The 61,186-nt window shown below is 38.0% G+C and overlaps 1 protein-coding gene across 2 annotated transcripts; it reads left to right on the forward strand.

Moving 5' to 3' along the window:
- Positions 1-25,316: 25,316 nt before the first annotated feature.
- On the forward strand, positions 25,317-60,574 carry GUCY1A1 (guanylate cyclase 1 soluble subunit alpha 1). 2 transcript variants are annotated; one of them, XM_065693308.1, is made up of 10 exons: positions 25,317-25,444; positions 37,116-37,235; positions 46,097-46,505; positions 49,293-49,354; positions 50,945-51,003; positions 52,078-52,787; positions 54,266-54,751; positions 55,224-55,367; positions 57,529-57,683; positions 59,505-60,574. In XM_065693308.1, the coding sequence occupies exons 3-10, from the start codon at positions 46,257-46,259 to the stop codon at positions 59,704-59,706; spliced, it is 2,067 nt and encodes a 688-aa protein (XP_065549380.1). In that variant the 5' UTR covers positions 25,317-25,444; positions 37,116-37,235; positions 46,097-46,256; the 3' UTR covers positions 59,707-60,574. The 2 variants fall into 2 exon arrangements, with proteins under 2 accessions (XP_065549380.1, XP_065549391.1); XM_065693319.1 differs by lacking the exon at positions 37,116-37,235.
- Positions 60,575-61,186: the final 612 nt, after the last annotated feature.

The raw sequence follows: 61,186 nt of genomic DNA on the forward strand, positions 1-61,186 counted from the left end.
GGTCACTCACATCTCTTTCTGAGTTGTCTCTACTTAAAACACTCAAGAGAAGGGGGAGGGAAGTGCTGCAAGTGAAGAAGAGTGAACTTTTATATTAATGCTTAATAACTTTCTTCACTAAAGTAAATTCTTACACACAAATTCCAATAACTTGGCAAAAAGGAACATTGTTTACCTGATACCAGAAAAGAAACGGGTTTTCCAGGGGCACTGGGGTGGAGACAACACAATCCTAATGATCATTGAGTATGAATTTGAGGAAGATCTGAAGGTCAGGCATAGCTGTTATTTATTTACATAGCTATGCAAATAAAGATCAGCAAATTACAAGGCCAGGGGCCTTTCTGACAATCATATCATAGAGTCATCGAATGCCAGGTTGGAAGGGACCTCAAGGATCATTTGGTCCAACCGCTCTTGGCAAATTAAGAATAAGCCCTAAGTACTGCCCTTCCCTTGCACTCCTAAATGGATACTAGCAGATTCTGAATTCCTTGCCCAGCCATATTTTCTAGTTTACATTTAGTATATAAGGAAGTCACATTAATCGTAGAAGTCCTGTTTCCTAATGTTTATGCATGTTGTTTGTCAGCAATATTACCAGAGAATCTACCAATATTTTTTTTAACTTTCCCTATTCCTCAAGCCAGCTATGCAACTAGTCAATGTAATTAAAGGCTGTAAATCACAGGAGAAATGTCCTGAATGTCCATCACCCTATGTCACATTACCACTAACGTGCTATAGCATTTCTCATGCAGTTTTTTAGTAGTCTGCATCAAATCTTCTACAGCTCTATTAAGTATAGTAGCTCGTCTCAGACCCCTTAGTGTGTGCATTCCAGCTAAACTGGGCTATACACTATAATTGTTCTCAAGCACTGTCATCAGCATCCAGTAATAGTAGCTGTGGGCACAGCGATGCACTTGTTCAAAAAAGAACATAAAATTATGTTTACTCACTGAGTTGAGTAAATACACCTATATCTTAACTAAGTTATTTAAGGTGCTTTGGTGGTTTTTTTCTCTAAAAACCATATTATGGACAAGTTCTTTATCTGAATCAGTAGCAAATACCCCAAACTGTAGCATATAAAAATAAAATAAAATAAAATAAATGGAAACCTTAAGTTCACTGGTATTTTTAGCTATTTGTCAAACAGTACAAAGGATTCCAAAAGCGTGACCCTTTGGAGCTCCTTCCATCTACGCAAGCTTGTAACCCAGTTTTCAGTTCACAGAAAACAACATTTTTCTTCTCTGTTTTACTTGGCTTGAATTTCAATTGGAACGTCTCTTTCCCACAGAATACTCTGAAATGACAGAGAGAAAGAGGGAGAGAGAGGGAGATCAAACATTTTCTTAATGGATGACGGCGTTAGCAGTAAAGGTCTGTGACTTGCTAATTTTCAGTCAGCAACCTCTTTGGTAGTGTATGTGCTAATTCATCATTATGCTCCTGAAATTCCAAAATGCATTTATAATATACCCTCAGGAAGTGTCCCTTGACCAATTTGCCAGCCATGCATTAGCAGAGGAGTAAGTACAATAACCTAACCTTTACTGTAGGACATCCCTCCAGCCCCTGCAGAAGATGCAGAGAGGAACCCTGCACTGCAGCTACTCCCAAATCTATTTATCATCAGCTACATGGATTTCAAAGCAAATCAGTAAGATGACCTAAATCTTCTCACTGCCTGTTGAAAGGGCCTAATAAAAAAGCAGGTTTTGCCTGGCTACTTGAATTTCATTGTACATGAAGCTGTGGCTGGTTTATCAAATAAACTACTCTGATGAGAAGTACTGATGTGGTTCATGTTTAGAGTTTGCAATAAGGTCAGTAAATAATAAGACAGAGTGAATGGTCTTATGTTACTTTAGTTGCTAAGTAGTCTGGGTCTGATGCAAAATAAAATAAAAAAGAAAAAATAAAATGAAAACCAGGGGAAAGACAACTTGCAGCATTGGAAAATCTCCAAAAAACATGGCTTTTATATATATGCCTGGAAAAAGGATCTGACTGCATCTTCACTGAACAGCAACCAGTCTTCCCTCTTCAACTATGAGAAAGAATTCAACCAGTTTCTATTTTCTAGCATTGCTCTGGATATCCCGTACTTCTAGCACTGTAGCTGCAGCACTATTAAAATCAAACTTTATCTTTCTCATTATAACTGTAAATGTGCTTGGACTACCAGCTAGCTATTAACCTACAGGAAGTGCCCTCATTGCTGTAGGAATTTACAATGTAGACAATTGATTCTGCCTGTACATCAGTATCCATTGTGGTTATGACCTTTTTCATTTACTTAACAAACAGTAATATAAATTCTTGATGAGTATTGTAATCCTCATTTCCCAAGCACTCTCAGCCATTCTGATAAGAGTAACGCTATAATTTACTAGGGTAGCAGCCAAGTTGATGTTTATGCATAAGCACATGTGATAGAAAGCCAGACCTGTACTGTACCCAGAGAAGCATTTTAGTGTGTGTTTATCTCTGAATACAAGAGCAACCTTATTATTCTTGTGAGCTGACTCAGACATTTAATATCAAGTATATGCTGACCAAGTTGGTGGAGCTGAAACCGTAACTCATTACTGTTACGTGCTCAGTCAGCTGCACAAAATTTATCAAAAAGCATTTCGAATAAAGCTTTGCATTGGTATTATTTAATATTTTTCCAAAAAAGATAAAGCATAAATATTAAAAAGTTTGAGCCAAACTGTACTATTATAAGTTTACACACAGCTTCCAGTGACTTGGTATCTGCTGACTGCAGGTTAGCCACATGCTTCTGTCTGAAAGCAGAATTTGGCTCTATGACAACTTAAAAATAGAAAGAAGCCTTTCAAACCAATTTGCAGATAAATGCTTTGTACCAAAGGGCTTTGTATTTCAATGGAAATGAATCACCACACTTACTTTCTGTTTAGACAATACTTTTTCAAATCAAGTCAGCCTTAGGAAAACCACAAAAGCACATATTTGTATTAAAATACTTTTTTCTTTTCTTTTTTTTTTTTTTTCAAATGAGAAGAATTCTAAACATCCATGACCTACATAGATATTTTCAGCAAGATAGAAATTAATCATATTTACAGGGCACTTTACTAATTCATCTTCACATTTCGATAGCAGAAAGCCTTTTAATGGTGTTCGGACACTGTAGCAACTATTTAAATATTTTATATATGAAACATGAACTTACTTAGATGATCACACCTGATTATAAACTACATTATTTATCTTCCTTAATACAATTATACACAAGCTAATAACCAAAGAGGACAATCAGACCACAAGGTTGATCAATGGGCGATCACTTTCATTATTTCAGATGTTACCAAACTGCCTGGTGTGACTTTGACCTGCTAAAGCTAACATTTCCCAAAGAGTTCAACTGACAGCGTGGGCCAGGGACTGCTCCCAGTAGCCAGTCTCCATGTGATCACTTTCTGAGGGTAAGAGTTTAGAGGCATAGACATGAGTATGTATGTCTCATGACCAGAGAAGACTCCATAGTCCATTAATAATCACAGAAACATAGAAAAAAAAACCAGTTTGAAGGGGTCCCTGGTCATTATCTGGTCCAATCCCCTGATCGCTGTAAGGCTAACTTCAGTTAGATCATTACTGAAGCCACTGTTCACTTGGGTTTTCCATATCTCCAAGGATGGAGACTCTGCAACATCTCTGGACCACCTGCTGCAGTGGTTGACTACCCTCACTCTGAGATTTTTTTCCTTTCATTAGTCAGAATTTCCTCAGATGCAGTTTGTGTCTGCTATATCACCTCCTTCTGCTGTGCACACTGTGAAGATTCTGGGTCCCTCTTCTCTGTAGCCTTCCATAAAATAATAAAGACACCTCCTGAGCTTCCTCTTCTTCAAACTGAACAAATCTAGGTCTTTCAGCTTCTCGTGCATTATGTGCTTCAGCCTGCCAAACATTCTGGTGGTTTTCCACTAGGCTCGCTCCACTTTGTCAATGTCTTTGGAAGCACAAAATTGGACAGGTACACTACAGCATAAAAATTGCTCCCCCAGCTTAGTGCCATTTGTTATCATCTTCCTGAGAACGCTTTCCACATTTTTTTCGTGAGCAGCAAAGGTTAGTGGTTCCCATGAGATACTGCCTCGGCAATTCTTCTCCAATATCCTTGTCTGGGCTTGTGGCAAGCAACAGACTTCTTGAGATTACTCGTGTAGGGGTAAATTAGCTCTTATATAAGTGGAGAAGCACACATACTCAAGATAGTGTTCTATATTAACTGTGCCTACAAAATTTGTTTCAGGATATCCCAGCTGTTTTACATAAAGTTATGCTGGAACTAGACTGGATACTAGAAGCAATATTGCAACATTTCCATTGAAGCTAATTCAACTGGAATTTTAATGCACCAGTCCTATGATGACAAGAAATATATATTAATCCAAGCAGAAATATTCACTAATTTGGTTTTGTTACTCCCAGTATTCAAGCCTCTCCATTTATACATAACTTTGAGAATTCTATGTTGTACTGCAATGTGCAGTATAGACATAACCTTCAGCTGAACCAACTGCATTCACTGTGACTAGAACCCAAAGAGCTTCCTTCTCCTGCCAGATGGGATAGTTTTGGCTCATGATACAGAAATTAACTCATAACTAGTCTTTAATGCGTAAAAGGGGGAGGGGGAAAAGCAGCATTTTACTTCCATTTTGAAATCTGTTTGGTATCTGTTTTTTCAGTGCAGATAGTACTTCTGACAGCTCACTTTATAATTAATCCTGACATCTCTGATGGTCTGTTTCTACATGGAGAAATGGTGTTTTCTTGCTATACTGGCATTTCACATCCCACTGAGTTCAGAACAAAGGTGGTTTTGCTGCATTGCTTGAATGCTAAGTTTGGAGTAAGAGATGACAAGGTAAATGTAAGCCTTTGATTAGGTGGATCCATTTTTAAGCCATGATTGATATATAAAATCTGCATCAGATTGTTACAAAAGAAGTCCTGTCCTGTTAAAATCTGCAGTACTTCCTAGAGCCATGTATTGAAAGCATAAGTACATACTGCTATTGATAAGTTATCATTATGTGCTAGACAACAGTAGTGTTAGCTCTCTTATAACCATTACTAGACTGGTGATTAGAGTTTTTCTACATTACCCTTATCTGGAGAATGTAATTTTCTTTTAAAGTGTCAAAAATCAATCTCAGAATCGTTACCACAGATAAGTGGTAAATACCTAAAACTCAGAGGCTTTATTTGTGCCCTCTTCTAACTCTGAATGTCCTCCAGATGATGTTATCAGAAGAGTGTAGCATATGCCTACCTGTACATGTTTGGGATAGAGAGCCAAGTAAGATGCAGAACCTGTTCACTTGGCTTTACTCCAGACAAGAGCAATTCCACATTAGCTGAACTGTCAGTTATGAGCTTTAAAGCTTCTATGTAATACAAAAGGAATATTATATCACCTGTTTCACAACAGTTACTTGAAAACTCTTTCCCTGAGCTTTGCTGGAATAGTCATAGGGATTTGGTAGGTGATAGTTTAGTTTTATTCCTTTGAAGCCATGCTTATTTCTTGATTTTGCGTTGTAATCAACAAAGGTAGGTGTTGGGATTCAGCTTTAAATACAGGCATGGTTCATTTAAATAAATGGAGTAAGGCTTATCATCATGTAGCTAGTCAGATGTATCACAGAAATATAGTGCTTTTATTAAAATTAGCAAATCTAATGGTGTATGTGAAATGCATAATGTTCCTTAATTGTATTAAAGATCATCCTTCATCTGTTTGTGCACATGCACAAAATCTGCATCTCAAAACTAACACACACTCGTGCATCTGCCTTGGAGCCGTAACTAAGCTTTTTGAGCTATTTGCTTAACATTTTTTTTTACAGCATAAACACGAATTTCATCTCTAAGTTGTAAGTAGAAATAGCAAAATGCTAAGTTCAAGCCTCTGATAATCATAAAAAATCCCGCATATGCTGATTATTACTGTCCTGCCTCTTATCTGTAAGATGTATCAGCCTACAGCACTTTTAAGCAGATCTGCTGAAAGCAACGATAAGCAAACCATCTTGGGCATGTCCACTTGCACTGTTTTATAAGTTTCATTTTGTATATAGTTTTTTTTAGATTTTTCAAGGTATTTTCTCATACTGCAGTTTTACAGCAACTAGCAGACTGAAAGAGCTGTGTAAAGATAGGGACTCCAGAAAAAGACCTTGCTGCAATTATTTTTGTAGCCTTCTGAGATACGTCTCATACTGGTGGCCCAAAAATACATGGCAAGAGTACACCACCCACATTGCAGCACTTTTGATGTGTGTGGAACAGAGAAGGATTATCCTTTCTTCACTCTGTCCATTTTGAGCAACTCTTTTGTGCAGCTGTAAAAAGTGGGAGCCTTCTTCCACTATGTGATTTTGCGTTCTTTAATTTGGTGAAACAGGGTTCATTTACAACTGGAATAAGCGGATTAGATGATTTTCTATACAAAACCACATATACACACATTTATAAATTTACTTGTAGCCATACACAAGAAAACTGTTTAAACTCCCGAGTGTCTTCTCTGGTTGGCAAGACCAAAGAATTCATGAAGCAACTGATTTTGACTATATTTATCCCGTAGTACTGTACCAAGCAAGGAAAACAGTTCATAAACTTGAATGCTTATTCTGATTTACTCACAAGAAGATGAGAAAATTTTGCTTGGCTCCTGTTCTGTCATAAATTACTAAGTTAGTCACCACACAAAGGTAAGGTCTGATTCTGAGAGTAAGTATATCTGCAAAACACTTACCAAATGGATCTGTGTATGTAGACTGAGTCACATTATGGATGATCAACAATGAAACTGTATGTTGTCATTGCAACAGATCCTTGCAGTGTATTTAGTAAATAATGATTTGAAGGAACTGCAGCATAAAAAGGAATATTATATGTGTCCTCCTGCTGCATCCAAGAATACAAAAGCTCAGTTTTAATATGGTGAAAACAGGTATCCATGATGGAGCTGGTTTACGTTCTCATTTCAATAACTGTCATTCATAAATTTCATTTTCCAATCCTGTCAGAAACTTTGTAGGAAAAAACAGATTTTCTGCTTAAAATCAAGATGCCCCAAACTCTCCGCTGTCTCATATTTGTGTGAGAGGTACTCCGCATTTCAGAGAGCCTAGTCCAATGCTTCCCATATTCTTTAAAAGACTGCAGAAGGGTGAAGCAATATGTTCTTTCTGTTCTCCAATTTTTCTCAGTTGGCTTATCCTGCTTTCTATTATTGGCTGAAAAAAACTGTCTGAGAGACACATAACAATCTAGCCACTCAAAGTTTGGTGCTTGAAAAAAATGCTCATATAAAGCCCATATGTAGAATATAAACCTATTATAAGGGTATATTGTTTCTGAATACTTGAGAAAAAACAAACAAAACCAAAACAATGAACCAAACAGTTGGAAACAGACATATATGTATTTCTGAAGCATGAAAGGCTAGAAACCTTAGTTATATTTACCATAAACCATGAAAAAAGAAAATTCCAAACATTGTATTCACAAAGCTTTTGGTTATCTTATGCATTGATAGTTACCCAGCCTCACCTTATCTTCCAGATGGTTTCCAAAACTTAGTACATTAAAAGATTTTTAAGCGGTCAGAAACTGCAGAGCATTAGAGAGAGAAGGAAAATAAAACTCAAAAAGCTACCAAGAGAAACAAAAGAGAAAGCCAGAACAGGCTCAGATCCAGCTAGCAACACATTAATTCCATCTCTCAGTGGAAATAATCAGAAATAAGAGTTTAAGGTGGTCAGTAGAGGAAAACAGTAGTGAAAAGGCTTATTCCAATGTAATACAACCCAGAAATTTACCCTAATTCTCTTACACTGGAAGGTATTTCCATTAAATAAATTGCTCAGTGTATTTTTCACAATAACTCTGTGGGCTCAATTTTGAATGGCATGGATTCTTTTTCATTTTTTTTTTTTCTAAAGCAAATTAGCTCTTGAGTGAAGATTTCATAGGCATTTGCTGGTACTTTATGGACTGTTTTCCATAGCTCCGTCAATCCCGATGAAAGGCAGCAGGCAAAAAATAGGACTTTTTCATAAATTCTTCTATTTCAGTTTTTATCGTAGCATTACTGTTTCACAATTTCTAGCCTTCCTTCCCCTCTATTATGTAGTTTTATTCAGCAAGGCACTACGTGTACATATATTACACTTTATTACAACAACTGCTTCCCATAATTATGGTAAATGTCTTTTGCAACATTTTCTGAATCCGTATTAAGCTGCTGAACTTTTGTGTGCTAATCCATAGCAAGAAATCATGAACATTTTTGACAGGTTTTCAGACTGAAACAAACATTACCAGAATAAACACAATGCAATGTGTTTGCAATTAATTAGTTTAATCAGGGCACTTCTGTTTCTCATGAACAGAAATCTGAATGAATACAAAGAAAAATAATTTAATTATAAATATACTTGCAGTTGAACATAATGGTGCCATCAATTTTTTAGCAGATTCCACATTACAGTCCATAGGGGATCTGTTAAAATATTGATAGCAGGATAAGGCCCATTATGAAGACACACAATGTGCGCTATTTTAAATGGAGAATTAATAAAGATTTGTTTGAAAAGGATGTATGAGGAATAAACTGTAAGGTTTATTTCAGTGCGTCACTGGAGCATATAAGGAAATCTAAACTATTGAGCTATTGCCTTTCTTTTTTTATGCCTTGCAACATGCATGTTATTCATAGAAAAGGAAAAAAAATAAGGAACCATGCGAACTAAAATATTTCTATTATGTAATCTATATCATTTTTGTATAGTAAAAGCTAAACTAAAGGGCTAAAGATGTTTCCATTGTTCTGAAGGAAGGAAATAAATCCCTCCATTTTTAACTCAACCTCCTTGAAGAATAGAATGCGTAACAGACACAGACGCTAGTATAATATTTCATCACTTTTATCCTTTTTCTGCTTTCTTACAAATAACTGAGATACATTTTATAAATGTTTTCTAGCTAATAGCTTCAAATACTTAAAAAAAGGAGGAGAATATAGTACTGGTGGCAACTTAGCCTTTAGAATTTTTATGTGAGAGCTTTTTCTCATTTTACATCTTTTTTCCCACACAAAGCATTCATTCCTCTCCCTAATCTATTTCCTCTCCTAGAGAAAGGGAGAGAAGCACAAGCGTAATGAGGAAGCACAGGGTAATACAGCCTGTCAAGCCAGCATAGTCCTTAGGATCCAGCAGTCCAGACTGACAGTCTCTTTGGGCTTGGTGTGTACTGGGTTCATCTGCCACTCGTAGGCAGCCTTAAAAGCCTATTTTGGAAACAAGGTGAACTTATCACCTTCTACACAGGGAACTTGAAAACTGATGATCAAACCCTTTATCTTCAGGTTTCACAGTTCAAGTAAACTGGAAGTTTATCTAACATTGTCACTTATTTTAGCTAGCACAATATATGAAGATAAGCTATGTGAAGACAGTTAGCTGTCAATGACAAGATTTTGGATGAAGCAAGCTTTTGGCTTTCCCTGTTGGCAGGGCTGGGATATTTCTGAGAGCAGCAATTAGGGGTTCATAACTCCTCTTGCCTCCTAGAAGGGATAAAAATCATAGTAATGTGTGTGTCACAGCTGCCAAATCTAATTTGAAGCTGGAAAATGTTTATGTTGGGTCCTCTATGCAAGGGCAATTAGAATCAATGGGACTCAGAAATGTGGTACCTGTACAAATGCCAAATCATCTCATTAGAATTGGTGAGATTGCACCAAATAATCATTAAACTATTCAGATTTGACTGAGCTATCAAATAAAAGGAAAATGCATATTCCTGAATTTCCAGTATCTAAAGTTATTTCAGATTCTTGAGTTTTCTCTTTCCTTTTTTCTCCATCTTTTACAGGTGTTGTCTAAGTGTAGATAGTATACATTGGTTTGATCCCAGTCTCACTAAAAGCAGTTTCAGCACGGCTTGGATTACAACCTTGAAGCCATTCAAACATGGCAAATGAATAAGCTCCAGGTGACTGCAAATTTGTACAGAACTGAAACCAACAACCTCAAACAGTGTCATCAAGTGGGGCCAACAATCATTCATACTGATGGAGCCGTATTAGCATCTGGTGCTGGCAGGATGTCCCCTTCCTCTTACAACACAGGTCAAGAAGTCAAACATGAGATCCTGAGCTTTTTCTTCAGCAGCTGCATCACAGGATGGTTTTCTACATCTTTACTTCTGTGCCTTTTTAACCTTTTTTTTTGTTTCTCTCTTTTAATGCAAGCCTTGATATAATTACATACTCCTTGCTTATATGGGAAGGTTTTTATATGAAAGGTCCAAAGGCCTCCTCAGTACTGAAATACAAAAGCCCAAAGTTTTTGTGAGGGTGTCCTGGGTTGAGCAGCAGCAGTCATTTTTCTCCTTCTTAGGAGCTAGTACAGTGCTGTGTTTTGATCTTTTGGCCTTGGAACAGTGGTGATAACGCCGATGTTTTCAGTTGCTGCTCGAATGTTTGGTCTGGCCAAGGACTTTCTGAGCCTCATGCTCTGCCAGGGAGGAGGCCGGGAGGAAGCAGAGACAGGACACCTGACCCAAACTAGCCAAAGAGGTATTCCATACCACAGCACGTCATGCCCAGGATGTAACGGGGAGTTACCCGGAAGGGCTAGAGGGACTGGAGGGTTGGAGGAGGGATCGGTCGGTGCTTGGCTGGGGGGAGTGGGGTGAGTTATTGGTCGGCTGGTATTGAGGGGTTGTATTCTTTCCTCTTGTTATTTCCTTTAGCACCATTATTACTGGTGGTAGCAGTAGTGATTTGTGTTATACCTTAGTTACTGGGCTGTTCTTATCTCAAGCCGTGGGAGTTGTATTCTTTTTGATTCTCCTCTCCGTCCCTCCAGAAGTTGGGGGAGGGCAAGAAGGGGGGGAGTGAGCAAAAAGAGGTTTGTGGTTGGGTTTAAACCACGACAGAGGGGAAAAAGCTATACCTAGTCTAGTGTGGCCACACAAAGAAATGGGTAGGAAAAACATCTTTTTTTTCATCTGTTTGAGCCCTTATGGAGAGAATCTACACAGCTTCTCATAGGAGGAAAGCAGTAGCAGGTTGGGCATTCTTCATGAAGGCTCTTGTCTTGAGAAAATATGCATAGTACCACATCTTGGATTTACAGATATAGTACAAAGGCTGTATTTTCCATAGATTTCCCATATGCAATTTTATTCTAAAATTGAATATAATCTATCTTGCTGATGGGCAAGAAGATATGCACTATGTATTTTAGCTTCAATGGAAATAACTTGGTTACTGTAAGTTATAAATATCTGAAAAAAGTGCCCTTCTTTGGTTGTAATGGTGTATAGCCATAATCACATTGTATGTTACAAATAGGCCTCTTGCAGCTCTGAATCAAGCAAGATGATGGGGATATTCCTTTAATGTCAGGTCACGTTTTGTGGTGGAAGAGCATGAAGAGAGGATTTTATGAGTTCCTGAGACAGGGAGGAGCAGATAGAGACTAGCAGAAAGAAGAAGGGTAAATCTCAGAAATCCTTACCCTAGATAAGATCTGTGGGATTTGTAGGCTAATGTTTCTATACTCGTCAACAATCCTACAATCATCAAAATGCAGATTAATTAATGTAATAATAAGTCAGTTAAGAGGAATAAATCCAAAAAGAGAAAATGGATATAATGAAGTTTTGATTGCACAAACTTAATTGTGTGCACATGTTTGCATAAAGGGAATGTATGAAACAGAAAAAATAAATAATATTCAATTTTGTTTTGTAACAAAGGTAGTTTCTCCAGTTCATTAACAGACCTTTATTTGTAAACAACAGTTAAAGCAAACACCTAAAAACAGCTGTTGAATAAATACATAGCTACTGTCTGAAAGATAAATGCCAAGGGTCTGCTGTATAATTACAGCCCCATTTGTTGGGTCTTAGGGAGAAAAGCCACATACTAAGGCTTAATACATAATACTAACAGGTACTTCCTCTGTTAGCACACAGTCTAAATTTTTTATTAGAATTGCCTTAACAGCTGTGAAAATACTGATCTGCTGAAGTGAAATTAGAACTAAAATTAAAAATTTGAATGGTTAAAGGAAGGTATTGGGAGCAAAGGGAGAGAAAGCATCAAGTTTTTGCTTAGAAAATGGTCTCTATAAGGAAAGCATATAATAAGGCCAGGTTAGACAGGACTCTGAGCAACCTGGTCTAGTGGAGGGTGTTCATGGCAGGGGAGTTGGACTAGATGACCTTTAAGGTCCATTCCAACCCTAACTATTCTATGATTCTATGCTTCTATGATAAAAGACCTGTGGTGATCATAATTGGGTGTTTTGTGCTCACAGACACAGAAAACCACCAACACTTACAGATTTGTTTTGTCTGTCAACTTTAGCTCCTGCCAGCTATTGAAATACAGAAGAAAGGAAGAAATCAAATAGTGGCTTTGGACGGATGCTCACTATTTAGGGTACACTACAATGAGGTCGAGAGTTTCCCACATTGCAGCCCTAGAGGCATTCTTTCCCTTTCAGGAAAAAGCAGACAGCCTATGAGCTTGCAGAACTGGCTGCATGCCTAACAGGGCATACAAGTTACTTTCATCTACAACAGATCCTGGGTTTCTGGCAGTCTGTGCTTCTCATCTCAGTAGTTAAAATTTCTACACCAGAAACATACTGAATTCAGTAAAGAATGGCATTCACCAGAAATAAAATAGTGAGCGCAGATATTGAATCTATATGTCACCTTACATCTTTGCCTTATCTCTATTTGTCATAACGGGCCTTGAACCTAGCATTTCAGTACTGTGAAAAGAACTCTGTTCCTCAGTTCCTTAGGGCAGTCTTTTTTGGATGTAATGGTAATGGTAGGTAAGCATAAAATTAGTCCATATGTAGTAGCCCTCTTAAACTCCAGAAATTTCACTTTTTGCAAAAAGTCAGATGGAAGTGATATGTTCTATACACTGTATTTTGTGGGCCTGCGATGCCCAGAACAGCTGCCTAACACAAGACAACGCAAATGAATGGTGTCAAACAGCCTTTGTCACTTTTCGTTACGAGAGCTGAGGCCAGAAAAACAGATGCAAAGTTTGTAAGGAAAGACTGGAGAAATGGAACAACTGTCGTTGTTGTGTTGGGCCTTTTTCTTAACAAAAATCCATGAGAAAAACATTGGAAAAACATTTAATCCAGACCAAAGGAGTATATTATGAGACAAACTCTGTAAGTGTATTTCTTTCTTAAGAGTATGTGGCACTCAGAGTATGATGCAGTGAATACAGATAAGGTCTTATGAGATAATTATGGCAATACGGTTTATGCTGACTGATGAATAATGCTCAGATGTCCTCCCTGTTAAAAGTAAGTGGCAGGAAAGCAGGTGAACATTTCTGAACTGGAGCTTTATAGTCTTCCACCTAAGGTTCATCAGCCAAGGTTAGCTTTTAGTTGCGACATGACTCAGCCTGTGTCATAGTTGTAAATATCCACACCTACACATCATATCGGGATTATCAAAGCACTTCATTTATACAGTCCATTTAACAAAGTACTGAGAAATATGGACATAAGTACTTCAAATATGGTTCAAGTAATTACCGCTTTATATAATAAACTCAAGGGTCTATCTACATTAAGGACCGCAGAATTAAAAATATTTCCTTTGCAATAACAAATAAATTCATTGCTCTGATATCATCCAGGGACAGGAAAGTTTAATAGCTTTATTCAGTGTCTGTCAGCCCCTTGTATGAAGCAAACTACATTCAATCATATGAAATAATCTACATAGAAAAAAGCTCATTCATTATAAACATTACAGTGAGCATATTCATTCTCATCCATAAAAGAAATGCAAACATTGCTCCAAGTCTATGCATGTGAGAGCAGGACATAGTAAATTACCTTCTGGAAAACGGAAATGACATGAAATAACCTGGAACTTGAGATGGAATATGCTGTATGGTGGTGCAATGCAATTTGGTGCTGATGTTTTGTATCCTTTTATAGGGGAAACAATGGAGAAGAGCAATAGTCTTTCACCCAAGTAAAACAGTGATCATAGCAAAAAAATGGCTTGGCAGGAGTGGTCAGTGTCTCCGACACGTACAGTTTACTTTGCACAATCTTCAGCAAGGATTCTTCTAGTCATCACAGTAAGGAATACCTCCTCCAAACCAAAGCTAGACTTCCTAGTGAATACGAACAAATATTGCTACCAAAACATGTAGGCAGACTGATAGATTTTTCACAGATCACGATCTCAAAAAATATAGCCTATACTGCGGCTCCACAGAGCACTTGCTAGTGGTTTGCAAAAATTCAGCTCACTTAATGATGTTGCCCAGTCCTGTTTTCTAGCAACTGAGTTGCATTACAAGATGTCTTGAAATACAAAGGATGCTTTTCTAAAGCTGATCTGCTATGGAAACAACTGCTGTGTTGTTGTCACAAAAACCTGACGCAGCTACAGACGAGAAGATGTCTGTGCAGATGTAGGCTGGAGGAACAGCACACACAATTTACGGGAAGGTCTGGTTTAAACAACTCACCCATGTGAAAGCTATTTGTTAATAGAACTAGGAAGAACTCTCTGTAACTCTTTAAAGTGGTATCTCTTGAGTGTCAAGCTATTTTGTGACTTTTGGTCCCAAAACATCCAGCCACTGACATTAATCTGTTCAAGAACAAGTCAGTGTCATGCTGGAACTCATGGCAGGCTATTCAGTTAGATGCTTTGAGATTCCTGCTGAAGTCAATTAGTCATTTCAGCTGTTGCTTTACAGACTCACACTCTCACAGAGAGGTAAGTACAAAGTTGCACACCATAGTCTGGTTTTGTAATCTATTTCAGGAGTTTCCCACATACGGGTTTCTACAACAGGCCACCATCACCTGTTATTCTAGCACTGTTAGACGGATATTTAAAGAGACTGGTTTGCATCACAAATGACAAAACCACCTGTGGGATGGCAGCAGTTTATACATTGAGGTGAAACATAACTGAAATAGAATTGAAGCAGACGGAGGAAACCTGACCCCTGCTTAGAATGTCTCACGCATATGAATTGTCTCATCTTGAGATCTGTTATTGTGAGCTCTGGGACAACATTAAGATTAAAAGAAAGGAAGCAATGCAATAACATCCTAGTTTTGACAGTCCTAAAACAGTGGCTGCTAGGAAAAAAAAAATTACAGTGAATTTTTAAGTTTTCAGCTTATTCCTGAAGCAGCAAGCAGATTTGGGGTTTTTTTATCAGTTGACAATTATAAGCAGTTACAAAAAATCCATTCACTATGGACTTGGTCAGAAACTGGATTGCCTACCTATACAGCTGAGTAAAGGAACCAAAAGCTGGCTACTGGAAGTATGCACTATATGAACAAGAAAATCAGATTTTGACAGGGCTTTTTATGCATATAGGAAAGGATTGGGAATTTAGTATTTAAATATAATATAGTAATAAATACTAAATCTAATCTAATTCTAGACAGGTTTCCACCACACACAAGAGGGATGGCTTATAAGTTTGCATAGTTCAATCTCAGCTTAGAAAAACTCACATAGCAGTTATAAAGAACTTAAAAATTTCTACTTAAAGATGGTACAAATTAAGCATAGAATATATGGTGAAAAAAGAAGTGGATGAAAATCTTCAACATATTCTACAGGTTTGGTATTAGTTATTTTAGCATTAAAGCCCATCAACACAAAAATCTCTTTTCTAACAGCACCAGCTCCAAACAGATTTAAGCATAAGGTGTGGCCACTCTATATACCAACACAAGCAAATTTTGTGCTCAGCATAGACCAACTGTAAAAAAACAATTTCAATATGGCAGTTCTGACACTTCCCAGATTCCTATAATTTTGTAACAGGGTGTTTCGTATTGAGTATAATTTAAAGCAACCTTTAGGCTCTATATATTGACTTTCAGGAAGTTACAGTGCTTTGTACTTTGTAAATTACTCTCGGTCTGTGATACAAAAATCTATACTCATCAAGTTGTTACTTCAGGAGATTTCAGAAGGAGTGAAAACCAGTAGATTTGTAAAGCCAGTGCTTCTCATTTGGAAAGGTAGGCATCTGGTTCACAGTACGCTGCCTGCCCATTATCCCTTCTCATATGCTTCAGCAGCTCACACTTTATCAGAATTACAACTTTTTTAGAAAGTGCAGAATTTTTTTCTTTTTTAGGCAAATGGCATTCAAGATGGGCATTTCTAGAGCTGAATAAAACGAAACTTTTCTGGTTTAATTATATTTGAAGTTAAGTTACATACTAAGAACTGAAAAAATAAAAATTAAATTACTGCCAAGGTCACATTTCTGCTCCTGTCTGCATTATTCAAATAGATGAACCACCACATCCAGAAGCTGTGAAGCAATTCTTCATTCTAAACCTTACTGAATTAATCATTTTTCTTAGAAAGAATGACAGGTAAACAATCTGATTGAACCTTTTTTCCCTCATCCTGAAACAGTTTTCCTTATTTGGGTATTTGCTGGAAAGGTCTATTAAGAAGTCTTTTCACTGAAAAAAAAATGAATCAAATGGAAGGAGACTAGGACAGGCCAGGATCATAAAACTATCTTTAACTTCATCAACACTTTCTTAATTTTTGCCTTGGCTTCTGATTGTTTGTTTTGTGGTGTGTGTTCATGTTTTTCCTAATCAGGAAAGATAACTAAATGTACTTCTGAGGTTAGGAAAGCATTTATAAAATGACAAGCTTTCACATGCCACCTACAAATGATACTAATTAAGCTGCAATGGTATTTATATAGTGCCTTGCTAACTGAAAAGATCTATAGCTTTGTAAATAACTCAGTCCATGGTGATGATGCCTGTGATAGCTCCTTTCCTTAGGGGAAAGATTAGCCAACTTTGAAGCCTTGTTTACCTACCCATACTCCTAAACCCACTGTAAACAGAACAAGTCCTTACAGAATACTCAATAGAAGGTCTTTCCATACTTCATGTTTTCACTTAAAAACCAGATTCTAAAATGAAGGTTTTTAAATTCAGATTCAAGGTAAAGGAGCTGTGGTTCTGTTACAAGAAATGTCACAGGGTGGTTCTGCTGGCAGCATCTGAGTCTGCAGGAGGAAAGTGACCATAGGTGCATGTGTCTGCAAGACCATGTATGTGCTTTGTATTTTCCTGGCTGGTAGCGCATAGTACACAACTTGAAAATATTACAAACGTAATAAAATGTACTTTCATATCACTTTCTTCATACTTTTCACCTAAGGAGCTGTCTCAAGAAAATCACGTAAAACCTAATGATACTAAATAGTACTAGGGGAAGTGATGGGGCTAACAGGTGCATACGATCTTTATCTGAGGAAACGCCTTTTAGTCTGCTGGCTGAAGGACTTGTTTTACTTCAGTTTTGAGGATGCGTGATCCAGCTGTGCAAAACTCTTCTGAAACAGAGCTCTAGCTTTCAGGACTTTTTTCATACCAAACATACATACTTTTGAAGCTTTTGAATTTTCTCCCCATTCACTTTGTGAGCAGCTGTTTGGACACTACAAGCCAAGTGCAGGGACATATTTTCACTATTGACTGTCTTGCAGCAGGCACAGTGGCATTTGGTGTAACCTAGCAGTGGAAATTTTCATAGAACAGATAACGTGTATAGAACTTGAAATTCAGAGACAAAAGAATAAAATCATTCAAGTAATGCTCTTTTTTCTTTTTTAATTCTTCTTACTTGTATTTTTATCATTCGCCAGGTAGCACTTCTTCAGGCTTTTCAGAACTTGGCATTTTTCTCTTTTCCTTATTCTGGTTCTAGTCATTACATTAAGTCAATTTCAGATTTCCTTCTTTTGTTGTCTTATTATCATATTTAGTTATTCAAAACTGAGAGCATAAGTGTTGCTTTGTACTGACTTTATACAAAGAATCTACTCATAGACTTATTCCATGGAAAGGTCTATTGAACAAAGGAAGTGTCAGGCTCATTATAGGACAATGTTCACTGCAAAGAGATAATACTTTGTGATTAATAAAGTGTGAGGTAAAGGGAAAATGACAGATGTTCATGCCTAATACAAAATAGAAGGTTTCTACCAAGGTGTGGGATGTATTAAAAAATACTTTAGAAAGTTTTAGAATGAGGGAAAGATACACATATATTGGGGTGGGGGGAGAAATCAACATTTTATTTTGTGATAATATGCTTTCATCTGTCTTGAACTAATTAATACGTGGTTATTCTTACACTATCAGTGCTCAGCTGACACCATGCATTGAGCTTCAGCAAGATTGTTGGAATAACTTTTTCCTAGTGTTTAATAGGAAGTACTCTGCTGCTGCAGAGAGCATCAGGAGGCAGTTCCTTTCTTAGTTCTCTGTAAGACATTCCGTTTCTGTCTTGCTATAATATATGTGTTATTCCTACCAGATGAGGAAAATGAAAAGGAAGAAGCAATGAAAGAAGAGGAAAGTTACCTGACAGTAGCCCACACTATTGCTGGGAAATAAAAAAGGAAAAAAAGGGGATGGATGAATTGAAGGGGTGCACGGAGCAGGGAAGTAGAAGGGGAAAAAAAAGGAAAGATCTGGCAGACAGGAGAAGGAAAACTGCAGGAAACTCCTTGAAAATGCAGTTCCCATTTGCTTGAGTGCTCCCAGAGAAGAAAACAGTAAGACCGCCTGCATGTGAGTAGTCCACATGAGAAGTCCTGTGAGAAAGATGTTCCTTCCTTGTTTTATTTTCTGGTTTTCTTCAGAAGAACAACCTGAAAAAAAGGCTGAATTACTATTTTTTCCTCCACATGAATTTTGACCTAGGTTTCCATTACCTAGCCAAGATTTCTTTGACGACACCAATTGAGATTAATGAGGTCACTGTAGCCCATTGTTTATTTGCATTTACTAAAATGAAACAACACAATTTAAAGGGGGGGGGGGGGGGGGCAAAGGAGAGGGGGGAGGGTGTTCGCAGGCTTTTCCTGATGAGTTAGAAAGCCTCCTCCAATCAGTAGTATGATGAGCCTATTCAAAATATCCAGATTTCAGTAGCAACTGCTGAGAGCTAGATTCTGTTGATGATAATACCCTTGCCATTCATTTTAACTCTGTGTAAACCAAGCTAAGAGGTTTCAAACTAAAATGATCCAGGAACAAACACGGAAAACAAGAAACCCTACCTTCTTACAGTGTGGTCAGTAGGCATTTGCCATGGTAGTTAAATAGAATAAAAGAGACACCCTTATCTATACTAACCAGCATTTGCAAAACTGAAGTCGACCTAATTTAATTTGCAAATAATGCTCTGCTTTCTCAGTGGTGATGATTCAGTACTGTGTTCCATTTTCTTTTGACAAAAAAGGATTTCTGGAATAAAGTCTCTTTAACTGCTCATGACAGCTTCCCAAAAAATCAGTAGCGGATCCAGATGTTTGCAAAACAGTCTGCAAAAGAGAAGCTTCATGAATTCCCTCAAGAATGTTTTCATGAGCAATTATATCTATAGAAAATTAAGAGATTATGTGTATAGGAAGTTGGATCTTCGCACATGTTTGTACTCTCACAGCATCCAAACGTAAAAAAAATACTGGAACCCATTGTATTTGACACAATGCAAACAGAATCTCCTTAACAAAAAGCGAATGAGTAATCTTTATAACGATGGAGTTATGCAACTTCATCTAATTTAGAATACCAAAGATTGTAATATTGAATGGGAACTACTGTTATGCTCAAGAATAATACTTGATCCTATTTTCAATAATACTAAGACAGCAGATAAGAGGAGAATACCGCAGATGTGATTGCCAACTTGTGCACAGGTTTTTTTATTTCTCACATCATTTAACAGCTGAATTAAGTTGCTACTCAGAGACTGCGGAAAAAGGGTGGCATTACAGCAGTGGGCTACAGTACATAAACATTTCTCAAAAGTGAGTATCTTAAAATTTCTTTTCTTTTTCTGTATAATAACTGGCATACAGCATCAGTGAAAGGCTGTTAAATAGCAGGGAAATCAGTCTGAAATTGTCTCAGGACAAGTTTTCCACCACTGTCTAGTATAGCTGTGTCTTTCCTAACTGTAACAAATGTACTGAATAGACGAATAATCTAATCTATATAAAACCTATATCAAGTTTCTTCATATGAAAAAATAACTGAAAGTTTTGCTAAACTTGAATTCCTGTGCCTTGAGGAATCAATTCACTAATCTGAAGATAAAATGTGAAAAAGGCTGAAATTTGTTACAGCTTAAAGGCACTTTATGGTGTTTACTCCCTGCACTCCTAATTCCCTATGCTCTGTGTTCTCTTTGGGAGCACTCTGCAGCTGCTTTCCTGCCTGCCCGGGCTTCGAGTGGAAATCAATGCACAATGGAAACGAATGCATTCGCAGAGCTCATCCAAGAGAAAGCCAGGTCGTTGTCTGGGCATGCACCTGGAGCAGGGAGCTAAAACATTATTTGGGATCACACCGCATAGGCATAGCTGATGTTTAGTAGAACACATGACAAAGATTTCATAACAATCCACTTGCAACAGGAAGGATGCCGTAACAATTAGAGAAGGATGCAAAGAGTTTTCAATTACTCAAGCTGGAACTTGTATTTAAAATTGAGAGTTTCCTAAATATGACTTAAGAAATTAAATAAATTTATCCTCTGGCCAAGCAGCACTACTTCCTTGTCTAAAAAGAGGTACTAATATTCAATCAGTACAAACAAGAATTATATCCATCTTCCAACTGAAAAAAAAGAATATTGGGCAAGAAAGCAAATCCAGCTGGCAGAAAGATGTTTCCACAGGAAGTCTGACTACCTGCAACTTCCAGTGAAGATGAAGGCTGAGAATCCTATTTATCTGCTGCTGCTGTTAGAACCTTTGTAATATTTCTGTGACTTTCCATGGTGATACCATAAGAACTTCACAAAATTGTCTGTCTACACAAGACACAGCAATGTTGTCAGAGGACACAAAACAAATCCAGTCTGCCCTTCAGGAAGGAGCAATTCACCAAGAAAACTTGCAACAGCCACAAAAACGCTTTTGAGCCTCAGAAAGCTCGTGTTGCAGGACAGCTTGCTTGCATGCGCATGAAGTCTATGAAAGAATGGGGAACCTGTGCTTTCATTCACTCATCAAAACAAACCCCTTCTTCAAGGCAGACTTGAAACTCTGCACAAAACTTTCCTTGGTGAAAAGGTAGACAAATACCCAGGTTTGACTCACCAAAGCTGCAAGAATATGACATGTACTATTTGAAAAGGAGTCCTTCTGTGGAAGAGGGTGAAGGGAAAGCATTTTAATATTGAGGAGAGTATTTATGAGCCTTAAGGACAAGTAACTTTTAACCGAGATGATTTCACATTGTCCAGAAAAGGACAAATAAAGCTAGATGTGGCTAAGTCACTGAAGCCTCTTCTGAATTTGATCTAATTTTGATAAAAAGCCCAGTAGATGCCTTCAGGCACATCACTGGTAGTATGTTTTCTGCGGTGTTTTCAACTCATTAATGCAAGAACAAGTGAAGCAATAAAAGGATACTAAGCAGGTGGCGGAGGTATCCAAAACCCACATGTAACCTCAATACAGTTGTATTTTAGATACTGCAAAATTAAATTAACTCCTCAGTTGCCAGCACACCCTTGGCACTTTGATTGATCTTAGAAGGTTCTTGAAAAGATACTTGATACAGTTTTGGGGTTATTTTAGGTTTCCAAATTCTCCTTTGCCTTCAGGAAAAATTGTCTTTTTTTGTTCTGTAAAACCTACTTTGATTACTAGTGCCATGGATCAGGTGACTATCACCTTTCTGTGTCACGTGCACTGCCTCTGTACTGGAATGAAAAGCTAATGTGTTCTTCATGTAAGTCTCCAGTAAATGTCGTTGAATGACAACACTGAAAATGTAGCATTATAGAATGGAGTAGAAATTTCAATACCAAACAAGAAACACGATCCGAAAAAAATATAAAAATGGGTCAAATCTACAAAGCCAAGCATTACAGTTAAGGCAAGAATTAAGTTTGCCCACACCTTAAAAAAAGAATAACCACATCACTCCTGGGCTCAACAGCTAGAGGTGAACTGAGCCAAGGAGACCACAAGAAGGACTCTGATTGAGCAAATGAAATTCAAGAGCTGAAAACCTAAATAAGCATAGTACTACAGCCAAACGGACTACTAACTGAAGTGGGGCACTGCACAGCTGCAACAATGCTATTTGTAGTGTTGGTGATAAATGCAGTTAATATCAAATGGGCTGCAACAAGCAGCATATGGCCTGTCTCAGGAGCACAGTCAGCAGGTGGAGGGGGATAATGCTTCTCTTCTACTCAGCTCTGGTGAAACACACTTGGAGTGCTAGGTCTGGGTCTGGGTTCCCCAATACGAGAGAGACATGGATTCACTTCAGTAAGTCCAGCAAAGGGCTGCTAAGATGATTAAGGGACAACAGCACCTGACATATGAGGAGAGGTGCAGACAGCTGTGACTGTTCAGCCTAGAGAAGGGGAGGCTCCGGGTGACTATCCACTTGCATAAATATTTCATGGGAGAGAAAAGAATACAGAGCTGGACTGTTCTCAGTGGCATCCTGTGGAAAGACCGGAGGCTGTGGGCAAAACCAGGAAATGCCATTTAAAGAGAAGAAAAAACTTTTTTGCTGTGAGGGTTGTCAAACACTCAACACATTGCCTACAGAGGTTATCTGCTAAAAACCTGACCAGCCACTGCCCTGAACAACGTGCTGTGGTTGCCCCTGCTTTGAGCAGCAGGGTTGGACTAGCTGACATCCAGAGATGCCTTCCAACCTCAGTCTTTCTGCAGTTCTGTGATCTGCCAGCATCTCCAGTTCCATAGTGCTGTTGGTGGTTGAAGCCACCAAATCTGAGCCATCAGCTGCTCAGCACCACAGCTTTGGGCTGCAGCTTTCTGTATTCTCAGAAATTTCAGTTGCCACGGGGGAGATGATAAATTTGAGAGGTGCTTCTTTGAAGACATCTGATTTTGAGAACTTGATTTAAATACAGCAGATGCCAGCAAATGACAGTTTAGGAGTGCTAATTATACTCTGAAATATGATGCCCTTATATTTGATTATACATATATCTCAGAGCGTTACATATAATCTTTCTATTTTATCTGTCAAAAAGAGACCTTTAATTTAAAGAAGCTGAAGAAAATACAGCCATTTTTAAGCGTGACATAAGCATTTCTTGGTAGAAACATGGTCTTTTTGGTATTTGTAGGATTTTATGGAAGAAATTTAGCTATTTTTGTTTCCAGAATTAAATTTTCAATTGCTAAAGTAAAATGAATTCTGCTTTACATAAATGTTTCAATTAATGTAAGTTGAAATATTACTTTCTTCTTCCAAATGCTTACTTATGAGCATTTTCTTTGGTTTTTATTTGGTGCCAGTTTGCAAGCCATTACAAATATGCACAGCAATCGAATGATGGCTTTTCAAGAACTATGAGAGACCTCTGGGTGCTGATGATCCAGTTACCTACCAAATGTCCAAATTCACCTTTCTCGCCTAATATCAGTTTGCCACACTGGGCACAGCAGGTTTACACTGCTGTGTTCAGCACATCTAAATTTGCACAGTACACCCTGAAATAGGAGTTCTTACTCCTTTCTGGAACAGAAACTTGGCAATGGAATTTATTTGTATCAATTGCTCAGAAGCAGGTTCCACTTTATTTTTTACAGAAAAAGATGGTTCCCTGAGGCAAGAAAAGAGAAAACAGCAAGAATTAGGATGGTTTGCAGGTAAAGGCAAACATTAGCAAGACCGAACCTTGCCTTGGGACTAATCTTTTGTTTCTGAAAGCAACAGACTGCATCGATACATTATCCATTAATAGAGTAATTTTATAAGGTACACAGCGTCCTAGACCATTTAGCACTCAATTAAGTTTCACATCGCTTGTCAATAACTTCAGAAATGGCAATAAAATGGGCTTTGGCAGATTATTTTCAGCTGACTAAGCAGGGATTGAAGGAATTCATCAGTTCTGTACTCCAGCTGACAGGTTTCTCTCCTTTTAACACTGCAGGAAGGGAAGCATGGTGCGCAGCAGACACATTTGTTAAACCGTTTTTCAGTTCTGACAGTCAAAGAAGCAACAAAACATTCACACCTTGGGCTTTGATACTCTCTGTGTAAAACTGGTCTCTTCAAAACCACTTGGAGATGGGCTGCTTTTGATTTCAACTCTCTCTTTCGTACTACCTTGCTAAGGCACAGCAGTGAGCTACTAGAAAGGACACCCGCTCTTCACTTGCCGTGTAGGTATGTCGCTCCTCCAAACTTCAGCTTACAGCAGACATTTTTCTTGGTGAAATCTTGTTTGCTTCCGTAAGATTTGTTATGGCAACTAACACTACTATGAGGTCAGTCACTGCTGGTTTTCCAGCTCCAACAAAATAACTATTTTTGACCTTGGGCTTCCAAAACCTGTCCGATATTTTCGCAACGCAAATGCTATAAATGCGCTACGGCATTTGTGAAGATTTAAGAAGTGTGGAGTTGTCATTTTGTTTCAGCAGTGACATGCAAGAATTAAGAGTATAATTTCAGACCTGGGCAACTCTATAAAAAGTGCTTAATGAATCTGTATCCTAAATTGAACCTGGTGTTTTGAAGCTGTTTGAATTATTCTTGTTTTCTGTGCTTATCTGGACAGGTATTGTTTCTTTTCTGTCATCGCTTGGCTGTTAGTCTCAACAGTCACAATCCAAAGCTAGAATGAAACCGTATATAGTACGGATTGCACGGTGTCATCACCAGCAACGAGTCCACCGAAGCTGTGGCAGGAGAAGTGCAAACGAAACGAACACGCTAGCTCCCAATTTTCAAACCGACGAGCGTTTGGAAGGATGCTCGTGCGCCAAACACAGCAGCCACCACCACGCCCTGCCACCCCTGCGGCCGCTGCCTCCTACCCGCGCGGGAGCCGCAGGCAGAGCCTCCCGACTGCGCAAGTGACATTTCTCGACACCCAGCTCCGTGCGGCGCTGCACGAAGCCGGGCTCATACGCGCCCTCCGAAGCCCCGCTGCAGCCCCGCGCACGGCCACCGCTGCGCCAGCCCCGCTCCGCGGGCGCGTCTGCCGGGGGCCGAGCCGTGCCGCCGGGGAGCGCGGGGCGCAGCCACAAACCCTCCCCGGGCCGCCACCACCGCCGCTGCCGCCGCGGCCCTGGTCCGCCCGCCCCGGCCCTGATTGGGCCGGCAGGGAGGCCCCTCCCGCCGAGCCCCCGCCCGCCCGCCGGGGCGGCCCCGCCGCCGCGCCGCGCCCGCTCCCCAAATACACCTTTGCGGTGGCAGGGATCGGCAGCGCCGCCGTTCACACAGCCCTTCCGCGGGGCTGCGCGTCCGCGGATAGCCCCCGCGACATGGTGAGTGAGCGGCGCGGACGGGGCGCGGAGCGGGGCGGCGCGGCGCGGCGGGGACCCTGGACAGCGCTGGGACGGGGCGGCGGGCCGTGCCCGCGGGGAGAGGGGCGCTCGGGGCAGGGCCGGGGCCGGTTTTCTCGGCCGGCTCACGGTGTGGGGCTGAGCCCCGCGATTGGGAGTGGGGCGCGGAAGCCACCTCCTCGGCGCCCCGAGCCCCCTGTGCACCTTGCCTTGAGCCAGATGTGGTCCTGAGCGGCGTAATGTCGCGATTTGGGGCTGGAAGCCGTCTGGGAGCTCGCAGAGGTCTCCAGCCAGGAGGGGTGCTTGGCTGCCTTTGTGCATTGTGAGGCTCTCTAAGAATTTGCTAACTGCCGCTGCCCGTCAAGCTACTCAAACCCATTCAAGCTAGTGTTACTGCATTGTACTTAGGTAAGGTTTCTTATCTGGTTTTCAGACTAATTCATATCATTGCATTTCATGAATTAGACACAAACCTGGTATTTCATCACATACTCGATGTTTTAACAGTAACTTCATTTTTTGCATTTGTTGTTTCAATTCCTTTTATTCTAGGAAGAAAAAATGAAACCCCAGACTGTGTTGTATTCATTGTTGTATTCACTGGCAGTTTACGTTTTCAACCGATTTTCTTTGCTCCACCATTCTTTCCGGTTTTGTCAAGACTTTACACTTCTAATTCCTTTTCTGAGTGGATAAGAGTTGCTTCTGTGGCTGAAGCTCAGTGGCTGTTACTAGCCTAGGCCTAGTAGTCCTTGTATAAAATCATTTCTATGTATAAACATGAGACACTTGCAAAGTTTTCTTTCCTCTGTAAAGGAGTACTTTTATACATTGTATTTACTCTCTCAAGCTCGATCTAATGCTGTTCCTAAAATGGCTCTGTTTTCAGAGCTGGTCACTTTGTGTATACAGGGAGATGGCTTTCTAAGTTCGAAGGATGAATTAACCGGAAAAAATTCCTAAGCAAGGATTCAGTACTGCTAACAATGAGTACTACGCTGAAATTAACTGTTTGCAATGCTTGATTTGGGTTCTGCACTTTCACTGGACTACACGTTACACTGGCCTACATATGGGTTGGTCTAAAGAGAACTGGTTAAGAGTTCTGGTAGTTGAAATACTACTAGGAAAAAAAGACATTTTTATTCAGTCAGATTTTCCACTGTGAAGTCTCAGGGTACAGAGTTACAGAAAAATGTAACAGCGCACGTTTTCATAACAAGTGTAGAGTTTAATTATTTTTCTATGAATAGAACAAAGTGTTTTACTTATTTGGAAATGGTCTAATCCCACAGTTTTTTTTGTAAAACTCCCGACAGAGCCACTCCCTTTTCTTGTAGTTATGATTAAGAGGATTTGGTTCCATACTACAAAAGGTAGGCACAAGGCAGCATACACTTTCAATCACATAAATAGGTCTGCTGCTTTTCCAGGGTTAGGAACAAAAGGTGGTACCAGCCCATGCTGGAAAGAGATTCCAGTAACAGACCATTTACATAATTAATCAATCAGAGAAGTTAAGCCATTTAAGCAACCAGAGAATGTGTGCTGATGTGTTACAAATGCAAGCATGGGAAGTTCTCCTTATAGTAGTGAAGTGTCTTGCTTGGATTGTGTTGCTCTGGGGTGCTACATATGGCAATACATTCTGCAGTGCTGATGACTGTTCTCTTTGCTTTGCCAATAGCGAGAACCTTAAATGAACTAGATGATTGTAAGAAAGCATGAGGAATACCGTAATGGTGGTGCAAAAGACTACACTGCAAATTCTCAGAAGAGAAAAGCAATTGCTGAAATCATGCTGATTTAAAGCAGGCAGGAAATGCAAGGAAGAAGAAAGAAGAAAATCACATCTTGAGATCTCATGGTTGTATTTTTTACGGTGGAATTCTGTAGCTTGCAGCTATTGCTAGTCATGACAGTGCAAGAGCATGAGGCAAATGCTGGAGGAGAAAGTAAGGAATTTAGTTCTGCAGTGGGTTTTTTAGCCTTTTTTGACATTATCAATAAAATGGCTCACCATCCCCTCTCACTGGTTCACTTGCTGAGTATTCACTTATATTATTCAATTAATTTTTTGATGAACTATTAAAAACAAGAAGTCAAGGTTGGTCTTTAATGTTGTGTCCATAAAAATAAGTACTGAAGTCTTGTATATGCGTCTTATTCTGATTAATGCTTTCTTTAAGAAAACTGTCTTTCACTGTTCTATGACAGGCTGTTGCAAAACAGATCCCATAGTTAAATCAAAACATAAGTAAGAGTTTGTAATAAAATATAATATTCAAAACAGCAGTAGCAGTCAAAAACCGGTTATGTCACATAATACAAAGTAAAATACCACAGCCTTTATGAAGATAAATGCCATATGTTTGCGAGTCTAAAAAAAATACTGAGACTCAAAACAAGCAATCCAGGAAGTTGAAGTTGAGTTTGTAGGAAATGCAGCTATTTTCCTGATAACTGAAATGACGTTGTTAACCAAGAGATGTTATTAATTACAACTTCATTAAAAAAAACCAAACACCTCAGTAATCGAAGGAAACTGACAAAATATTCTAAATTATCAACAAGGAAATATGTATTGGAAGATACTGGATGCATTTTGCATCTACTCTGTAGACAAGCAGCCAGTTTCTTTTTTTTATACAAACTTACTCATTTAAGAAGAATTCAGCAGAGGTAAAAATAAGTCTTTAAAACAGTTAATTGGAAACTACAGGACATGTTCTAAGAAATTTTGTTGTAATGATATTTAGAAATCACTGTGTTTCAGCTTGCACATTTTATTATCAAATGAAAATTGAGCGGTGGAGAGCTGCCATTAGAGTTCCTTTGCTGGAATTCCTTGCACATTTTGTACTATGTCCTTTTTAAAGACCTTTATTGTCTATATGTTTATTAAAATTCACTGCATTTATTTAGATGCTTAGTGTTGCAATTAAGATTTTTAGCACTTGAAATTTAAATTAAGCCGAATCTCACATTTACGTCACACTAAATACTCTATTCAGCATGTTTTGAGCATCTGAGATATGGCTCTAATGCATATGAGATTTATTCAGGAAGTCTTGTGTGACGGGTTATACCAGGAGTAGAACAAAGATTCAAGATTATCATTGAACAGATACTGTATTTTTCAGTCAGTGTTCAGGGCATAAGTCTTTGATCAAGAAAGCAGCACTGTTCTGGACCGAATATTAGTATCCACTTCATGTTAAAATTCCTGTAGAATTTGATCATGTGCATAAATGGACTTGGGCTCTGACCGGGGTTCTAGCTGGGCATAAACAAAGAATTTTATTTATTTTTTAATAAAGGCAGCAAAGTTTGCTAGAGAAGGGATATTTTTCATGAGTTTTTTCCTTATACCCACCTGCTATGAAACAATTGAATAGACCATGTTAATATCTCTAACGAAACATTTTAATTGTAACACAGATCTTGATTGCTACTTGTTTGGTAATATGCCATTCTTCCCATTGTTTTGTTGTCCTGCTCAGGTGGTGCCACTCTTAGCTCAGTGTTAGTGCTTCCTTGTCATTTTGGCTCCTCATTTATAAGAGTTCACACAGGATTCTCACTTACTTTTGTACTTGCAGAGTCCGGAGCAAGCTGACGTCTACTCCCTTTTCATAGGAATGCAGGTTTCAGTGCTGTCAGTTGCTCTGCTGCTTCATGGCCTAAGTCAGAACAAATACGTTCTTTACAGATTAATTTTACTTCACTATAGAGATACCTCACCAAGTCCTGTTCATTGCTTCAGACGCGAGGTAAATTTGAGCTTTAGGGCTTCTGCAGGCCTTCAGCCTTTGGGACAATCTCGCCCTATCACAGCATAGGCTTTTGTGATACTCAACTTCCACTTATTTTTCATTCATATTTCCTATTATATGATAGGTTTTTTAAGTGCATTGAATGCCCTAGCATTGTGAATTGATTTTCTTCTTGCATGCTCATACTAGAAGTAGCTGTTCCAAGAGAATGGTGCCCTGCTATTAGAAGTAGCCACCTTCTTGTCCAAGTCTGCACCATTAGGTTAATTTCTTACAGGCAGCACATTAAGCCTAGATGATAACCAAGTTGTGACCCTACATATAATTTCTGAGAGGGTACTTTTCTCATGAGATCCGCTGTCTGTACCTCCTATTATTTGTATCTACCTGAACGTGAAGGGAATGCTATGCCGTCCCTGCTTCAGCGCCAGGACCACTTTTTCTGTGCCCTAGGGCAAGGGGAAAAATGCCTGAAGACTTGCATCCCAGCATGGGGCTACACGGCACAGGGCTGTCCGAAACTCTCTGGCTACTGTTCAGCTATGCCTTGCACTTTATGCATGGCTGTGTCCATTGATTGTTTTGGACAAGTCCATATAGAAAATAGGTCAGCTATGCAGTGGCTCAGGAAGAGAGCTTTAATTATGTGGCTTGTAATCGAGAAAGCAGGGTGTGTGCATCATCATGGAGGAGACTGGAACCAGTTCCAAAGATGTTATCAAAGATGTTGTGGAATCGAGCCCTTGACAGTTATTTGTATTAAAGAGCTTCAGGGAATATCCCATGCAAGTCAACCAGTTGTTTCAGTGAGTAAAAATTTCTTACTAGAAAGCAGTGTGCTAAAATCCTTTGATTATTTTCTCTTCCACAAAAGGAAATTGAAAGAAACATACATTTATGAAGTGAATCTCTTTCCCAGCTCCATTCTAAGGTATTCAGAACAAAAAATGTATTTCCTTGCTCTTGTGGAGAATATATATTTTGTGGGAATCTTTCTGGTTTAATTCTGGAATGTCATCGATTCCAGAGGGTGCAGTAAAACTTATGGTTTCTGTGATGCCACATACAGTAGTTGCTGCTAAACTCCCTTTTTTTAAAGAATAGCAGGTTTCTCTATGGTATATTAGATAGTGGTGTGTTACACAGTGATGACTGCCTTTCTAATGCTGACCAAGGTAAAGATGTCTCTAATTTAATTTTAACCTCGCCTTTCACTTGGCACTTGATACAGATGGAGACTGACAGAAGTTCTTAAGGGAAAGCTGATTTCTTTCCTCGGTAAATACAGAAACTCTTCACACACGAAAAAGCAATAGTAAAGGCTTGACTACAAAGGAGGAACACCTCAGAAAGAGTTCCAGCTTGGTGCTTGGAAAAACTGTGATTCTGCAGTTGCTCATAATTGTTTCTGTGATTTGAAAACACAAGACAACATACCCAGTTGCTGCCTTCTGGTTAACAGGGAGGGGTGTCTGCTTATATTAATAGCTGTGTGGCTCCCTAGTCCTGACTGGAGGCACCCTGGAGTCTAGAATACTCATTGCAGATCCTGTTTTAAATAGCACTGCTAAAATTTCCCGTCTTTGGAGAAAGCATGCATCAATCTAACTTTAAATCAACTTATCTTTTTCTTTTGCCAAAATAGTCTTCGTAGTTGTCAATTTGCACTGCAAGCTGAGAGTGCAAAACCGCTTGCCTCATGCTGACAAGAAATATTTGGTGCATTGATAAACTGTTCAAATTTTGGTGAAAATATAGCCATTAGGCTGTAGAACTCACAAAGCATATTTAGAGGTAGGGTTTTAGAATTTCCATGTGGGAAGAATGGTATGAAGGGAGGGACTGTCTTGTGAAGCTTCTCAAGGCTTTTGGTCAATGTGGAACTGATTTTTTTCTTTTCTTCCCCTCAAAATCTTGAGGAGATCATGATGGAAATAATTACAGTTAATTGTGTCATAGAATCGTAGAATGGTTTGCGTTGAAAAGGACCTTAAAGGTCATCTAGTTCCAACCCCTTTGCCATGGGCAGGGACACCACCTCAAATCCCCTTCCAACCTAGCCTTGAGCACTGCCAGAGATCGGGCATCCATGACTTCTCTGGGCAACCTGTGCCACACTTATAGTGAAGAATTATTTCTAATGTCTAATCTACATCTCCCCTCTTTCAGTTCAAAGCTATTCCTTATTTTGTTGCAGTTAAAGGTTCTCAGACAGGTTGCATAGTACTAATAAAACCAGCCAAGAGGAAATGCCTTTCCTATAAGTAATTCCAGAGCCTTTAGAAATGGGAAAGTGAAGTTAAACCAAATGTGTGTTAGCCATGAACCTATAGGGTGAGGACAGCTTTCTTGTTCTGCTTTTATATATAGCACCTACACCCTTTTACAAATCCTACCTGCAAAATATATTTGGATTTCACTCATAGAAATGTGCAGTGTTCTCATATTTATTTTTAAAATCTGACTTCAAATTTTTATCAGCTTTTGACCTGATTTTTGTAAATCACTCAGATCTATTAAACTCTTGGCCAAAAAAACTTGTGCAACTCAGTTCAAGAGGTCTACATTCACTTAGCTCAGCAGCAGCCTTTCTTTTGTGATCTCCAGCATGCCTTATTTCCCCACTTCTAAAAGAGGCATCTAACCCCTTCTTTTCATATCCCATTTTTCTATCTTAACTATTCAGAGGGCAAAACCTTCAGGTCAAACATCATCTTTTACTCTATATTTGGGTATTGCCCTGATTTGAATTTGGATCTTCTGGGAGGTTAAAGTAAACAAATAATACACCTAGCAACAGCGACAGAGAAGAAGCAGAATGCAAAATAACTGGCACAATTTGTCTGCTGAGCAACCTGCCCGAGGATGAACTCACCAGACAGAAGGATAAATACCATTATTTAGGTTTAAGCGAAACCTCCATAAGAACTTTCACATGCTGACCAAGTATTGATCTCACTGACTGAACGGCAGCATACATGAATGCTAAAAGGTAATTAAATATTTCCTTTCCCAGAGAAAAAACATTTAGTAGTGTGGTGGCAATGAAGCAGCATGGAGAGCAGTCTTCCAGTCATAAGTTAGGCATGGCTTGCAAAACATTTTGATAGGCTCAAGGAGGCAGAACAACATTTGTAATAGGACACAGAGTTTACAGCTTTTCTGAAAATTGATATCAAATCACCTCTGCACTTACTCTGCATGTTACATGCTCCAAATCTGTGTGGAAAATGCAGTAATAGTCAATTATGTGTGGAAAAAGTCACTGACTATAACAACACCAAACATAGTCAAAGTTTGAAGTGTGCAACTGTATCATGTGTGAGATAGTGGTGGGCATCATCACAGAATATTTATTCTCTTAGAAGATTAGAGACTGGCACTAGCAAATACCATTTAAAATGTTTTTAATGCTTGATTAATGTAATATATGAAATGTGGTTTCATGATATCTTCCTTCCCTTTTTTCTTTGAAAATAATTTGCAGTCCTAAGTAATACTAAGTTCTAAGCAAAATTAGGTTTAAATGATAGATAGAGGGGAATTAAAAGGTAAAAGTATTTTTTCAAATAGCCTTTGAAGTGGTGAAGAGCAAGGAGTACCGATGGAATACAGGATTATGATTTACATGTAGTAAAAGCTAAAAAATAACATCCATCCCTGCCCATGTTGTGGGCAGATTTTTGTTAGCAATAAAGTGGAACAGGGAAAAAATGAGATAAGAAACTGAAATGAGAGTAGCAGTGGCAGAAAAGCATCTAATGGGGTTGAAGTATTTAAAAAAAATAGTTGTATTTTATTGCAGTTTCTGTAATGTACTGTATTGTAAATGGCTGATCTGTCTAATGCTGGAATAAATACACACAAAAAAAGATGGCTTATGCAAGATTTTGTGTAACATATCCTCAGTGTTTTCTTTCCCAGCTGTTACTCTGCAATCATGGAAAACACTCATAATCTTTAGTAAAATATTAATAAATGCATTCAGATCTTTAATGCTAAACTTAGATTTGGTACTGCCTTTTAACAAAGAAGCTGCATTAATTAGGAATGGAATCCTGTTGTCAGTTCAATATAGTATGGGCAGTGTGGGATTTAGATGCCTGTTATAAAAAGATTTAAAAACCTAGAGCAAGAGTTTACAACACGAATATGATGCAGAGATACTTGTGATACTGTGAGAACGTAATTTATCCATTGTCACAGGATACTTGTAAAGTTAGTGCTTTTGTCTCATCGGGACTTGCCAGGTACAAATATTTAAAACAATGTTTTGAATTTTCAACATCACCTAAACTGTAAGCGGAAATGTCAAAGGTTTCTGACCCCATGTAGAGAAAGATTATACACAGTGCAGCAAACTTTCTTTCCTGTTTTGTTTTCACCTGTCAAGAGTGCGCACTCCACGAGATTCATGGTGCTTCCGGATGCTCCAGAATGCCAAAAGGCTTAAAAAAATACTGTCTACATCTTGGCAAGAAATTCTTCACGAAGGAGATGCTACCATCCTTTATCCTTAAACTTAGGTGTCTAGTTATATCCTCTAGAAACTCATGCCTCTCATTCCCTCCCACCTGCTTAACTATACACATGGTCCCTCAGCCTTTTCATCACTGAATTTCATATATTTCTAGAAGAAGGGGGAACTGGCTATGTAGCATCCTCTGTCTGTGCACATACACAAATACAGAGGTAAAACTTATCTGTTAGATGTTTTCTTTTATTGAGAACCCAGTAAACAAAAAACCTTAACTTTCCAGTCAAAGGAGCATTTCTTTTCAGGGTACTCTATTTCAGTGCCATTCAAAACCCATTTGAAGTACTCCTCTGAGTACATGTGGACTTGCCAGGGCCAGAATCTGATTTTGGTTAATTTTTAGGTTTTCACCCACAGTCACTGTCCAGTCTGTCTGGCCTTTCACCTCTGAAACAGATGACATGTTTTCTGTATTAGCTTTAGCTATTATTCACAGTGCCAGTATGCGACATGGCACATTGGAGACATCTTGTAACCTGGCTCCATTTTTGAAATGAATGTGGTTTCTTAATATAATGAAAAAAAACCCAGATATTCAGTGGTAGATGACCATTTTACAGATTTAGAAAACAGCACATACAGAGTACTTGTTCTTCTACATTTTGGTGGGAAAAAGTACTTGAAGGACCTTTGGTGTGGGATAGGTCCTACATTAAAACTGAGCTTCACGATACCTGTGTAGTTTATCTATCATTGCACAAGCTGAAGTGTTGAGATAAAGATGTTTATCAGTTACATTTGATATTAATTTTGGTCCTCAGTGAAGTACAACCGAGATGACTCCATTACCTCAATAGAGTCAATGAAGCCAAGATCCTACACAGTCATTGCCTGTCACTTGAGTGTTCAGATTTCAACTTTCAGGGATGACTGGCAATGTCTATTGGTCAGCTGTTATTTCCACAAGCCTGTCTGCTGCTACTTCTCCTTAGCTGATACTCACATTTGGAGCCCTACCCTCTAGAGCAAGACTCTCAAGCTGTGTTCCGTGCTCATTTTTCCTGAGCACTGAAACCCAAAGGCTGCCAGCACTGAAGCATAAATTGCCACTCCTTGAACTAAGAAACTGTGTGCCTTTCCAGTTCCTTACCTTCTGTGGTGGCACAGTGCAAGGAGGTCCTGGCTTGCAGTTCTTGATGATTAGTGACATTAGTGCACTTCTGTGCTGCATCACTGGACTGCAGGTCAGGGCTTTCAAGTAAGCTAGGTAAGTAGTGCTTCCATCCCAGGATCTCAGCTGCCTGTGCAGCACTAACTGGTATTTCAGAAGGCCTGATGGAGACAGAAAAGAGCCTCCTTATAAACATATTACAAAAGAGAAGTGAAATATCTTTAAGAAAAAAAAAATGCAAAAGCATGAAATCTTAAATCAATAACTATGTATCTGGCCTTTAAATCAGTGTCATTTAAAACAAAATCATCTGTATCTCCCTTCTCTCCTTTTTCTGTCTGACATAATGAAAGACAGTAGGTATTGCAAAATAGTGCTATGATAAATGAGAAAAACTGCTATCTGAGGACTGGAGCAAAGTTTTTATCTTTTAGACTCTGGTCTGAAATAGCAGAATCTGTGATGTTAGCATTGTTACAGTCGATGCAGTTATACAGGTTGTGAAATGAAAAACTATGGACAGTTGTCCACGATATAGCCATAATAACCCCAGGATGATTACCCCATTATTCCTACAATGTACAAAGTACATGTTGTGTATTATAGAAGCTTATTAGTTTGCATGACAAACATATTTTTTGGTAAAAGTTTTTCATATAATTCTAGTCTTTTGGAAAATCCAAGTCCTCTGGTGAAATCATTCCCTTTCTTTTGTGGAAAAATTACCTGCATTTTCCCAGTGAGACAAAGACCTGAGGGTCTTGCCCCAAAAGTCACAAAAGGCTGTGGGAAAAGTAGCAGGAGAATCCTTATGGTTTAAATACATCTAATTTACTTTTATTACATATTTAAACCCTGAATTTTTACCTCAAATTAGAGGCCAGTGATTGTACATCTGATAAGAGATTCTGCAGTGTGTTCTTTGTTAACCCTTTCTTGGATTTTCATTCCTCCAAATCTCTTAATCTCTTTAATCTCTGTTAATCTGAAATGTCTGCCACAGAAATGAGTGAATAGCAATGGAATTTACAAGTACTTCGAGCCAGGCATATGTTTCTGTGCCTGTTTGTGCTCAGCACTCCATCACTAAAATAACCGGAACTGAAGCAGACACTAAACTTCCAGAAAGATGGATGACATTATTTTTATTTTTGTGGGATTTAATATTCAGCTTTGATACTGTTACAAGAAGCTGCAATTCAACAGTTAATGCACTTGAATCACTATAATGCATGATTTAAGACATGACAAATCTTTCTAAATGCATCTATTGTAACTGGGGAAGCAGCACTGATTGAGGCTTCTACTATTCTATGGTTCAAATTGATAGTATTTTTTTAGACTTAAGGATGGATCTTCATTGTTTAGCACTACTGAAGGTTTGGAGACGTAGCATATATATCATGTATTTTCCTTTGCATTAATGCCTCAATAATCCTCTGATTTTCAATGTAAGTGTTATTTAAACAAGAAATTCCTGTAAAAAGGATCTCACATTTCTAGATCTGATTAACCTAGATTTTTGCTATAGTCTGCCCCATACAGTCCTTTCACTTTTTAATAGATGTGTCAAAGCTGAATGACCCATAGATATTTTCAGCTTACTTTTCTGCAGGGCCACATTTTCACCTCAGTCTCTACATGAAACTGCCACCAAGGCCAAGGGGAAGTTCCACTTACAGAGTATGTGGCAAACATGGCATTATCTCTGAGTTATGTTTGCATGGCTTATTCTCCCTGCTGCTGTCATTTGCATTTGCTGACGTTTTCCTGTGCAAAAGTAATCTGAGAAATCTGTGCAATTTGATTTCTTTCACATGCTTAAAAGAGAAGTAGAATAAATTGAATGGAAGGATTTGAAGGATCAGTAACTCTGATAACTCACAGCAATTGCACTGGAGGCAATAACAAGCATCACAGATTGAACAGTCTACAGGAAGCCAAAATCTGCGTCTTGATTTCTATACTATTTAGTTTTGTTATAGAGGTGGTATACACTAACATCAGGCTAGCCTTAGTCATTGAGGGCATATTTACTCTGATTAATTAACAGCATTAATTTCTCTTAATACCACATGTGCAGGCTCAGTATTTCACAAAACTTCTCATCTTTGCTTCATAATTTTAGTGAAAAAGAAGCCTGTGTTTTCAAAGATAATATAAATTTATATATTTACCATAATTGCCTACCTTTCTCTGCTTTAAATACATATCTGCTGTATTTTCCAGAGGAGTATTAGAAAGCAACTAAGTGATCTGCTCAACAGGGAAATTGGAACTGTAATTTATTCCTAGAGCATTCAGTCTCAGAGGATGTGCTGATAGGCTTTGCAACTGTGATTTTCAAAGGTAAGATCCACTGCTCATATCTTTATTTAGATTGGCAGATTTTGAAAGGGATGGGCTGTGAATAGCTGTAGCTGCCCTTACATTTTGAGAAAAATGACAGGCCAATCAGGGAAATAAAAAATGAAGGTACTCATTTACAATGCACATGCCCAAATCAGCAATTTAAATGATTTTAAACCTGTTTTCTAGCAGAAACTCTGTAAGCATTTAATAAAAAAGGAGGTGCCTGCTGGTCCTGCCTTGCCGATACCATGGAAGAGAACAAATGGGAGAGTAGCTGATTTCTCCTCTTCTTCAGAGCTGCTTTCTTTGCCATGGGCTTTAGCTAAAACAGAATCAGTAGCTGCATGATGGCTGTGAAAACAGCTTTTCACTCATCTATTCCGGTTGAATACTCTTCTTTAGTCAATATATTTTTTCTCTATCAGAAAAATTACAAGGACATAACCTTGGTGGTGTGGGATAAATGATTTTCACTAATTAGAAGTTCCTGTTGTTAGGTTTCCATACATAGTTTTTGACTTCTCCAGAATCTCAAATACCTCAGTTCGGTGTTTACCATCGCATCTGCACAGCAACCTGTGAAAACGCAAAACAAAAAAAGCCTGGGCTTTATTTGGCTTCAGAAATAAGAGAGATGAAAATCAATATTTCTGTGATAAAAGTCACAGACCTGTTAGGTTAATCTTATTTCTGCTATGTCTGGAAGCCAGCTATTGACTTTAATGGTAGTTGGCATGAGTGCTTAACTAAAAAACCTGAAAGGTAGTTGTCAGTGATTTTCAGTGCAAAAATGATTGTGTCGACATTGTAAACAGAAGTGGCAGGTGGCAAATATTCAGTCAGAAAACTCTGCAGTTGAAATCTACTAATGAAACACTTTGCTTTCTACAGACCTAGTTTTCAAGCAGTTCTTTAAGAAATACAGAATTCAGGGACCTTTATTTATAAAACTTGCTCTTCATTATAATTTCAAGTTGTGAACACAAAGGGAATGTTTAACCATAAGCACTGTCATACCACACTACAATCAATGTTTTGTATTACTTGACAATGCTTCAGTATCTTTGGGAAAATAACAACAATAATGGTGTTTATGCAAACCTGTGTGTCAGTTGTGGAAGTAGTTACCCACATTGAATTTCAATCAGATGAATGCATGCATGTAGGAGTCTCAGCAAGATAAGTGTCTTTGAAGAAGTAGGATAATTATTTTATCATCATGCTTCACAGTTAATCCAGACCATGGTTCTCAAATGAGAAGTTACTTAATGCATTGGAAAGGTGGATTTTTTAAAGAGTTTATTCTACATGATGCAGCAATCCTGGCTAAGTCATGAATGTTAGCTAAAAATTTCAGTAAAAAAGTAGTGTGAGATAAAAACTTGTTCTATTTTGCTCTTATTAGGATAACTGCAAGTATTTTTTTACTTTCCCTGCTTCTAAAGAAAAAAAAGTTTGATCTATGAATTAAATAAAAATCAGATTTTGTGGGCATTTGAAGTTTGAGGTCCAGTTATATGAGAGAAGTTTTATGCATCAGTAAGTTTGAGAGATGCAGTTGTAAGTAGGTATTTGTAAAGAACCAGTAAGAACAACTGTTGATAATTACTTCATATTGTAGAAGCACAGCCCTTCTCCTTTTGTGGATTCTAATTTACATTCCAGTTGCTGTAGGCAAGACTTATGTCTTTACATTTAACTCCTGATAACTGTCATAAATACCACATGTCCTCAGGACAAGTTTTAATTCTTGAAATGAAAGAGTTCTGAAGACATTAATTTATTTCTTGTCTTTCTTCTTATGAGTTTTATGAAAGTACTGTGCTTTCATGGACTGCAAATGTAGTTTAAATGCTATATTTAAAATATATTAATTTAAAGTGTGAGAATAGTTTCCAGACACTGTGGGTTGCTTTTGGTTTGCCTGTCCTCACTGCAGCACCTCCTCTGTTTCAATAGTTTCCTCATCTGGGTACCCAGGTCACTTGAGGTGTCAACAGTTATGTCAGTTCAATAGCAGGATTTCTCATTATAAAAAAACACCAAACAACCTAAATAATGTGTTGTGGTTACATACAGCAGGTTATTTTTAGTGTTTGTGAGGTATCGTTGACTCTGCCTCAGGAAAAATGCCCATGAGCATTCACCTTCAAAAGCTCCCATAGTGTAAGCAGGTTAGGGTTTTCAGGGGTAGCATCTCCATCATAAGCTGCTTATCTGGTGGTACAAGCCATGCTTCAAACTGGGGTGAGGGTCCGAAGATGTGCCACAACCAAAGGCTGCTGTCTCTGCCTGAGCGTGTGAGCAGGGAAGCAGAGAATCAGGTGCTGTGAGGCTGCCTGCTGGGCTTGCTCTGGAGTGTTTTCACAGATAGGTTTTGACTCACAGGAAGAGAGTATTTTTCCCACGCTATCTTCTCAGCATGCCTCCCTGTTATTTGGTCCTGGCGTAGGAAAAATATTTACCCTATGAAAGTACATGCAATACTTAAAATGACAAATATATATTTTATAAACAACATTTGGGAATCAGTCCTTCCTCTAGCTACAAGCCAAAACATGGGTGCAGTAATTAGGACTCCCCCTGTGCCTTTAATTGAAAGCAGAGATGTGTCTGCAATATAACTTTCACATCTGGAGTCTGGGCTTCTCCCAGGGATATATTTGGGTCCAGGGATTTGCTTCAGACCATTAGAGAGAAATGAGTCAGTCACAAAATCAGTATCAGAAGTTCAGTGACACTTCAGGATTTTCCCCTGTCTTTAAGAACAGTTTTCAATATCAAGATACCTTATTACAGATCATATCACACAGATCATAGAATTATAGTATCACAGAATCATATAGGTTGGAAAAGACCTTAAAGAACATCCAGTCCAAACATTAGCTACCACTGCCAAGTCCATCACTAAACCGTACCCCTAAGTGCCACATCTACACATCTTTTAAATACCTCTAGGGAAAGTCTCTCAACCACTTCCCAGGACTGCCTGTTCCAGTGCTTGACAACCCTTTCAGTAAAGAAATGTTTCCCAATACCCAATCTAACCCTCCCCTGGCACAACTTAAGGCCATTTCCTTGTCCTGTCGCAGCAGAAATGTCTGTCTCATAATGACCTTAAAATGAGACGTGTTAGCAGTTTTGAAGTTCACTTATGTATTCCTTGAAACTTATTTTCTGCTGATTACAATAAGGACAGGATGGAAACGGAGATAACTTATTTTCTTCTCTGAAAACAAAGGTAATTATTTTCTTCATCTCCTGGCTTTGTAGCTATAGATAGCACAGGTCACAATCCATTCAACCTGGAGCACAGAGGAAACACTTGATTGTGTTTCTCTGTTTATTAAAACACTTGAAAAAAGGGTGGAAAGGTGAGGAAATTCCACATTATGTGGGGAGAAAGTCTTTCTTGCAAGCAAGGGCTAGATTTTTAGCTTGCCCTAAGCAGTCATATAGGACAGTCACTGGGATGAGTTTAGATTTACTAAAATGTTTGAACTGTTAAAATAGTGAGTACTTAGCTTAGTTATCACTGCAATTCCATAAGATAGTTCAGTAAGTGCTGTGGTGTCCTGTCGTATTTCCTTACTATCAAAAGTATTCTGTGATTTACAGAAAACTTCTGAGTATACTTACCTTAGAAATAGCCCCAGGCAGAGCTACGTCTAGCTGTAAGGACACTGGACATGGGCTTGCACAGCGCACAATGGCAATTAGTGCTCTGGATTAAAAATGGTAAGACTACTCCAAAGGGCTCTGGGATATTGACAGATGAGCACTAGGGATGACTTGTCAAAAAGAAGGGTGGAAGTTTGTGGGAGCAAGCAGAAAAGTTGATGCCTGATAAAGCATTTTTTGAGAGCTAGAGTGGAATTTGCTGAATCTAGCAATTTCTTGGGTATCAGTAAATTACTGTGAAGTCCACTGTCCAATATTATGTCTCATCCTGATGTATAGAGAGGATAACAGCCTTTTCATCAGTTACTGCCTTTGCTCAAGTAGCAAAAATCTGTGTCATGAAAGAGGCTAGATCTTGCTGGAAAAAGGGTACTACGTTGTAGTATAAGTAATGCCAGTATCTACACGAGGGTGGTCATGATTTAGGATTGAATGGTCACCTGTATTTGGGATCTCCTAGAGCTCAACTCCTCTGCTTCGCAATTTCTTTCTATAGTTATGTTCCTTATGCGATATGGTTTGATTAATATTTTAATTACATTTATGTTGCTGCTGCAGATTTAGAAATCCTGTCCCTACTGTGCGCTTTTCCTAATATACAAGTTATACACGATACGGTTTTTAAATGATTCTTGTGTAATGACACGGTTGTCCCGTGGTAGGTTAGCAAATGTATTTACTGTGTTAATGACAGGACCAAATTACTGGAAAGAGGTAAATGAGGCATCCTCACATTTCAGTTGATGGGCTAGTTGCTGACTGGGGAGATGCAGGAAAACATTTCACTTCTCTTCACAAGGACACATTTTTTCCAAGATGTCCTCAACCTAAGTCAACAACTGCGCTTTTCTATTAGGTATCACCCGCTACCACTAGGAAATTTGTAATCAGATTTGCCTATCTGCTCCAGTTACTTACATCTTGTGCTCTCTAAAGCAGCAATACCCAAATTAATGCTTTGAAGGTGTATGCCCTCTGAATGCGTTTTAACAACGAAGCAGCCAGCCAAAGCTTCTTATCTGTACAGAATTTAATAAACCTAAGAAATACTTACTTTGACTTCTTAAAATATTAACTTACTGATGCGGACTTGAGCAGTTGTCTCTGAGTATTTTAGAAGCCTCCTTAAAATCCTTGGAAACAGGCAAATCACAAGGGCTTTGATTCTGTTGCTACACACAGCACTTGAAGTAGAAAAAATAAAGTGTGGATATTGCACTTTAGATTAATAAGACAAAATTATAGGATTTAGTTATTTTCCCTGTATTTGTCTGCTGAGAGGCACAACAACTGAATCCACAATGAGCTGCTACTAATAGGGTGATGGGTACTAACCTGTCTTGCTAGAAGCTGGTTGTGTTTTGCCTGTGGGTAGAAGTTCCTGCCTTGCTCTGTGCAGAGGCCTAATGACTAGCAAGGGGCAAAAGGCAGGGATTTCTGCATCCCATAATGATTGGAGCTGAGAGGGAATTGCAAGACTCCGTCTTCGTAAGGGCAAGCTAGAAATTAACAGCTGCTTCTACTAAGGCAATGGCTCCCAGACCACACTGAGCTCCTGCAAGCACTGCAGTCACACTTGTGCTGAAGACGGGTAGATCCAGTCAGTGGTATCTTCTGACTGCTGCAAAACAAGCTATTTTTTTTTCTTAATTCTTGCTCAACATGCAGCAGTTCAACTACCAAAGTGATACGTGTGATTAAAAACAAGAAGTGACATTGTAGCCTCATACCATATTCTGTTCCCTCAAGCAAGGGACTCTGAAGTAAAAAGTATTTAATATTGCATCTGATTTTTGTGCCATATACATAAGCTAAGATTATAAACTATCGTTAGCTACTGTTAACAAGTGGTAATTCTTATAAATGGCTGTATTAATATTAGGGGGTTTATTGTACGGTTTATTCATTGCACTGTATTTCATGGCCCTGTCAAGGAAATGTTCTAGCAGAGGTAAATATTCAAAATCAACTAGTAAAAATAAGCATACAGGAAGGCATTTTGGCCTTATGACAAGTATAGATGGAAATGTACAATTAAATGTTTGCACAAAGCATTTTGAGCACTCAAGTTATTCTGCTGCTATGGCTATACTATGTAAAGTCATCTTCATTTTTCTGAGTGGCACAGTGCCATGTTGCATTCAGCCAGGCACTGAATAAATTGGTTGCTTGTAGTTTGATCTCACAGGAGATTATTTAATTTTAATTTTAAATTTGCTTCCCAAGGTAAATATGACATCAATTAATATGGCAGTGATGGAGAATTCACATGAAACACTGCTGCTCCCCTGGGATGAGCTCTCTCAAAGCATATTTGGAGAGGAATTAAACCCAGAAACTTTTCCCATGTTTCCTAATATTTTTTGTTATGATTAGAAAATGTCTTTAGTCTTTAAACACTGTGAACAAAGGGAGGGCTGCTGTTCCTCATTCTTGAAACACAGCTGCAAATGTCAGACTTAACCTGTGATGTGTGCCATCTTTCTTCTCTCTTTTTAAGGTCCATTATACTGTTGGAATTCCTTCTGTAGACTCTACACTGGTGATTCATTGTCTTTCTCCTGTCAGACTTTAAAAAACACTGTCTAATTACTGTTTGAGTGAGACAGGTTTCCCTATAACACAGTAGACTTTTTTCTGAATTTTAGTTAATATATTAAGGGCAAGATGCACTTAGGATACCAGATGCAAACTTGATGTTTTAATAAAGGAAGACCTAGTACATGCAGGAGAGGTTTGGTTTGGTTTGGTTTGGTTTGGTTGTGGTTTTTTTCAGTTTGGGGTTTTTTTTTCAGTATTTGAATCCTCTGAAGGTCATGGAATTAGGTTTTCCAGTTTGTTTCTCTGAAGATGTGATTAAGGAGGTCTTGCCATCGCAGAGGTCAGCAAGAGTTTTGAATTGCTCACTGCTTGAAAATTGTAGATACTGGTTTTGAACTGGGATAAATGTTCACAAAGGACCATCCCATTTGTTTATGGGAAAACAAGAACATCAGGGTACTTAGAAAAATAGTTCTGTAGGAAGCTTTCCTCAGGAACTGTGTCATCATTATTTGGAATTTAAAGATCCGCACATTAATTCTACTGGTTTTGTACAACAGTATTATTAGTAGGAACATGAGGGATTGCTACTTCCTTGCACATCAGTGATGATTTTGTTGTACACTGCAATTGGAAGGGGCGCAGGGTCATGTTCAGAGCAAGGGCATAAATTCCAGTCCCCTCCAGGGCTGGAAGAGGTCGAATGCGAGTGTCCTGTGGCGCAAAGGGCGGCAGGCTGTACTGCAAAAAGAAACTGCAGACACAATAGGTACATGTCCATCAGCTTTGTCTGAACATCAGTGCCCATTTTGCCCCTGAACGTAAGTTCCACCACAAAATCTTCTGGGACCTCTCCTTCCCACTTGGCAGCTTGTGAAGATTTCAGGTTTTCCAAGTGTAAAATAATGGCATCACTTCCTTCAGATTCTACCTGCCACATCAAATGTAATTTCCTTAAAATGCAACATGCTGTCATGGAATTGAACCCCCAGATAATTCCAGATTATTGTCTTCTAGAAACAGAGAAATAGTTTTCTTGTTTAGTAATACAAAGGTTAAATAATGTAAAGTAATACAAGGTTATATAATGGCTCCTGAATAAAAGTAATTTTACATGTATATAATGCGCGTACATTATAAAGAAAAAGTGTAACATATATTTATGTATTGAAAGTGTGGTTCTTGCTGGAAATTTTTCACTGCCTCATTTGCTGCACAACAGTATTCAGTAATAAAAATAAAGCATTACTAATGTCCATGCAGTGGAAACATATTAGTTTCTATGAAAAAACTGAAATCAGAAATACAGAATGTTATATAAACATTCTTCAACCTCTTGTTCTTAGCATTGTGTTTATTGATTCTTAAAATAATACTTTAATAATTCTGATAGATGTCCACTAGAAGCTGGCCTGACAGCATCAGTATTACAGTATACTTTAAAAGGGCCTTTTCTGCCAAAGATTTTTCTGCAGCATGAGGTCCAGTCAAAGTAGCCTCTTCCTGTTTCTCCTTGTATTCATGCCACTTGTGCTGGGTCTGCAGCACTCCTCCGCTGTGCCATTCATTCCAGCTGTTTCAAAAGAAGCAGCTCATAACCTGTATCAGGGAATTAGTTATTTTTAACCCTGGTACAGTTGCTGTGTGACCCTAAAAGCCCTTTGGGTGTCTCAGAGGCAGAAATAAGCAGTGTGGTTCACAGGCTGATTAAAGCCATAGTGCCTCTGAAAGTAGGAGTTATTGTACCATATCTCCAGAGAGGCAAATCAGCTGCTCCCAGAGAGCCAAAAGCTCTCAAGGATTACCTTGTTCGAGTATTATATGAGCATGAGAGGATCTGATTCAATCAAATACACTTAATAGAAAATAAAGCCCTTAATGGAAGAACATTTTTCATATTCAGCCTCAAATACATGTAACAAACATTTATTATTAAAATTACTAAAATGAGAATTTCAGGGGTTTTTTTTTTGGTTTTTTTTTTTTTTTTTAATGTGTTGTTTGAAAGGTATCACCTTCAAAAGCACAAAAATCCCTTGGTGTTTCCAAGCCACTTCAGTTATGTGGTCAAATTCCCATTAGGGTAGTTGTCACCAGTCAGTGGCTTTTACCAAATGTGCTAACCTTTGGTCTTGGGTGGTTTTCTGTTCCAGAAGTACAAGTACTAACTTTAGTTATACATCTCTCTGATACAAAAAGGCTGTCTTGGGCATCAAGTAAATTGAAATTTAAGTATCCATAACAAATCATTTTCATTGTGCCGTATCACTTAGTTTTTAATAGCTGCTTATGAAGAATTTAAAAGGTTTTCTCATTAGAATTTTGTTCTCTACTGTTTCGGAAGCTTCATCCATCAATGTGACGAAAGATACATCAGATAAAACAACTTCTCTGCCTTAAGTACTAGAGCCCAAATTCAGCCAAGAACTTATCCATGCACGCAGCTTTAATTACCTGAAGCACTGATGTCAGTAGGGATTATATACTTAAAATGCCACATGAGCTTAAGTGCTTTCCCGATCAAGGTCCTAGAAAAAGCCATTGTTGTAATGCACATAGGATAAAACTGGCACATCATGGGAATTTAAGAGAAAATAAATGTTTTTAATTTTCTTTTCTTTCCTCTTGTTTTGCAGGCGCATACATTTGTTCCTGTGGTGATTTATAGCTACCAATAATCTTCCACAGTGGCTGTCTTATCTACTGTTCTGGCATCTTCTGCTCTTGTTGGTAACAGAAGAGAACCATTAAACACAAACCCAAGTACTCAAACTCAAAGGAGAGACTCCGTACAGTATGTTCTGTACAAAACTGAAAGACTTGAAGATCACAGGGGAATGTCCTTTCTCCTTACTGACTCAAAGTCACATTACTGAGGAGTGTGACAAGGATTGTGCAGAAAACAGCTCTAGAGCAGCTTTGCCCATCTGCAAAGAAGTCCATGAAAAAGATGCTCACGGAAACCTTCCACAAAGGAAAACAAGCAGAAGTAGAGTGTACCTGCACACATTAACTGAAAGCATCTGCAAACTAATCTTTCCTGAGGTAAACAGATACTGCATAATAATACTGTAATAGCATTCAGTTATAAATACTAAAAAAGCATTTTATGCCAACCTTTAGGAAGTCTTTTGACTACAGAGTTTGTGTTCTTATGTTGTTCTGTATAGTTTAAATCCTCATTTCATCCTCTTCCATTCCTTCTGGATACAATTTTGCCACAATCAGTTTTATACACACCATCCCTTCCACTGTATTTCCCTATAGCTTTGCCTTGTATTGGCAACATTCTGTTAATCATTTTAATTGTTCTTTTAAAATCCATGTATTTCTGTAGCAATTTATTTTGCTTTAGAGATGCAATTAGAGAAACTCTGCCTTGTTACCTAATTATGTAAATTATGTGGTCACCTCATCAATTCAACTAAGTGAATCCATACTGCTAAGTACATTAAAATTAAAATAGCTGTTTTCATGTTCTGTGATGCTAACCTCCTGCCATACTATTTTTAAAAACCTCTGTGAGCAGAGACATAAGAATACCACAAAGGTATTCTTATGTCTCTGCTCAACTCAGCTGAAAACAGATACAGTGCATGCACAGTGGTTTGCTTGAGTGGAGATAAATATGGTTTATCTCTGTAAAAAGAACATGAAAAATGCAGCTTCATAATATTCAACACTTGGGCTTGCCTCAAATTCTGTTGAAAGTGTGAAGGAACTGGCTGTGATATATTGGGGCTACAAATAGCAAATGGCCAAGTCTGTATACTCATTTAATTACAATTCTGTTGTTTGTGTGTTCAGTGTTCCTTACTAAAAATGCTGGAGTTCTGTTAAATCTGTTTTCAGGTCTGTTTTCACAACTCTTCATCTATTACTCTTTCACTAAAACTCTACATACATTTTTTGATAGACCCCTTTTCACCTCTGCTGCATTTACAGAAGAAATTCATCCCTTTAAACTGACCTTTCCATACATAAAGGAAATGACTTTTAACTCAAGACTGAACTGGCAAAGAGCCCTTTCTGTGGTGTCAGTGTTGCTATATTGCTTCTTTAGTATATAGTTGTTGTTGGGTTTCTTAATGAAATAACCATGGGGTTTTTTTTTAATTTAAAGAGTAGTATAGATATATGCGGCTGTTTATTACATAATCCCAATAAGCTAGTTCATCAGCTGCAACAAAAGCTTGGCAAAGTCAAGAATGTTATGACCATTTACCCCAGGAGCTACTGAAGTTCAAGATTACTGTCACTGCTATTTCCAGTTATTCAAGTCATACTCATTGGAACTTTGCCCAAGTATAGTAATCTGTCCTCATGCTGATTTGGAGTCCTGATCGTCTTGCCAGTCCCAGTTCTCTGTAGAAGGATTTTGCTTATTTCAGAACATACTTTTCATTGCTTAGATACTTTATAGTGCCTTACTTAACCATCAGTAATTAACATAATCTTTCTAATCAGAAACTTTAAAACAGGGGGCCACATTATAGCCCCAGTTGATTCAGGAACTCCCCATGAAAAAGTGAATTGTGCGTGGAAGTCCAGGACATAGTGCATCCAGGATAAGTTTTGATTAAATCTGAGATAGTGTAGTATGTGTTATGGTTTGATTTTATGCTTTGGGTGTTTACAGAAATACAGATGACATTGGTAAGTAATGAATTGGAAGGTATTCCACTTACTGTACCAGTTTATATGCAGACGTAGTATACATTGTGTTCATATACAGGGTAGAACAGTTACTCAGTTTAGATTTTTGCTTGGAAAAAGTCTCCGGAATATACTGCCTTTCTTTCACATGATATTTTCTTTGAGTGTGCAGACTTTCCTTTGAAAATACAGAAAGTAAAGGATGGAATAGAAAATGTTAGTTTCTTCAGGGAATGAGAACCAAAGATAAAACAGACCACAGCAAGCCTCACAGCCAAATTGTGTCATGGCACTAGTCTATGACCCTGTCTTTATGGGAAGTTTGAATTTCAAGAAACTACACACATAAGACAGCTTTACTGGCCCCAGCAATTTGAAATATGCATGTTTGGAAAGTATTCTATCTCTTCCAATTAGGAACTACAGGAAGAATATGGAACCATGGGATTGAGGTAAATTAAGATAAATAAGTCTTCATGGTACTGTAGAGGGTCTTTTATTATGGAAACCTTTTACAAAGGTTATCTACAGTGACTAAATTTTCATCTGGAGGATATTTACTTTTGCAGCATACATAGCCAAAATTATTCTTTTTGTACGAATATAATTATTCTAACATTGTCTTGAAATGCCGTAGTCTTGAAATAAGAAAATGAGGTAATCTGAAGCACAGAATGCTGTACTGATCTTTCATAGCTGCATTTGAAACTCTGCTACCTTTTGCAATTTCAATCTTTGCACTTCTGAAAATTGTCCTGAAAAAAATAAATGAACTCTTAATATTCCAAGAAAAGTTACTATGTAGAAGAGCTACTTTTTACTGTTTCGTTCTGGGCATAATGCAGAATATGACTATCTTTTCTGTTAGAATCATAGAATAGTTAGGGTTGGAAAGGACTTTAAGGTCATCTAGATCCAACCGCCCTGCCAGGGGCAGGGACACCACACACTAAACCATGCCACCTAAGACTGTCCAACCTGGCCTTGAACACTGCCAGAGATGGAGCATTCACGACTTCACTGGGCAACCTGTTCTAGTGTCTCACAACCCTCACAAGTAAAGAACTTGGGATATTAGTCCCAAGGACAGTGAAGTAATTCTTCTCTGTATAAAAATGTTATGATTAAATTTTCAGCAATTACATTTAATCAACATACCTTTTCTTTATTCCCCAGTTTGAAAGACTAAATCTTGCACTTCAGAGGACACTCGCAAAACACAAAATAAAAGAAACCAGGTATGTACGTGTAATGGGTTTGCAATTCACTTCATTGCAAAATTGTTTTGCAGACAGTTCATAAGGGCTGGAGTGATAATTGGGAATCGGGATTCTGGAATCTGTTTTCAGTTATCGTGTCCCACTGGTGTGTAACGTTTCATGTAACATAAGTTAATAGTGATTTTATTTTAAAAATATTCACAAACATTTATATCACTCATAAAGTTGACTTAATGAGCAAATTTAGCCATTTGTGCAGGAAGACAGGCAGCAACTGTGAAAAATGAGCAAGCGTTTTGGAGGAAGTCAGAGAGTACTCAGGTATAAATGGAAAGGTAGATGTGCTTGTATATAGCTCTATCCCAAGGCTTCTAAGATCCCAGAAAAAGATTTTTAAATGTAAACAATTAATATTAAAAAAAAAAATTGGCTTCTGGACAATGATGTGCTACACATACTGACATACATGTTTTCAGTGGGCTCACTTGGCTTCTTGTTTCTGTTTCTGAGGAACTCAGCTTGATTTTCAGCACTCCTTAGTACTAACCCAGTATTAATCATCTGAGCCTCATAGGGAGTGAGAATTTCTTAGCATCTTGTTACACACTGAGGATTCAATTTATTGAATGCAAAAAATAAGAAGTGGACAAAAGATGAGGCTGAAAACTACACTATTGCTCCCCATGATAAGAATGGATAATTGCAATGTATCTTTTAAATTATACTTCATCTTTTCAAAGCAGTTTACATGCATAGACTGAACCAAAGATAGCTGGTCGTATGTGCATTGCAATTGCTGACTGGCATATTGTTATGAATGTTTTCCCTATTGTTAATTATGTGTTGCTTCCTGGCATATTAGTTTGAAACCTAAAAGTATTGTGCTACTCTGAATGATGTAATAATGCAAATGTAAAACAGATCTAAGTATCTGTATTGCTTTTGCACATAAATACATCAACGATATTTCAAATGAAGAAATCCAGGAAGCATGTACCAAAAGCTTATTGCTTATATGCAGGTTAATCTAAGCTACATGTTCTTCTCATCATTGTGGGTTGGGTATTCAGGCAGGTGTTCATTGACCTCAGAGGGCTGCAGTTTTGTATCACAGAATCTGAATTGCTACCAATGAACAAATAATTTTGAAGTTTACAGATATTACTGGCATTTCCTCTCAAAACAGAAATGCCCTCTCATCTCTTTTGAATTGAATGCAATGTAATTAAAATAAATGCTTGAATATAAATTCCAATTATATTATGTGTTATGAAACTTAGTTGTGGCTTCAAGCAAAAAACCTTAATCAAATGAAAAAACAGGACTGTTGCAACCTAAGAGTTTTTAATCAATGTTGGGCCATAGCATTTGGCCTCAATCCTTATCTGAGCTCAAACCACTAAGACTTTAACTTATCACAGATACACAGGATAATCTAAGATCCTACCAAGACCCTGTTTTGAATTAATGAATAACTGCCTATTTGATCAGCAAGGTTTAGTTGATACACATTAAAGACGGGGTAGGTAACTGCCATTACTTCTTATTTTTTACAATGTTCATCTTGACTTTTCATAGTATTTATTTATATTTTTATGATCTTTACAGAAAAACTGGGGACAGAGAAGATTTTGAAAAAATAATCAGTGATCATGCTAATGCAGCAGGTAATGTAAGCTCATTTAATAATATATGTATATATAAAAACATACGTATATATTATTGTCCTGGTTTCAGCTGTTATGTATGTAAAATAACATATGTATATATGAATTAGGGTTGCTACTAAGAAATAATTTCCTCTATGTAAGGGCTGCAGTGATGCTGGCAACACAGAGGCTAAACTGTGATCTCAGCAACTGACAGTTCAGAGTGTCAAAATTTGAGCTAAAAAGATGAGTTTCTCAAGTTTGAAATGTCATAGAATCATCTACCCCTAAAACCCAACATCTAGAGGGAGCTGAAACATACGTTCAGTAATAAGTTACAGTCTTACACTGATCCTTTTCTTCTGAAGGGCTGTAGTCTGTTGGAAGAGAACTGCTGTAATTTGCAATAGGGAACTCTCTGGCTACATCTGTAATAGTAAATTAACATTTCCAGGAAACGGAAACATGTTTTTTTTGTACACTTGAACTGTTAAGCTGGTCCTGGCATGCAGTTGGCCTGTGACAGATAACACTTTTCCAAATGATTCCCAGTAACAGCTGGGGAGTTGGAACATTCCCAGCCATCAGTCTGCTTGCAGCTGTGCTGTTAAAACAAAATTTCTAGCAAAGATGTGAGCTGTGTTGTGCCAACAGGCCTCAAGTGTCCTGGAGTATTCCTAGGGTAATTTAATTTATTGGATCAGGCATAGTACTTATATCTGTGTGGGTGCACAGATCCTATTTTATTCTTGTTTTGTGTTCTTATTTTAAGTTTTTAAATTCTTATTTTACTTTTTTATATTGAGCTAAGGGAACTGGGTTAAATCCTGTGCCAAAATGTGCATTCATTCTGTCTACATCTCTACAAAGAACATGAGTCTTGGATCTTTCCAAACTACAGCTTATTGTGTCCCTGTTGTCCAGACACCACGAGTTATGTCTTTGGTTACAGCAGGACTTCTAAATGAGAGGGCCCTCAGGTGACCTTGCTGGATCAGGGAAGGATATTGCTAATTTGATTTGGTCTAGTGGAGGTTAGCCTGCAATTCAGTGTGATGAGTGCAGTTCTGACTAAAATGTGATTCCATGCAGGTGTTCCTGTGGAGACTCTACGAGAATCTCTTGGTGAAGAGCTATTCAAAATATGCTATGAAGAGGATGAACACATATTAGGTGTTATTGGAGGAACCCTTAAGGACTTCTTGAACAGTTTCACCACTCTGCTCAAGCAGAGTGGTCACAGCCAAGAAGCAGGAAAAAAGGACAGACTGGAAGATGCTTCCATATTATGCCTGGAGAAAGATCAGGACTTCTTAAATGTGTATTATTTCTTTCCTAAGAAAATCACAAGTCTTATTCTATCTGGTATTATTAAAGCGGCAGCTCATGTTTTATATGAAACTGAGGTGGAAGTGATGCTCATGCCTCCTTGTTTCCATAATGACTGCACTGAGTTTGCTAATCAGCCTTATTTGCTGTACTCTATACAAGTTAAAAGTACAAAACCTTCCTTATCTCCATGTAAACCACAGTCTTCACTTGTGATTCCTGCCTCTATGTTCTGTAAGACTTTCCCATTTCATTTTATGTTCGACAAAGATATGTCAGTTCTTCAGATTGGAAATGGGATAAAAAGACTTTTGACCAGGAGAGAACTTCAAGCTAAGCCCAATTTTGAAGAATATTTTGAAATTCTTACCCCAAAAGTAAGCTGCACTTTTAGTGGAATAATGACAATGCTAAATATGCAGTTTACTGTACGAGTCAGAAGATGGGATAATACTGATATGAAATCATCCATGGTAAGAGACTTTTTATAATCATTACTTCTGTGAGAAATTTGGTTTCTTCAGGTAAGAGTGAAAATAGCTGCTAAACATGGTGCACTTTGCATTGTTTACATACAATACAACTGAAGAACAGTGATTTATTGAGAGCCATAATGTAATTCAGCTTCTGAAGCGAATATTCAGTCAAAACTCTGCTTTTGGACAAGTAAAATCTGACTGTTAACTTGATTTTATTAAAAAATATATATTGAGATTAAGTCAGTAAATTGAGATAAAGCAAATGACAGACTATGCTGTTGAGAATTTCCAACACAAAGGCAGTGGCAGGGAAAGCTTTCCCTAAGTGCCCCTCAATCATGTGGAAACAACAGCTCTATGATTTGGGGAAAGATGTAGACATTTCTTGTGCTCATTCAGCCTTGGTATTTTGGCAGCTTTGATATTTTGATGTTTTCATCAGATGCAGTCACCAAAGGTCCCACTTAGTTTGAGATGATGGGATTACTTGCTGTTTGCTGAATCTGGGTCTGTGGCAAATGACCTGGGACAGTAAAAAATATTGAATATTCAATGACTGCTTTTATTCATCATTGCCTCTCAGCTGAATTCCAGCTTATATACACCTAGGGTACTCCAGGATGAATTAGCTGTTCAGCCTCAGCACTCCAAGAATTTAAATGAAGAACAGTAATAAAGGTTTCACTCAGTTATTACTGAAGTTGGAAAAAATGTAGCACTAACCAGCTACTTTGTCTCAGATCCATTTCTGCACTAAGCAAGAGTTTAATGATTACAAGGGGTAGTAGACTCTTAAGTTGCTTTTGCATGTATTTACATCTGCAAATCTCTATTAGCATGTAACAGGTTTTCTTGAAAAAATGATCTTTCAAGCAATGTTAAGCAGAGCTTTGCAGCACCTTGCGCATTACGCAACTGAATGCAGAAGGGACATATAAACACTTCATACAAAATATTTTGCTTTTTTTAGATTATTAAAATGGGGTATTTCTGCCATTTATGCCTTTAGTTTTAAATTGCAGTGTGTAATGAACACCCTGTGATAAAATTGAAGCAGATTTTCTCACTGTATCTTGCGAAGAAAGTAGTGCATGAACGAAACTACTAGAGTTATTAGCAGAAATTGAGAGACCACTATGGTCATTAACAGTTTATCAGTTGATGAAAATGCACAAAATTCTTTTTTTCTTTCCTTCCTAAGCTAAAACTGATACTGATACTCAAACACAATTGGATGTTTAAGTTGTGGTCTTAACTTTTGTACCAGAAGGCTCAAGCAAAATAAACTTACTTGCTAGCCCTATGATTTAGCACCCTATGCTTTCTTTGAAGCAACTAACTGAAAATATAAGGGCTATGGACCAGTCTCATTTTCCTAGGCTTAAGACAAATGTATTTCTTCTAAAATGTCTTGCTTCTAAACCACTGCCATGCATGTTTTGCATGAATTCTTGTTTCTTTAACTGTTTCAGGTAATGGATCTTAAAGGCCAGATGATCTATATTTTTGAATCCAGTGCCATCCTATTCTTGGGATCTCCTTGTGTGGATAGACTAGAAGATTTTACAGGACGTGGATTATACCTCTCAGATATTCCCATTCACAATGCATTGAGAGATGTTGTTCTGATAGGGGAGCAGGCCAGAGCTCAGGATGGACTGAAGAAGAGGTTAGGAAAGCTAAAGGCAACCCTTGAGCAGGCCCATCAAGCCCTTGAAGAAGAAAAGAAGAAGACTGTAGATCTTCTGTTTTCAATTTTTCCTGGAGAGGTTGCTCAACAGCTGTGGCAGGGACAAGTTGTGCAAGCCAAGAAATTTAGTAATGTCACAATGCTTTTCTCTGACATTGTGGGATTCACTGCCATCTGTTCCCAGTGCTCACCTATGCAGGTTATCACCATGCTTAATGAGCTGTATACTCGCTTTGATTACCAATGTGGAGAGCTAGATGTCTACAAGGTACACAATTTATTTCATTTCTATGGGGTTCTAGGGCAGAAAGAGAAACAGAAGACTAAATTGGACAAAGGACAATAGAAGTCCAAAAATTATTTCCCCTAACCTTCATTATAAAAAAAGACATTTAAGAGATACAATAAAAAAAAATAATCAACAGACTCAGCCATTAAAGGAAAGTATTTTAGCAAACAAATACAAGTTGTGCAGTTTTTCCTTTTGAATGACATTGCAGGATTTGGGCAGGACTTAAATCAGCAGAACAAATAAGACCCAGTCAATATGTAGGTACAATTCTTACTGAACCCACAGACTATTCCATTACTTGTCACAGTCTAACAGTAAGGAACAAAGACAGAGCCTTGGTGGCATGGTTTAGTGGGAGCTGTCCCTGCCCACGGCAGGGGGTTTGGAACTAGATGATCTTAAGGTCCTTTCCAAGCCTAACTACTCTATGATTCTATGCCTGGTTTAGGTTGAGACTATTGGAGATGCCTACTGTGTCGCTGGAGGTTTACACAAAGAAAGTGAAACACACGCTGTTCAAATAGCGCTGATGGCCCTGAAGATGATGGAGCTGTCAGATGAGGTGGTGTCTCCCCATGGAGAGCCTATCAAGGTCATATATTTTATTCTATTTTATATGGTTAAAGTGGGCATTTTTGTTTGTTTAGTTGCTATTCAGGTTTTTGTCTTGAGGAAATTTCTTGTAATTGCATTAACTCAGACACATTTGCGAATCAAGTGTGTACGACTGGAGAAGCTGATCTTTTCAGTTACATGAATTAAAGTTTTGTGGGAAGGTAAAGTTGAAACAAAGATCTGAAAATCAATCCAAAAAAACTTGAATGCAGTGAAATTAACAGGTGCACACTGTCATACTGCAGTTTTTCTCTCATTAGCAGTAAGTTTTCGAGTGGCATGGAATATTCTGTTACATTTTCTAATGAGGAGACTAATCCTCTCTCAGACCCAATGAGAACATCTAAGTCTTGAGGTAACTTGAGGTAACACAGGTATAAAGATGAACTATCAATGACCTGTTCTGATTGCACTAATCCACACGTCTTTAAAGGATTTTGTTGCTGTTCTTGTTTTACAGTCAGATACTCAGCCACTACTATAAGGTAATGGTGTTAATGCTGTCAAAGCAAGTGTTAGTTTCAGTGGTAGTTATATTTGCTACTTCCTTTCAATGAAGACGTACACATCTACTGAACTTTTGATGTAGATTTGCCTCTCACTGAGAAAAAGAGAAAGGCCTACATGCATAATAAATGATGTGGACATTCTTCTAAGTTAAAATATCCTGCAATAGGGTCCTATTATTTTTAATACAGGTGTCTCAGTTCATTATGTCTTTCTTTCATTTGCTCATTTTTAACATTTATCTGTTCATTTGTTCCTTTAGAAAACTTCAGGCTTCTTTGATTTTAAGTTAAGGAATATTTGTATTCTGAGACAAAGAAAATGGTTATTAAAAGGATTACACATCTACATCTACCACAGAGAAGAGCAGTATTATATTATAAATAAATGTTGTTCTTTCTGTATTTCACAATATCGAATTAAGTTAAGCTTAAAAAATCTGGAAACATCTTGACAATATTATAATATGTTTATAATTTCCATGGAAATGCTACCTCTGTAATTTTGAATGAGGAATGCTATTCCATTTCTCAATAAAATAGGGAGAAAAAAATTGTATAAATACTTACTAGAAGCTTTGTAAAGAAAACTGAATCTTTCTGCTTTTAACAAAAGCATGCATCTATTTTAATGAAATGCATTATGAAAGCTTTAGTTGTTTTGCAAAGCACAAAATATATCACACAGTCTGCTGTCGTTTTATGTATCAGTTGTCAAAGGCGTGACTGCAAACCGCTTACTTTAAATCAGACTTGTATATCGATGTACATTATTTCAGCTATCTTTGCTGTGTGGGTGGATTTTGCTTTTGTTGCAGGCTTTTCTGCTTTTCCACTTAAAATTAGAAATTGTGAATTCTTCATAATGATATGATAGTCTCAGTATGTAAAAGTAGCACACGTAGTAGATGTGCAAGCTTCCTGACATCTTGCCATTATTGTGTCAGAGTGCTATTCTGAAGAAAATGTCTACGTCTGTATAATGCACATAAGAAAAGGAACACATCTCAAAAAAAGGAACCTAAAAACACAGAAAGTAGCACCAGCTAAGCAAAACTCAAAAATCTGAGTATGAGTTATAACGAAGAGGTATCAAAATGTTTCAACTACTGTATAATTAATTAATTATCAAAAGTCCGTACTCTGGGATTGGGATTTACTGTTTGTGTGAGCTTGTCAATAGAGTTCAGTTGGAACTACGGCATATATATATATTGCCTTTACTATTCCCTAAAATTTGTCTTTCTGACCTTAACATCAAAGCAAGTACTATTCATTAACTGTCACCAGTGTAACAACACTGTATCATCTGATTCCTCCCAGGAAAGCATCCAAGTATTATAGTAATTCCTACTGATGTTTCCAGATCAATATACTACCACAGAGACCAGCATTATCACTGTCATATCAGGTGAAGGATTACATAATATAAATGCGAAAAGCAAGGTAAACTTCAAGTTGTTTCCTCTCCACAAGCAGTGGTGACCAGAATACAGACATTTTAAGGAGACTCTACTAGCTCAATGTATATTAGTAGCTCATTATATTTTTTTAATAGAGGATGGATTTATAAAACTGGCTTTAACCATTTTATTTTGCTTAATAATGCTATTTTGTGTCTTTTATTTAAAGATGCGCATTGGCCTTCATTCCGGATCTGTCTTTGCTGGAGTTGTTGGGGTTAAAATGCCCCGTTATTGCCTTTTTGGAAACAATGTAACCCTTGCCAATAAGTTTGAATCTTGCAGTATACCTAGAAAAATAAATGTCAGCCCAACAACTTACAGGTACAGTGCTTCCTGTCTGTAAAATGTCCATCTGAAGTTGTTACCGTAATAGTTCGTTATCTTCCTGCTTTTCTCCCCCCCCCCCCCCACCAAAGTACTGCTGTTTGTTTTCCTTTTCTCTGATTGCTCATGAATGCACCATGATTATTTTTAGTCAGAATCCAATCAGCAGCACCAAGAAAAAAGGTGAAACAAAAGTTGATACTTCTTTTTTTTTTTTTACGTTATATTTAAGATAAATGGACTGTCTGGGCCAGTTTTTCTTCTTACCCTGCAGCTGCACACCTCTTGCCTTTTTTTTTTCCTTCTCATATAGTTGGCTTCTTTTTGAGCTCTGTGGCTTTCAATGTGAACTGGATGCCAAACTAGCTGCAAGTGCCCTTGAGAATACAACCTACCTGAAGAACTGTTAAACGTAACCCTACACATTTTCATTCTCTTTTAATCAGGGAAGATGAATTAACAGGTTGCAATGAATCAACCATGCCACAGCTTAGTTTATAAGGGTCTTGATCTCAACTGAGTTTAAACTTTGTAGTATGGACCTTCAGCTGTGCTGTTTATCATAGAATCATAGGATGGTTTGGATTGGAAGGGACCTTAAAGGTCATCTAGTTCCAAATACCCTGCCATGAGCAAGGACACCCTCCACTAAACCAGGTTGCTCAGAGCCCCCATCCAGTGTGTCCTTGAACACTTCTAGGGATGGGGCAGCAGCAGCTTCTGCCAGTTGTGTCAGACACAACTACTCCAGTGACTCACCTCCCTCACAAGGGAGAACTTCTTCCCAATATCTTATCTAAACCTTTCAGTTTAAAGCCATTCTCCCTTGTCCTGCCACTACATGCCCACTGAGATCAGAAATTTTTAGTAATGTGTACTATGTAATTATGCAGACAGCTAGTAGGCTCTCCCATGGGAAATACAGCATCTTTCCTTTAGGCACTTTGTCCACACATGACATGCCTATAACTTGTGTCATAAGTAGGTTTCTGCATGGCTGCGTATTCATCTCAAGAGAATATTTGAAATTAGCGTACTGTTGAAATTCATTCTCTGAGTTCCTAGAAAATAGAAAATTTGGTTAAACTATTATTATAGTGGTATGTTTGTTTTTTTTTTCCCTGAGCAAATGATGTGTTAACTGCCTTCTTGTTTAGTGGGGTTTTTTTTCATTTTGATTCCTTCACCAGTTCTAAACACATATTGAAAACATTATGGCACCTTGCACAGTTCCTGTATATTGAAGTAAATGTTTGGAAACTTAGAAACCAGATACAGGCATCTTATGTTGTGGGTATATTATATAAGTTATGGGTAACTTAGATACCAGTCATGGGTATTTATCCCTACAGATTAACAATTTGTGTTTCAGCTATAGAATACCACTGGGTTTACTGGATGCATGTGTTTAAAAGCAGAATTATTAGAACTGGCAAGAGGATCTGAATAGTTTAGTTAATAAACTTTTCAGTATTTCATTAGTTGAAACATTAATTATGGATTATGGTGCTAGTTTATGTGCAAATGTGAGCTAGCTTTCAGTATCAAATAGTTTTTGAAAATATTTACAAAAAACAGCACCTATGTGGAAAGCATTGACAAGGCAAAAAGAAGAGGCAATATTCCTGTTTGTGCTGGCACATAAATTAATAGGCTATCAAGGGGGGGGAGGAGGGGTGTGAGTTATATTTTCAGTAAACAACATACAAATATTAACTTAGATTCTGCCCTTTCATGAAGGATTACTGAATGTCTGTACTTGTAGTAACAGCTAGTGACTGACTCATTTTTAATCAGGAGGATTTGTCTTTATTCCAGGTTGTTAAAGGAATATCCAGGTTTTGTGTTCACGCCTCGCTCAAGAGAAGAGCTTCCTCCTAATTTTCCCAGTGATATCCCTGGAATTTGCTATTTTCTGGATGCTTATATTCAAGAAGCAAGCTCACAGACTTGGTTTCCAAAAAGAGATATGGGAGACGGCAATGCCAATTTTTTGGGTGAGGAAACAGGAATAGACTAAATTGTATATTCGCAAGTGTATAAAATAAATTTATAAATATTCTGTTTGGTTTTTTTTTTTTATAAATTGAAAATTTTTAAAAATGTATGAAACATGAAAGCACTTTAGGTTGTTAACACCTGAAAGCCAGTATTAAAATTTCAGGAAGTATGTCACTGACTACTTTTTATTTTTCCTTTGCATAAGGAAGATAGTCACTGAATATTGCAACTTCACTGTTGAAAGTGCTACTAAAAACTACATTTTCCCTGTGGTAATTTGTAAGTGCTGTGTAACAACTCTATTGGTTTTCTCTGTGCTGAGGATTCTAGATGTATTGTACATGCAGTGTGTCAGGAAATGTAATGTGCAAGTGATGCAGCCAAATGCAGTGTTGTGAGCTGGTGCTTATCAATGACTATTCAAATGTATTTTCTTAGTGATTCCATAAGAAAATATCCATTAAAATATTGTCATTGCTATTACATACTCCTTCCAGTGCATCTTTTGGGCCCCATCCTAGAAGCTGCTGACATCTAACACTGATCAGAGTCAATATGTTGAGGGTGCTCAGCATCTTCTGGATCAGGCTGCTAATTGTAGCTAATACATACATATATATATATATATATATATATACATAGCAGAGTTGCTGCTTACTGTTTCATGAACTTTGTGTATAAAATGAATATAGATTAAAACACTGTATAATCATACTAAAGTTTCTGTAATCATCAAACAATATTTTAGTTCTTGGGGTTTTAAAATACTTTCAAAAAAAATATCCACGTGCTATTATGTACTAGAGCAATAAATGGTTTCTTTTTGTTGTAATTTAAATTTGAAATGCTTAAAAAGAAATGTAATAAAACATGCTTTGGAGTGTTTACTTCGAAAGGAAATTCCAGTGGGACTGTATGAAATGGAACAGAAGCACACTAGTTTAAAGCTATGAGCCTTGTTCAAGGACAGCAATGTGGGTATGACATGTTATTGAAATGCCTATGGTATACTTACTTTAAAGATGCCAAGGAAATCTACAGGTAAACAAAAATGCTTTAAAACATACGAACGCAAATTGCAAACTCGGAACATGAGTGGAGAACTGTCAAGTGTCTGCCTCAAGAACAGGCAGAGTAAAGTTAGTTACGAGTTCTGAGTTTAGGATTTTGCCTCTCAGACTAGCAGATCCATATGCACAGAAATTTCTCTGATCCCAACTGCAGGGTGAGGAACTGCACTGCTTACATACATACAAATATTTCCAGCAGTTTCAAATATTACTAGTTATTATTCTAACCTCTTAAACTCTTGAGTTCAGGCATATCAAGCCATAAAAGTCTTTCTTCAAGCTAGTTGCCACTTAATCAGATTTTGCTCTCTGCATATTTACAGGGAGCAATTACGTTAGACTAAGGTGCCGTTCTGTTCGTTTTCTGAACTTGTCAGGTTCATTCTGAAGCTCGATATACTGTCTGGTGTCAGTTTCTTATTTGAGTGT

This window comes from Lathamus discolor, chromosome 1, assembly GCF_037157495.1.
Source record: "Lathamus discolor isolate bLatDis1 chromosome 1, bLatDis1.hap1, whole genome shotgun sequence".
NCBI lineage: Eukaryota > Metazoa > Chordata > Aves > Psittaciformes > Psittacidae > Lathamus > Lathamus discolor.

Excerpts from the sequence above, each read along its gene's own strand:
- GUCY1A1 (XM_065693308.1), top strand. The coding sequence starts at position 46,257 with ATGTTCTGTACAAAACTGAAAGACTTGAAGATCACAGGGGAATGTCCT. Across the intron at positions 54,752-55,223 it reads GAGAGCTAGATGTCTACAAG|GTTGAGACTATTGGAGATGC; the intron begins GTACACAATTTA and ends TGCCTGGTTTAG. Across the intron at positions 57,684-59,504 it reads GTCAGCCCAACAACTTACAG|GTTGTTAAAGGAATATCCAG; the intron begins GTACAGTGCTTC and ends TCTTTATTCCAG.